This window comes from Notamacropus eugenii, chromosome 4 (genome assembly GCF_028372415.1).
Source record: "Notamacropus eugenii isolate mMacEug1 chromosome 4, mMacEug1.pri_v2, whole genome shotgun sequence".
Classification (NCBI taxonomy): domain Eukaryota; kingdom Metazoa; phylum Chordata; class Mammalia; order Diprotodontia; family Macropodidae; genus Notamacropus; species Notamacropus eugenii.
The window spans coordinates 295,242,259-295,314,347 of record NC_092875.1 but is presented as its reverse complement, the minus strand read 5'-3'; the positions used below and the strand labels follow the sequence as shown (position 1 = coordinate 295,314,347).

Here is a 72,089-nt window from a genome sequence, read left to right as displayed (position 1 = left end):
TATGCACAGACCTTCCGCAATGGATTCAGGCTCCTGCCCGCTTGGGGAGCCCCTGTCTGCAGCCACCTCTCAGCTTCTACCTCCCGGGGGGGGGGGCTGTATTATGGGGGCACCCCACTCCCCTCTCGACCCGCCAAAGAGACTCTCTCACCCACCCCTGTCACCTGTGGGTGGAGGGACCCGCGTGGCCGCTGGAGATCCTGTCTGTGAAGCCTGCTCGGATCTTTTCCTCTCGGTGCCGCGGCCGCGGCAGGGCTGCACTCAGCTCCCAGTCCCGGCGCCCAGTCCGCAGCGCGAAGGACCCCCCGCGAGAGGTTTGCAGGTCTCTCTGGAACAGAAATCTCCCTCGCTCCAATGTTCCATGGCCTCTGGGTGCAGAATTCGCCGTGAGTTACTTCCCTGTAGCCATTCTATGGGTTGTGGGTTCAGAGCTATGTGTATGTGCGTCTTTCTACTCCGCCATCTTGGCTCCACCCCCACCTAATTCTCCTTTGATCATGTGGTCCAGGTTGCTGATATTCTTGGCCCTTCTCTATTACCTCATGGTCCCCTTAGTATATTGGCCATTCCCATCAAGATTCTCCCTAGATCCCTCCTCCAAACCTAGATCCCTTCCACAGTGTTTTTGTATATAAGATCCATCTTGTTTCCATGAAACTGCTCAGACTCAATCTGGTCCTATACAAGCTTCCACAAATACTCAGAATCCTTCAGAGTCTGGCCAATATGGCAAATTTTAAATAAACTTTGTTTTCTTTGACTGAAAGAAAGCTTAGGTCAAATTCATTAGGGCAGGACCCACGTGTTGCTATTTTGAGGTCCCAGCACTCCTAACCCTCAACAGCACTATATAGTCAAGGGAAGACAACAAAAGAAGAAAATAGGGTTTTTATTTTATTTTTGTGAATTAATTTTACAATAAATTGTTGCCAACGATCATTCATAAAAAAAATTCCTACAATATTTTCTCTGACTTTTAGAAGTTCTTATTTCAGTCTGGATCTGTAATTTCATTATTATAGGGAAATCTCAGTGAAGGAACTCCTCCTAACAATAAAAGTGAGCACCTACTTTGCAACTCCTAGTCTTAGAGACTTTTGGAAAAAAGTTCTTTAAAAAAAAATAGAAGAAATTGAAAGTGTAAACCTATAAAGCTGGAGGCACCAAATTTCAATTAATTCAAACACCAAAGCAGAGTAATGCAAATGGCAATGCTTTTTTCCTCTACAATATGCCAAAAGGCCTAACAATTACTTCTCTGCACCCCATTCCTGCCATAGAGTCTAAAACATTGTCTGTCTCCACTGGGTGCTGAAGCAAGGCTCTTGCTGACCAGATAATAGGATCATAGATTCAGAGCTCTTCTAGCCCCTCTTACAGACTATGCCTAACATTAGTCTTTAAACGTCAGAAAATGCAACTAGAATTTCAGTATTATCGAAGACATGTTCTATTATTCTATTATCTACCAACAAACCCTTCTGAGTTTGGATTCTCCCCTTTCTCTAGGTACAAACAAGCCCACAGCCATTAGTAACTGTATTTGTCTATTAACAGAAGAGGGTACATAATAGGATCATAGATTTAGCATATAAAGGGCCCATTGAGTCAAAACCCTTTATTTTGCATATAAGAGATTGATGCCCAAGAAATGGGCCTGCCCATGGTCACACAAGCAGTAACGCATCAGTGGCAAGATTTTAATCAGGTCATGAGATTTCAGAACCAGCCAGCCTCCTTTCCACTCTATTAGACCTTCATTTTATCCAGCCTCAGATACTTACTAGGTGGGTGGGCATGGGAAAGTCACCTAACCTCTCAGAGTTTCAGATTCTTCATCCGTAAAGAGGATAATATCTTCACTGCCTGCCTCAGAGCATCCTCGTGAGGTAAACCTTAATATATTCTGCAATTGTTTTTACTGTCATTATCAATATAAATAAATTTCCAGCATAAGGAAACCCCTCAAGGAAAATATCTCAGCAATGGTTTTCTGCCAGCAGAGATTAAGCTTTGGCACACTCCATAGGATTTTCTTTGAGTTTGCACACTTAAGTCAGAAGTGTGCAACCATGGACTCAGAACTCTGGTGTAATTGTCCTATACCCATGCATAGAGGGATAGCAATTTTTCCCTCACTCTAACCCAAAGGAAATTGAGTTTACATCACAGAAAACTCTACCCAAAGTGGGAAAAAAAGAATATATGTGGACTCACCTGATAGACAATCAGTATTCCCTTTGGTCCATGTTTCATTGACAGCAGCATGATGCAACAGTTGAACATTCTGGGGTGGTGCTCTGCTCTCTACCTAGAATTGGCTGCATGCCCTTGAGACCATAATTTCAATTTTCCCAGCAACTGGTACATGCATATTGGATTCTCTCATAACAGGATACAGAACATGTAGGAGGAAATTAAGCCACTTTTTAGAGTATTTAACAAGCTGAACTCCTTTCTAGAATATCTTGGAAACTATAAAGGATAGTATAGCAGAAAAAATTCTAGACTTGGAATTTTGAGTCATACCTCTAACTGCCATTTAACCTCCTCAGGAGTCAATTTTTCTTGTCTGTAAAAACAAAATAATAATACTTTTGGCTACCTTCTGTCTGTTGAGCAGCTCCTCACCCTCTTCTGAACTTACTTCCCTAACTTGCACTGGCAACTTGTCTCTCAAGAGCAGTAGCTGCTACTATGTTCAGAATTTAGGGGTAATTATATGGGTAGCTAACCTCTAACACTAATCTATAAGTCCCCACCAGTGTGCTTCCCCATAAAAATAAATTGGTAGATAAGTCTTTAACAAAGGTATTTACTCAGATAGCATAACAAGAATATTTACAAAGTATTCCTCCAAAAAACCAAGAATGTTCTCCTAGAAATACACACAGAATTGGGGAGGCAGGGCAGGGATCATAGCAACAAATTTAAAATAACATGATGGTGGAGTTCGTGTCTAGGGAATGCATCTGGCAGTAAATTCCCAACACTAGAATGGTGTAGCATCAGTGTCCTTTTTCTGGGGGAGTCCTTGCAAGATTCACTGTAGGGTATGCCACCAGTGATGGGGTCTGGTGGTTAAGCCAGTGCTTAGTTAGTTTATCTTCTTGAAGGATACAGCATCTCAGCCAGGCTTTCTCCTACTAAGGTGTGAAATCTTGGCTATTTGTCAGCTACTGGTCTAGGTCAAGCAAGTTAATTGCTTGCTGCTGGGGTAGACTAGGCAGGTTGCTTGGTCACTGAACTGCTGCTTTCAGACTGTGCTGTTCTCAGAGAGCAGTATTTTTACTGAATGAGTCAGCCCACTGATCACCTGGACTCACTCTTCAACGTACAACAAGGGTCCAGTCTGCCTGCATGATGAGATTGATCTCATTAATGAAATCACATATCCAAAGTACAAAGTAGGAATTATTCATTATTATACACAGAATGTTTTCATCTCAGTTTCCATGAGAGATCATGCTTTTACAAAGGATTATGAGAATTATGACCTCTTGTGACAAAAAGGGGATAGAAATGTTATTTACCTTCTAAACTGCCACACACAAGAACATACAGTAAAATAGTCTATTACATCCAAATTCAAGACAACAAACACTTAATAAGTACTTAAATGAGTAAGAAGTAGTAGAACCATGTAAAAGTGAATAGAGTGGTGAACTTGAAATTGGGCCCGAAGGGTACTTGCTAGTTTCATAACCCTGAGTAAGCTACCTAGCATTTATTTTTTAAGTTGTGGAAAAAGTTGCCAAACAAGGAGTAACACTGATGAAATAATACTATGAGTAAGGCACTGGAGTAAATGTTAAATTTGAAAAGATGAAAAACATGGTTTCTGCCTTTGGGGAGGTTATGATAGGGAAGGAAGGTTATAATTTGTGCAGAAATAAAATTACATGATGCAAACTAGTTAGGAATAAAGATAAAAGAAAAATCTAGTCTAAGAAGTATAAAGAAACTGTTCTTTTTCAGCTGGGAGTATCAGAGAAGAGGTGGCAATGATTTCTGTTGAAATAAAGTGAATTCTGTCTAAGCTATTGTAGTGACCTCTACAGTAAGAACATATGAACATGTGATGTGATTATTGACAATCTCCTGGGGAAGACCCGGAGGACCACAGTGGTCTGCCTTCCCTCTGTGCTCCAGGAGGTATTCGTGTAAAGCTTCAAAGAGAGCTGAGTTAATGGTCATTTAAAACCCTACAATTTTAGTTTTCCTTGCTTTGGTAAAAAAAAAAATGGCAAAGGAAAAGGATACAGAATGATGAAAATATTCACAAATTTCCTGCTCTTATTATTAGTGCATCATCTGTGGTTGAAACATTTTCTCCATGTGTGTCTTTCAAAAGCTATACAGAGTAATCTAAAGCTTAAAAACAGTCATAAGTACATATTAAATCTGAATAAATAACATCTATTCATATATTGTTAGATACTTTGCCCAATCAGTCTGATAGGTTTAAGATTATAGGACAATTATCTTAAAATTTGGAGTTCCATAACCAGTTTTTGTTTTTTGAACAGCTCAGTGTTTTTATCCAACTACAATGGATTTTGCCATTCATCTAGATCAACAACAGACACTTGGATAGTCAAAGTCAATGGAAAATTTGTTAATTTCTGCCCATTTGTTTACTATTGGAGAGACCTAAAATAGTTATTACCTTCTTTCTATGTAATTTACCACTGTTTTGTTGAGGATCCTTAGAATATGCAGATGATATCAATTTCTTGGGTCAATTTCAACATCCTGAAATTCCCGGAAGAATCACATACCCTTCTATTGTCCTATCTCATCTCAATCTCCTCCAGCAAACATCACAAAAAAAAAGGAAAAAAAAAAAGGTGTGGATATCCTCCCTGTTGTCAATTGCTGGAAAATTATCTTAATGCTTTTTGTTATTTGGAAGCATTCCAAAAATAGATGTGGACATTGAATTAAATCTTCTAAGATATGGTCATTGATTTAACAGAGAGAAAAAGAGAAAAAATATACAGCCTAAAGGAAGACAATTTTAGGAAAGTTTTTATGTTATGATATTGTTTTTACTTTTTTCTCATTCTTTTCCTGAATTAGGTCATAGGATATTATGATTCCAAGACACTGTCCCACACATTCAAGTTTTTCCTTACCAGTGTGGAATGGCTCTTAATATCTGGATTAGGTAAAAAAATTACACACAGATGCACACATACACATGCAAAAATCAAGGTTGCATGGATAGGCTTAACTTCATCACACATTTTAAGTGATAAAAATGCAGCTAGCCATCTTCACATACCAAAGTATTTCATGTGCTTCATCAACAAAAAAAAGAATATTTTCCCCTGATTTCCTTTGCAAACCTCTGAAATTTTAACTCCACATACATAATAAAAGATATCACCCTTCTTGCCAAAACCAACTCCTATTTCATTTCCATTGATCCTATGTCCTCCATTCTGATCCAAAAGATTGTTTCCACTATCATCCCTTCTTTTTCTAAGCCTTAAACTCTCCCTTCTACTGGATCCTTCCCTGCAGTTTACAAACACATCCAAGTCTACCCATCTATAAAAGCCTTTGCTAGTATCTACCATCCCACGAGTTATCATCCTATATTTCCCTTCTCTTCTCAACCAGATTCCTTGAAAAAGTCTTCTATATTTGTTTTCTTTGTTTCCTTAGCTCTCAATCTCTTACACACCCTCTACAATCTGGTTTAAACAGAATTTTCCAATTACCAATGATTTCATTACTACCAAATCTGATGACCTTCCTTTAATCCTCATCCTCCTTGACTTGTCTGCATTATCTGACATTGTTAATCACTTTCTCTTCCTGGACAATGTTTTTTTTCTTTAATAATTAACATTTCTATAGAGTCTTCAAGTTCACAAAGTATTTACATGTTCAAAGGAAGGGAATAAGCATTTGTTAAAAGCATACTCTGTACCAGGAACTGTGCTAAGTGCTTTACAAATATTATCTCATGTGACCTTCTCCACAATGTTGTGAAATAGGTACTATTATCTACATTTTACATTTGAGGAAACTGATGCTCAGAGTGATTAAGTTATTTACCCAGGGTCACATAGCTATTAAGTGTGTGAGGCAGGATTCAAATTCAGGTCTTTCTGACTCCAGGTCCAGTACCCCATCTATCGCACCACCTTGCTGTCTCATTTCTCAGTTTTCTTGAAATTACTCTCTTTAAATTCTCTTCCTACCTCTGTGAATGCTTCTTCTCAGTCTACTTTGCTGGATCGTCATGTCTATCAAACCCTTTAACTGTGAGTGTGCCTCAAGGTTCTGTGAAGGATCCCTGCCTATGGGTTTATATACATACTCTCCACCTTAGTTACCTCATTAATTCATATGGATTTCATTATCCTCCCTATGTTCATGATTCCCAGATCTAGATATCCATCCCTAGGTTTTATCCAAACCTCCAGTTAGACATTACCAACTACCTGCTGGATATTTAGAGTCAAAAGTCCAAGATACCTCAAATTAAACTTAATTTAAACTGGCTTTATCTTTCCCCAAAAACTCAGCCCTATTCTGAACTTGCCTATTTCTGTCAAAACTACGAAGAAACTCCCACCATCCTTCCAGTTACCCAAGTCTGCAGTTTTAGTATCAGGATCATTCTTCTTCATACTCATTTATCCCATAAGTCATAAAATCCCAACATTTCTAACCACTCTATCCTTTCATCCATCCCCTTCTCTTCAGTCAGCGCTACAATTCAGACACTCTTATTTGATCTCTATCCCTCACCTACACATCTTTTATAGAGCTGCCAAAAGAATGTGCCTAAATTTTATTATTCTAGGTTCAAATATAAACTCCTATAGTTGGCATTTAAAGTTCTTCACAATCTGACCTCAACCTACCTTTTCAACCTTTATTAATCTGCTCCATACATCCAGTCAATCTGGAATTCTTGCTGTTCTTTATCCAAGGCACTACATATCCCACCTCTGTATTTGTACTCGCTACTCCCCCTTGCCTAGAATTCACCCCCTCCTCATCACTCTCTCAAAATGCCTAGTTATCTCCAAAGTTCCACTCAAGCACTCTCCTCTACATGAGGCCTTTCTTGATCACCCCTGTCCAATTGTTAGTGCAATCCCACCATGTATACCCATGGGTGTTAGACTGTAAGTTCTAGAAGGCAAGAACTTGCTTTTTACTTTTGTTTCCCAATTACCTAGCACAGTATCTAGCATGTAATAAAAACTTAATAAATACTTGTTGATTAATTAATGGATTGATTGATTTAGAATCTGATTTCATTCTCTCATCTTCGCTCATCTAGTAAATATGTTCCTTGAGTTCAAGGACAGTCTATTTTGAGTTTAGAATTGAATTAATCCTTGTATTTCTATCAGCAGTAGTGGGAACACTTGGAGTCAGGAATACCTACAATCACATATTACCTCTGATATATCCAAGCTATGTCACCAGGACACCCTCTCAAGTATATGTTAAAGTCATGTCTGACTCATCATGACCCAATTTTGGGGTTTTCTTGGCATTTACTTTTTGCTGTTTCAATTTTGCTTTGCTCATAGAGCACAGCACCCTTTTTAATGTGGGCATGCCATGCTGAGTGGTCCTGTGCCAGTGTCTCCCATGTCACACAATCAAATCCAAAGTTTTTGAGAGAGACCTTGACAGTATTCTTGTATTGCTTCTTCTGACCACCATGTGATGGCCTGCCCCATATGAGGTCTCCACAAAATAGTCTTTTTGTCAAGTGTATGTTTTACAGTCGAACAATGTGGCCAGCTCACCAGAGTTGCCCTCTCTGAAACATAGTTTGAATACTTGGCAGTTCAGCTCAAGCAAAGACTTCAGTGTCTGGTACCTTACCCTGCCAGGTGATCCTAAGAATATTCCTAAGACAGTTCAAATGGAAGTGATTCAGTTTCCTGGCATGACACTGGTGGACTGTCCATGTTTCACAGGCAGTATATATGTGTGTGTGTGTGTGTGTGTGTGTGTGTGTGTGTGTATATATGTATATATACACACACACACATATATACACACACACATATATATATACACACACATATATACACACACACATATATATACACACACATATACACATAAAAGTGCATATATGTGCATATGCATGTTAACATGCATGTATATATACATTTATATACATGTGTACACACATACATATTGTGTACACTTATGGTGTTGTTGGCCAGTCATTTCAGTTGCGTCCAACTCTCTGTGACTCCATTTGGGGTTTTCTTGACAGATTGGAGTGGTTTGCCATTTCCTTTTCTAGCTCATTTTACAGATGACGAACTGAAGCAAACAGGGTTAAGTGGCTTGCCTAGGGTCACACAGCTAGTAAGTACCTAAGTTTGGATTTGAACTCAAGGAGATGAGTGTTTCTCACTCCAGGTCCAGTGCTCTATACACTGTGCCATATAGCTGCCCATGTGTACATATGTACATATATACATGTGTATATGTATGCTGTGTATGCAGTGGGGGTCTAGTACATGCATAGAGTGCCTCCGATGATATCTCCCCATTTAGAGATGGTAGGTAGTTTTCCTTTCTCCTTCTGGGAGAGTAAGGATAATGTTCAGTGAAGATACTTCAGAGGGACCAGAATATGCACAGATGTACAAGAACTTATCTGAATCAGCTAACCCTGTGGTGGAGGTTCTTTCATTGACTGCTGAGTCATTCAAAAAAGGACTATTAGCTTCAGCCAGAATCTTTGTCTCAGGACCCACAGGAGGTTGGTGACTGACTAATAGAGTAGAGCCTGTACTTGTGACTTCAAAATGTGCAGACATCCTGTATTACTAGAGTTCAAGTTTATAGCCAGTGCATTAATGCACTAAGAAGCAAGGAATGACCCTGGGAGTAACCTTCAAAAAGCCATCTCTGCAGAAGAACTCATCTGGAAGCAATGCTGCTTTCGGATATGAATTTGTTGGGACCAAATGCCAATAGGAACCAAGCTAAATTATTAACTTAATTCTCTTCACTCCATCCCCAAAAATTGAAGTAATAAGGTAGAAATTATACCCCCAAAATGTGAGGGAAAATATTTGTTGTTTAGGGAGTTTGGTGGGGTGGGGACTTAGCTATATCTTTGAAGTAAATATCCCTTTCTAAAAGCTGCACAGTGTTAAGTAGTTAAATGGAAATGAGCTGCTAGTTACAAACTCCCTAAAATGGGAGGATATAGCTACAGGAGTGGACAGTCAAGCCAATGAGGATAGAGTAAAAGAATGCTTTCTTCTCAGGGAACCATAAGGAGTTATGTAGCTTGCCAGACTCTGGGAGAGAAGACCAGAGCATACATGTTATGTATGATAGTTAAAGCACAAATTGCAACTGCTCAAAAGGTCAAAATTGATCTATTAATACTCAGATGTATCTATAATCTCATCTATTTAGAGACGGCCTCCAACAACATAAATTGTGACATCAATGCCTACTCATCCTGGGTAACTTTTTTCAAGCCTACACACACACACACACACACACACACACACACACACACACACACACACACACACACAAGTTCACCACAAGGAACTCAACCAATGTGCCAATAACCTTCCTTGATCTCTCCTGACTTCTGAAGCTACCTGTGGAACATTTTGGGCAGTCCATCTGTTGTGCCCCATACTATATTTCCTCTTGACACATTTCCCTTATGATATCAATTATCTAGTTTTTTGAAGTTTCTTGTTCGTATATATTATAGACTGCTCATAACTGCCATATAACCCCTTCATTTCTAATAGTGTGATACTCACCAATTCTTAAGTTCTTTTAATTATAACCTTATATTAACATCATTATAACATTGTTATTAAAAAGCTAAGCCTTTGATTCTAAGAGGAGTATAGCATCTTAAAGGAATTTTACAATTTCCTAAAGGCAATCTCACCTACCCTTTTCTTCTCATTTAATTCAATTGTGAATTAAAGTTAATACTAATGTTAACTACATGTATTGGCTATTGCCCATGTATTTTAGAACTCTTTGGCTACATCCTCAGCTAGTTAATAGTAATTTTAAATATCTGACTATGGTTGACATTCAAATAATGTTCAAAATATATCTATTATTGCCCTTATTTTTGTTAGCTTGTTGTTTTGTTTATTTCATGGAATGGTTGAACATAAGTGTACTTATATACATTTATATATTTACATATGTATGCATAACATTTAGTAATACCAAACACCAATAGATCTGTGATATTAATGTAAGTATTCTCTCCATTAATCTGGAGTATAAACCAACCACAGCATCTTACCCTGTATGATTCCTATCTATATTTTCCTATAGATCCTTTACAAGGGAATCATCTAATATGTAGGAAGCTTTCCTCTAAATTTTTTTACATGTTTGGGGTATTAATGTTTTGCTAATTATCCATCCTCACTCTTGTTACATTACTGGCACACAATATTTGATTAAAAAACAATCACAAAATTCTTTAGCCCTTACACCAGAAGTGTACTAGCAAAACTCACCAGTAAGGCCAGAACAGTAAAACCTCTTTGGAAAATATTTGATAAAATAAATAAAAACATGATACAACATAGATAATGTTCATTTGAAGTTTTCTATGTCAATACATTACTGTTTCTATTTGAGTTTGATTCTACTGCCTTACACCACTTCTTAGGTATAGGTGATAATTATAAATATGCTATAGGGAGACCACAACTTGTTATTCTTGGTTTTTGTTCATCCTTCATTCTCAAAGAGGAACAATGACATCAGAAGGATGATGTCTTAACTTGCAAGTGAATTGGATTTAAGTGAGGTAGAGCTGTGTAAGGTCATCAACCTTACCCTTTCCTCCAGAGTCATCAGGATCCAATGGCAAGGCATAAGTCAAGATGACTGGCAATGGCTCAGAATGCAGTGGGAGACCTTGGCCTTTTTAAGCTAAGGTCTTTCCCAGGAGCAAGGCCACTATGTATCTTTCCATTGCCTTTTGTTCATCCACAGCTTTTTTGTTGTTTTCTACAGAGATTGTGGTAGTGTTGATCCAAGATTCCATCCCACAAAGCATCACCAAGAGTAAAAATGGGGTTGGGGGGAATGTGATTAACAAACATTTTGGAATCACTGAAATCCATTAAAAATTTTCTAACTGTAACCCAGTCTATTTAAACCCATACTCAGCTCTTTGTCCTTCTATAGTACCAATCCCAAACAAACATATTGATATACTAACTGAACAGATTGTCCTTCCAAATATACCTTATAGTCAAGATAATAGGTACATTTCATCCATTGAGGTTTTCCTGTATAGATAGTTAGTCGGATCTCTCTTCAGGAATCATGGCCCTGGAATGTTCTAGGATTTGATATAACTAGAACAATATAAGGATCTGTGTATTTCTACAAGATTTGAAATGAAAATGCAAAATGCTGCATGGTCTTTATTCAGTCTATTGGAAGACTCAGGCACAAATAAGTAAACTTGTTGCAATAGTACCTAAACATAATATTTAATCTGAGACAGATTACCTCTCTGTCCACTGTTGCTTGTCTATTTATAAATTTGTATTGAATTTTTGTAGTGAAATCTGAAACCAAGTGAAACCTTCCTGATGTGGAGTTTATTTCTAGGGGGTTGGGGTTGTGCTGCAAACTCCAAGCCCATGTGTGGTTCACAGAAAATGTTGGTAAAGCTTAGTCAACTTTTGGAAAACCTGGATTGAATTTCAAACAATTAGAGACACAAGAATGAATGTGTTTTATTTACTCTAGACCAAATTCTGTGGTTTTGAGTTTTGACTTGAACAATTGAGATTTAATTTCCATTTGCCTGGGAAAAAACATGACTTCCTGGTGAAAAGAAAAGCCTGAAGGAAACAACTTCCACTTTGGAAAAATATAAAAATTGTCCTGTGTTGTGGGTTCTGGATCCAAAACAGAGATACTAGAAGTGAGACTTAAAGAAATTTAAAGAAAATATATAATACAATATTTTACCATTAGTTGATGTTGTTCCCATTAATGAACATTCTTAGAAGACAAAGGCTGTGTCTATATACGCACAATCTGATTTGAAAAAAGGGAAATTGATTTAATTCAGTCAAACAATTGGCTATTTTGAAATCAACTCACTGAATTCAATTAAACAAACTTATTTTGAAAGCGATCCATTAGTAACCAACTGTTTGACTGAATTCAATGGGTATTTTTCAAAATAACTAGTTTCTGTGAGATGGGGGATAAGCAACATTATGATTTTCATTTCAGAGAGTTGAAAAGGGAAACTTAATGCTATGTTGTCAAATTTATTCATGCTATAAAGGCCAGCTTTCCAGTTTTGTAACCTAAGAGGGACGATTCAGACACCAAAGCCAACGAAGAAGTTGGCTAACCAATTAGAGTTAAATAAATCTAATTCAGTTAATGTTTATAGAATGTCTATTTGTACAAGAAATTCCACCAAGCGCTGTAGGATGGACAAAGATAAGGGATATTCTCTCTATCAGGAGAAACAACACAGAAGCAAAAATGACTTCTAGCTGGGGAAAACAGTAAAGAATATACAAGAGATGATACTTGAGAATCAGCAGGAATTAATCAGCAGAATGTAACCTATTGGAGATTAGAGATTTCAGGTTCCATTTTTAAATCTTCGTATCTGTAGCACTGAATGCAGTGCCTTATGTAAATTAAATGCTTAATAAGTATTAAGTTAAATTCATATGAAGATAAACAGGGAAAGAATGCCAAAATTTAGAAAATGGAAGAATATAGAGAAGACAAGTCACTTGATGACTGGTAGAAAACTAGGAAAACACAATGAAATGAAAAACAAGAGGACCGTTTGAAAAGGGAAGAAACAACTTCAGTAAAGGTGCTGAAATAGGAAAGTGCTTAGCATATTCAGGAAATTGGGAGTAGGCCAGTTATCTGGGGATCTACAGAATGTATAAGGAAATTGTTAAATATTGGGCTAAAAAGGGAGATTGAGGGACAAACAATGGAGGCTTTGGACACCATGCTACATAACTTGGTCTCTACTTTTCAGACAACAAGGACATATCAAAGTTTTTTTTTCCATTTAAATTTAATCATATTAACTTAAAGACTATTCTGTTACAGTATAGGATGAATTTGAGGGGGGAGATACTAGAGAAAGGAAGAAAAATTAGGAAACTGTTAGAGGAGTAGAGCAAGAGGTAATAACAGAACTCTGCAATTGACAGCAGGGATAAAAAAGGAGAAATATGAAAGATCTTAGCCAATTAGTTTTAATAAAACTGAGAGAATCATTAAATATGTGGGGGAAGGTTGAAAAATAGAGTAGAAGTGAATGCCAAGACTTTAAGCATGATTACTGACTAATAAGCTAATGATATAAATAATTAAAAGAAAAGATTCAGGAAAAAGAGTTCATTTGGGGAATCATATAAATTCAATTTGGGGTTTGTTAAATGAGGCAACAGTGGAACATCCAGATAACTATGTCCAAGTGGAAGTCTATTAGATACAATAATTAGGGGACAATCTTTTTTAAAGTTGCTTCATTTTAGTAGTGGATCCAAAACCAGATTCAAAGATGAAAGAGTCAGAGAAGATAATTATAAAACAAAGTCCAATAACTAGAAAAAAAATAGGTCAAGGGCACAATTAGTCTCTATGTTTTTAACATAGAAATTCTCTGAGAGATGAATGAAGAAGAATCAAAATAGAAAATAGAAATTTTGAAGTAGAAAAGCCTTCAGAGAGGTGGCTTTGTTTATTTCAGTCAAGTAGGAAGTGAGATCATCTTTTGAAAGTGAGTATGGAAGGAAAGTAGGTGAAAGGCTTGAAAGTGGAAGAGGTTGGACCAGCTGCTATGTGAAATTCAATAAGATATCACTATCTATATATTTGGAAATTAAAATGTCAAAACAAAAGATATCAATAGAAATAAGATTGTGTTTAAAGTCAGAAATAGTCAGCATCTAGAAATGTATTTCTCTAGCAATGTTCAATAGCATGGGTGAGGTAAAGACCACAAATCCTGGGGTTACTCCAGACTAAGTATTGATAGGTATGCCCTATGGTTGAGAAGGACATAAAAGACTTGCTATGTAAGGCATCACTGAATTGCCTGAATGGACAGGTCCAGGATAGGTAGGAAGAGAAATGAAAGTAAGAGAGAACTAATAGACTGGGAAAAGAAGATGATTCCAAGAACTAGAGGTCATAATGAGGACAAAGATCAAGTTCAGTAGGAGTTTGAGGGTGTGGGAGTTGTGGAAGGATAGAAGGTTGTGGTCAGAGAGGTTAATTTTGTAGCTGGAGATCTTGGAGAAGGAATGGAACAGTTCCGAGTGAACTGACATTTTTATTTGTGGGCTCATGTTTTTCCTTTTGGAGTTGAGAAGGTTGTCATTGGAAGACTTCATGGAAGAAGTGAGTCTTCAGGAAGGATTTCTAAGAGGAGAGTAGCTGGTGGACTGGCAGACAAGAACAAAAGAAATTATTCCAATCACAAGGTATAATGTAGAAAATAGACAAAGAGAGATGTCACCAGAGGCAATAAATGAATTCAGATCTAGATCTGAGCAAGGTAAAGGGAGAAAACTATGACTAGGAGTAAATGAGATGATTTCCTTCATTGCTCACATAAGACTTTTGCTATAAAAACACATTTTAAAATTAAGGATGGAAATATTTGTAAAAACTCAAAAACAGCTTATTAAACCCAAGCCTTTTGAAATCAATGCTATTCAAAGTACAGCCAGATTCCTCTCTCCCAAGAGAGAAAATAAGATTACTAGAGATGAGTTTTGGACTAGCCTGAATTACAATTTGAGTGGGATGCACTTGGAAAGAGCCCAGGTCAACTTTCAAGCCAATGTAGTCTGTTTTTTCAATAAATCTGAACTGGGTTAAAGATTGAGATGAAAACCACAAGAAACCTGCAAACAGGTGAAATTCAGCAGTTGGTATTTATTGGAATTGATCTCCAGCATTTAGGCAAACCATATTCAGGAGATGCTTACTAAGGTGTTGCAATAGATGTGTTTGAAAAAGAGTTTGTAAACTCCCAGAGAAAGAAAATAACATGTAGTAGTGTTCAAATAAATTTGAAAACAATATTGTGAAGAAATTCAGGCTAATTTGGGTTTTATCAAAGTAATTGGCAAGTTCTTTTAACTTTCTGAAACTGAATTCACTTACAAGGAAATTGAAAGTGAGAGTGTTTTGAAAGTTTTGAGCCCACTAGGAATCCACCACTAGGGTGTAAATTCTAGTGCTAGTGCCACTTATAAAACCTATTCCCCTCTAAAATATGGAATCTCCACATCAGGGATTCTTGATCATTTTGTGTCATGGACCTCTTTGGCAGCCTGGTAAAAGCTTTTGGACACCTCAAAATGATGTTTTTAAGTGCATAAAATAAAATATATAGGATTATGAGGAGAAGGCAGGTATTAAAATCCTTTTAAAAAAACAATATCACAGATTTCAGGTTAAGATCCTCTGTCCATGATAGAGGGGAAAAACAGAAAATTAATAAACTACAATCAGACATCAAATATTTGTTGAAGATGGAAAAGAAGAAGGATACGTGATTCCATTCTCCTGATAAGTTAACACATTCACCATGCGTGTTTGGAAATATAAGAATTTTGGAGGAAGAAAATATTTGCTATTATTCCCCAGATGGCATTATATAACTCATTTTATTTGTTTTTAATCTTCATTTTTTTAACTTATTAGTACATGAACAGATGTCAAGAATCAAATTAGATGCCCATATATAAGCTGAGATTCAGATGTAAACACTAAAATAAAATGTAATGATCAATACATTTTACTATTAGGTTGAATTTATATTAGTTTTATCCATTCCCATAGGTCTCTTGAGAACTTGAGACCCAGAGCTCCCACAATAATTCAACATGTTAGTTGCTTAATAAATAATGAATACTTCTTTATTTCTTAAAAATTTGTCTAAAAAGAGCCATGACTCCATAGATCTCTTGCACATATTCACCAGAAGAATTAAATATATAGGAAACTAAGTGACCTCCAGAAAGAAAACACTCAATCAGTTTTGAAGGAAATTAGAAATTGCAAAGGATAAAAGTGAGAAGGGAGTACATTACAGGTATGAAGGGTATATGAGGCAACAAGAGAAGACCCAGTGCAAAGGTACAGAGACAGTGGATAAATGTCATGTCAAAGGAACAGCAAATAGGCCAGAATAGCTAAACTGTATAGTGTATGGAGAGAAACGATTGGATAAGTAGGAAGGGATTCACTTGTGAAGAACTTTAAATGCCAGAGGGATATATAGATATAGATAGATAGATAGATAGATAGATAGATAGATAGATAGATAGATAGATAGATAGATAGATAGATATAGATAGATAGATAGATAGATAGATAGATAGATAGATAGATAGATAGATAGATAGATAGATAGATAGATAGATAGATTTGATCTGAAAGACAATTGTGAGTTCCCGGAGTTTATTGAGTAAGAGAGTGACATAGCCAAACCTATACATCAGTCAGTGTGGAAGAGGAAGTAGAATGGGGAAATACATGAAGCAAAAAATTGAATAGAAAGCTATTTGTAACCATCTAGTCAAGGGGTGATAAGAACCTGAATTAGGATAGTGTCTATGCATGAGACATGTTGCAGATACTGATTTAATAATATTGATTAAGAGTTAGGTAACAGAAGGGATTGTGATGCCTTCGACCCCCATTTGGGGGAAGGGGAGTCTTCAGTGACTTGACCAAGGTCAAAGAGGCAGTAAATGTCAAAGGTGATACTTGAGCCAAAGTCCTTAGATGGGCCCCAGGGTCCTTTCCACTATACTACTGGTCATGAGATGTAGCAACAAAGAGATGATGAAGAAGTAGAGTAACATTCTAATATCTATATCTCACTAGGCATTTTTAAAACGATGCAAGAACCATCAGAAAATATTTTAATGAGATTATTAGTGATACAAAAATATTGGGAACTCAAGAAAATCTTATGTAATGGAACAGGTTATATGTAAACACACCATCCTTACCATATTTTCACAGGTATAGTCATCATCCAAAAATCTAAATCACAAAATCTGAGTCAGAAAGGATTTCAAAGGCCATTTAGTCATGGGGCAATAAAGAACATTGGGTTTAGAGTCAAGGAATCTAGCTTTTAACCTGGCCTCAGAACTCCCACACAATCCCCAATTACCTACCTTATCAATAATTTGCTGAATGAACACATTTAACACTTTCCCCATAATAATTCTGCACCTTTTATATCCTACTAACACACTACTAACTCCTATTTGCCCCAAAATAGCTACAAGTTATGTATGTATACCCATGTGTGAGGGGTGTTCAGAGAGGACCAGCACCTCTAGTATAAGGGTTGCAAGTCCTTTCCAAGGCTGCTCATCCAACTTTGCTATATACCTGTCACCCAACTCTCACCTGTGGCTCCAAGAAACTGTAGCATAAAAACAGGCCACACCCTGGTAAAACCATCTGAGCAGACATGTTAAATCAGGTTGTGGGTAAATGATAGGTCTCAGACCAATCTGTTTGAGTTATGGAAATATCTACTCCAGCCATGGAAAGATTTTCCTCAGCAAAATGGACAAATGCAAACAATTTGTTCCAATAACCATGAAGGCAGCTTAGAGCTTGGTCAGGTATCACATCAAAAGATCCTCCAGTGCATCCTGGGCCATCACCAGTCTTCTTGCCACTGGACTTTGATGATTTTGGAAGAGAGAATGAGGCTGACAATTATGTGCAACTCTATTTATGCACAAATCAAGACATCACCCTGTAATGTCATTGGTCCTTTTTGAAAACGAACAACAAATAGCAGTATTTTCAGTTGTTAAATTAGGGAATTGGACTCAAAGACCTATATTTTTCCTTCCATCTCTGATACTACGATATCATATGACTTTCTTCCAAAAAAAGGTGGGAGGTTTAGTTGCCTGACAACCAAGGCAATCTAAACACAGAATAGACCTGCATGGTGAGTGCATTGGAAAGCAGGGCAACAGGGAACCTCTGGTCTTATGAAGTTATCAGTGAAATGACTACATGTGGATAGGTCAGACACCATGAGACCACGATCCCTGTAGCAAGTACACCTTTAAGAAAAGGAAATTAATCTCTGAAGAAAATATCAGATAGGTCCAATAGACTTTTGCCAGTAAATAAAATCAAAGTTCCTGGACTATACTTTACTGACTCAACTCTTTTCCAGTATTTGAAAATCAGGGCACTTGTACTTTCTAGTTCTTTCAATATCTTTCCCATTCTGCACAATCTTCAAAACATTACTGAAAGTGGCTCAACAATCCCACCTGCCAGTTCTTTTAGTAACCTAGTGTGCTGAAATTGTATCTTGTTGAATTAAGAACTCCTGGGAGACAAGATGGTGAAATAAGCAGTAAATCACTGTATTTTCCCATATTCACCTCTGGAAAAACTATAAAATAGACCCCAAAACAAACCCTAGAACAGCAGATCCAGCAAAAAACATGGTAAAATAATCTTTGAGTCCAAAAATCTTGGAAGATCAGCCGAAAAGGTCTGTCTCACTCAAGTAAAAGGGGAGCTCAGTCCAGGACAGGAAGTGCCCCAGCAAGCCAGCAGGAAGCCCTACTTTAGCAAACCAGAGGTAAATACTGAGCCACAATGAGGTAGAGCCAGCAACCACCAACACCAGGACCACTCACTTACCTCAGCATAGCCAGGGGACCATGTGTACTCCAGCTCTAAGAATCACCATATGCTTCATAGTCCCTGACAAACAGGCAACCTCCAGTGGCCAGACTTCCACATGCTTCAGTACAGCCCCAGGCAAACAGGTAGAACACCTATCCTAGGGGTGCCTGAGGAAGCAGGTAGCCATCAGCAGCCAAACCACCACTATGTGCTTCAACATACCCTGACCCCAATCACAGAAACACCACACCAACCTCAGCACACCCCAAACACTAGCACTAGAACCCAGGCTCAGCATCAGGTAAACTATCAGACTCCCATGCCCTCTAACACCAATCACCTCCCACCACATCCCCTTAGTGCAGTGCAGTACCAGACAGAAGGGTCCCCCATAGGCCTATAATGCCAATATGATACCCACAGCAGCCACTATGAATATGTATGTGTATTCCCAGAGTAAATTCACAAAATATAAATAATTTTCTCCTTCAAAGATGAAAGGAAGATATTTATTCAGATACCAGAAAGCCAAATCCACTATAGTAACAAAGAAGTTTATACACTTCACCAGTCTAGGGAGCACTAACATCCACGAGTCTTCCCTCCATTAGGACTCCCCACAAACAAGCTCCCCTAGGCAAAATTCCTCCCTCTCTCACTCATGCAAGCTTCCCTGTCTAAGTTCTGCCTTGCTCTCTCCCAGCTCTGCCTCACTCTACAAGTTCTGCCTCACTCTTCCTGCTCCACCCATTTGTCAAGCTCTTCCTACCATGGACTCTGTGTGACTCAAGATGTGGGCTGGGCCAAAGCTCAAAACAGGTCACATGAGCCCATTAAGGGGGAGGGAAGATCTTCAAATTCCCTTAACATTATAAGACCTCAGAGTAACATCAGTGCAGCACCAGGTCAAAAGCCAGGGGCTGCAGGCTTCAGAGATCTACTATGGGAGCAGAGATGAAAAAGAAAAAAGTCAAAAAAAAAAAAGATGAGCTAAAAAAACAAAAAAAAATTCTGAGCATAGAAAATTACTATGGTGTCAGGGAAGCTCAAGTCACAAACTCAAAAGAGGACAAAAATGTCAGAACACCCATGGGAAAAACCCAAAGAAAAACAGGAAGTGGTCTCAAGCCCAAAAAGAACTCAGAAAGAACTGGAAAAGCTCAAAAAAGAGCTTAAAAATCATATGAGAGAGGTAGAAGAAAAATTAGGAAAAGAAATGAGAGTGATACAAGAGTCAACAGTATAGAAAAAGAAAACAACTGTTTAAAAAGTACAATTGGCAAAATAGAAAAGAAAGTACAAAAGTTAATGGAGGAAAATAACTTCTTGAAAGTTAAAATTGGGCAAGTGGAAGCTAATGACTCTATGAGACATCAAGAATCAATCAAACAAATTCAAAAGAATGAAAACATAGAAAAAAATGTGAAAAATACCTCATGGGAAAAACAAGTGACCACAAAATTAGCCCCAGGAGAGAGACTATCAGAATCACTGGGCCACCTGAAAGTCATAGTCAAAAGGAGGACCTAAACAGCATCTTTCAGAAAATTATGAAGGAAAATTGCCCCAATATCCTGGAACCAAATGGCAAAATAGGCATTGAAAGAATCCAAGGATCACCTCAAGAAAGAGATCTCAAAATAAAAATTCCAAGGAACATTATAGTCAAATTTCAGAACTATCAGGTCAAGGAAAAATACTGCAAGTGGCCAGAAAGAAACAATTCAAATATCAGGGAGGCACAATCAGGATTACACAGGACTTAGCAGCTACAACATTAAAAGATCAGAGGGCATGGAACATGATATTCCAGAAGGCAACAAACAAAAATCATTTACATAAAGGGGGGAAAATGGTCATTCAATGAAATAGAAAGATTTCAAACTTTCTTAAGGAGACCAGAATTAAATCAAAAATTTTATCTCCAATATCAAGATCCAAGAGAAGCATAAAAAGGAAAAAAGGGAAAAGAAAACATAAGGGATTCAGTGAAGCTAAACTGTTAATATTCCTACATGGGAAGATGATACTAGTAATTCTTGAAAATTGTATCTCTAATAGTACAGCTAGAAGGAATATACATAGGCAGAGGACACAGGTAAAAGATGAATTTGAGGGAAATTACATAAAAATAATAAAGGGATGAGAAAGAGGAGTACACTGAGTACAGAAGGAAGGGAGAGGTAGAATGGGGTAAATTATTTCACATGAAAAGGAACGAAAGACCTATTACCATGGAGGGGAAGATGGGAGAGTGGGTGATAGGCATTGTCAAGTCTTGCTCTCATCGGTATTGGCCCAAAGAGGGACTAATATGTACAATCAGATGAATATAGAAATTTGTCTTACCTGACAAGGAAGTAGGAGGCAAGGAGACTTACAGGAAAATGAGTAGTAGGAAGAAGAAGGGGAGGACTGACAAAAGGGAGGGCAGACTGGGGAAAGTGGTAGGCAGAAGCAAAGCACAGATGAGGAAGGAAAGGGTGAAAGGAGAGAGAGAATAAGCAGAAGGATAAATAGGATGAAGAGAAATACACAGTTAGTAATCACAACTGTAAATGTAAATGGGATGAACTCTCCCATAAAACAGAAGATAGCAGAATGGATCAAAAACCAGAATATTATAATATGTTGTTTACAAGAAACATTCTTAAAGCAGAGAGACACAAACAGAGTCAAGGTAAGGGGCTGAAGGAGAATCTATTTTGCTTCAGTTGAAATTTTTCAAAAAACAGGGGTAACAATCCTGATCTCAGACAAAGTGAAAGCAAAAATAGACCTAATTAAAAGAGATAAGGAGGGAAATTATATCTTGCTAAAAGGCTTCATAGGCAATAAAGCAATATCAACAATAAATACATGTGCATGAAATGGTATAGCATCTAAATTCCTAAAGAAGTTAAGTGAGATACAGGCATCATGAAATGTAAATAGACAATTTTGACTGCATTAAAATAAAAAACTTTTATGCAAACAAAGTAACCAAGATTAGAAGGAAAGCAAAAAGCTGGCAAACAATCTTTACAAGGGTCTCTCATTAAGATCTCATTTCTCAAATACATAAGGAATTCATTCAGATTTATAAGAATACAAGCCATTGGGGGACAGAGCCAAGATGGTGGAACAACAGCATGCATTTTCTAGAGTGCTGCCCCAAGCCCAGCCAAAAACCTGTAAAAAATGGCTCTAAACAAATTCTGGAGCTGCAGAACCCATAGAATGATGGAGTGAAGCAAATCTCCAGCCCAAGACAGCCTGGAAGGTCGCTGGTAAGTGTCTATCATGTCACACAGGGGACAGGGTGCAGTCCAGCATGGGCCACATCAGCAGAGACAGGACCCGAGCAGGCTTTGAGGAGACTGAATCTCTCACACTTGTGGCAGTTTCCAGACATCAGGACCCCAAAACACCAAGGACAAATTGGAAAGTCAGTGTAAAAAGCATGTGGGACCAGTGTGAGAGAGTGGAGTTGTCCAGCCCCAGTCCCAGGGCAGCAGAGGGGGAAGGGAGTGGAGGAACTCACAGCAGCCACAGCAGCAGCAGGGGCAGAGACAGCAATTATTTCTGGAGCTGTATGCCTACAGATTGTGGGGGAATCAAGTGGCTGACAGTACATCCTCCCAACCCCACTGGAAGCAGAGATCTACCTTGACAAAGAGATCAAAAGTCAAGTGAATGACTGCAGAAATGAGCAAAAACTGAAAAAAGAATCTGATTATAGAATCTTACTTTGATGACAAGGAAGACTAAAACATGCAAACAGAAGACAACAAAGTCAAGACTCCTCAATCTAAATCCTCCAAGAAAAATATGAATTGGTCTCAGGGCATGAAAGAGCTCAAAAAGGATTTTGAAAATCAAGGAAGAGAAGTAGAGCAAAAATTGGGAAGAGAAATGACAATGATACAAGAAAATTATGAAAAATGAGTCAACTGCTTGCTAAAGGAGACCCCAAAAAATACTGAAGAAAATATAACTGTAAAAAATAGACTAACCTAAATGACAAAAGAGATCCAAAAAGCCAATAAGGAGAAGAATGCCCTAAAAAGCAGAATGGGGGGGGGGTGGAGCCAAGATGCCAGAGTAGAAAGACACACATACACTAGCTCCGAACCCACAGCCCATAGAATATCTGTAAAAATGAACTCCCGGCAAATTCTGGAGCAGCAGAGGCCACAGAACGGTGGAGCAGAGGAGATTTCTGTTCCAGAGAGCCTGAAAACTTCTCACAAAAGGTCCGTCACGCTGCAGACGCTGAGCTGAGCCCAGCCTTGCCTCGGCTGCGCGGCACCGAGAGGAGCGGATCCGAGCAGGCTTCAGGGACGGAATCTCCAGCGGCCACGAGGGTCCCTGCACCCACAGGTGATGGGGGTTGGTGAGAGGGTCTCTTTGGCGGGTCGAGAGGGGAGTGGGGTGCCCCCATAACTTAGGCCCCCTTGGGAGGTAGCAGAGGAGGTGGGAGCAGACCAGGGCTCCCCAAGCAGGCAGGAGCCTGGATCCATTGTTGAAGGTCTCTGCATAAACCCCCTGAGGGAACTGAGCCTGTGAGGTGGCCCTGCCCCCACCTGAGCAGCTGAACTTGATCTCACACTGAATAGCAGCCCAGCCCCCACCGAAAGCCATGAGGCTGGGAAGCAGCATTTGAATCTCAGACCCCAAGCGCTGGCTGGGAGGATCTGGAGACCAAGTGGGTGTGAAGTGAATATTCAGAAGTCAAGTCACTGGTGGGGAAAATGCCCAGAAAAGGGAAAAGAAATAAGACTATAGAAGGTTACTTTCTTGGTGAACAGGTATTTTTTCCCTTCCTTTCTGATGAGGAAGAACAATGCTCACCATCAGGGAAAGACACAGAAGTCAAGGCTTCTGTATCCCAGCCCACTCAATGGGCTCAGGCCATGGAAGAGCTCAAAAAGGATTTTGAAAATCAAGTTAGAGAAGTGGAGGAAAAGCTGGGAAGAGAAATGAGAGACATGCAGGTAAAGCATGAACAGCAGGTCAGCACCCTGCTAAAGGAGACCCAAAAAAATGCTGAAGAAAATAACACCTTGAAAAATAGGCTAACTCAATTGGCAAAAGAGGTTCAAAAAGCCAATGAGGAGAAGAATGCTTTCAAAAGCAGAACTAGCCAAATGGAAAAGGAGGTTCAAAAGCTCACTGAAGAAAATAGTTCTTTCAAAATTAGAATGGAACAGATGGAGGCTAATGACTTTATGAATTATATATAAATTATCTCTCATAAAAGAGGCAAGCAAAAGACTTATTAGTGGAGGGATAAAGAGGGGAGGTGAGAGAAAAACATGAAATTTACTCTCATCACATTCTACTAAAGGAAGGAATAAAATACACACTCATTTTGGTATGAAAACCTATCTTACAATACAGGAAAGTGGGGGATAAGGGGATAAACAGGGTGGGGGGGATGATGGAAGGGAGGGCATTGGGAGGATGGAGCAATTTGAGATCAACACTCATGGGGAGGGACAGGATCAAAAGAGAGAATAGAAGTAATGGGGGACAAGATAGGATGGAGGGAAATACAGTTAGCCTTATATAACACGACTATTATGGAAGTCATTTGCAAAATTACACAGATTTGGCCTATATTGAATTGCTTGCCTTCCAAAGGGAAGGGGTGGGGAGGGAGGGAGATAAAGAAGTTGGAACTCAAAGTTTTAGGAACAACTGTCGAGCACTGTTCTTGCCACTAGGAAATAAGAAATACAGGTAAAGGGGTATAGAAAACTATCTGGCCCTACAGGACAAAAGAGAAGATGGAGACAAGGGCAGAGAGGGATGATAGAAGAGAGAGCAGATTGCTAATCGGGGCAATTAGAATGTTCAGTGTTATGGGGTGGGAAGAAGGGACAAAAAGGGAGAAAATTTGGAACCCAAAATTTTGTTAAAATGAATGTTAAAAGTTAAATAAATAAATAAAAGGGAAAAAAAGAAATATGAAAATTAAAAAAAAAAGCAGAATTGGCCAGATGGAAAAGGAGATTCAAAAGCTCACTGAAGAGAATAATTCCTTAAAGATTAGAATGGAAGAGATAGAAGTTAATGACTTTATGAAAAATCAAGAAATTATAAAACAAAACCAAAGGAATGAAAATATGGCAGACAATGTGAAATATCTCATTGGAAAAACAACTGACATGGAAAATAGATCCAGGAGAGACAATTTTAAAATTATGGGACTACCTGAAAGCCATTATCAAAAAATGAGCCTAGACATCATCTTTCAAGAAATTATTAAGGAAAACTGTCCTGATATTCTGGAACCAGAGGGTGAAATAAAATATTGAAAGAATCCAACAATCACCTCTTGAAAGAGATCCAAAAGGAAAACTCCTAGGAATATTGTAATAAAATTTCAGAGCTCTCAGGTTAAGGAGAAAATATTACAAGCAGTCAGAAAGGAACAATTTGAGTATTATGGAAATATAATCACAATAACACAAGATCTAGCAGCTTCTACATTAAGGGATCAAAGGACTTGTAATATGATATTTCAGAAGTCAAAGGAGCTAGGATTAAAACCAAGAATCACCTACCCAGCAAAACTGAGCATAATATTTCAGGGGGGAAAATGGTCATTCAATGAAATAGAGGACTTTCAAGCATTTTTGATGAAAAGACCAGAGCTGAAAATAAAATTTGACTTTCAAACACACAAATCAAGAGAAGCATGGAAAGGTAAACAGGAAAGAGCAATCATATAGGACTTACTAAAGTTGAACTGTTTACATTGAAAGATAATATTTGTAACTCTTGAGACTTTTCTCAGTATTTGGGTAGTTGGAGGTATTATATACATATAGACAGAGGGCACAGAGGGAGTTGAATAGGAAGGGATGATATCTAAAAAAATAAAATAAAGAGGTAAGAGAGGAATATAATGGGAGGAGAAAGAGAAAAATAGAATAGGGCAAATTATCTCTTACATAAAGAGGCAAGAAAAAACTTTTTCAAAGGAAGAGAAGACAGGAGAGGTGAGAGGGAAAAAGTAAAGCTTACTCTCATCACATTTGGCTTAAGGAGGGAATAACATGCATACTCAATTTGCTATGAAATGCTATCTTACACTACAGGAAAGTAGGGAGAAGGGGATAAGTAGAGGGTGGGGGATGGTAGAAGAGAAGATAAATGGGAGAAGGGGGTAATTAGAAGTTAAAACTTTTGAAGAGGGATAGGGTCCAAAGAGGGAATAGAATAAATAGGGGCAGGATAGAATGGAGGGAAACTATAAGAGAAGGGAGGGATGTGATAGAAGGGAGGGCAGATTGGGGAAAGGGGTAATCAGAATGTATGCTGTCTTGGGGTGGGCAGAGGGGAGAGGTAGGGAGAAAATTTGGAATTCAAAATCTTGTGGAAATGAAAGTTGAAAACTTAAAATAAATGCATAAATTAGAATTAAAAAAAAAAGAACACAAGCCATTTCCCATCTGATAAATGGTCAAAGAATATGAACAGACAGTTTTCAGATGAAGAAATCAAAGACGTCTATGGGCTTATGAAAAAGTGTTCTAAATTTCTTTTGATTAGAAGAATGCAAATTAAAACAACTCTGAGGTAGCACCTCACACCTATCAAATTGACTAATATGACAAAAAATAAAAATGATAAATTCTGGAGAAGATGTGGGAAAATTGAGATACTAATGCACCGTAGGTGGCTGATCCAACTATTCTGGTGAGCAATTTGAAACTATTCCCAAAAGTCTATAAATTGTGCATATGCTTTATCACTACTAGGCCTGTAGCCCAAAAAGATCATTAAAAAATGAAAAGGATCTACATGGGCAAAAATATTGACAGCAGCTTTTTTTGTGGTGGCAAAATATTGGAAACTGAGGAATTGTCCATCAATTGGGGAATGGTTAAACAAGCTGTGGTATATGAATGTAATGGAATACTATTTTGTAACAAGAAATGATAAACAGATTTCAGAAATACCTAGAAAGACTTGTATGAACTGATGCAAAGTGATATGAACAGAACAAGGAAAACATTGTACACAGTATCAGCAACATTGTGTGATGACCAGCTATGAATGACTCATCTCTTCTCAGCAACACAGTGATCAAAAACAGTTACAAAGGACACACAAAGGAAAATGCTATCCACATCCAGATTAAAAAGTGATGGACTCTGAACGTAGATTGAAGCATTTTTTTCCGCACTTACTTTGTTCTTTTTCATGGGTTTTTTTTTCTTTTTGATCTGTTTCTTCTTTCATAACTGTGATTAATACAGAAATATGTTTTACATGATAGCATATGGATAACCTATATCAAATTACCTACCATTTTCAGAAGAAGGGAGGGAAGGAGGGGAAAAAATTTGAAACTCGAAATCTTGTAAAATTGAATGCTGAAAATGGTCTTGACTTGTAATTGGGAAAAAATAGAAAACTATTTTTTAAAAGAAATTCTGTCTTGTTTTTATCCTCCTGATCACCTCAACCAGTTAGTATGGAAAGCACATATATAAGTAGCCAGTATCAGGTAACTTCTTTTCAGGATTGCCGCCTCAGGAGGCAGTGATTCAGTTGCAGAAGCGTCACCTAAGTCCCCAAAGTGAGCAATACTGCCCCCTAGGGGATACTGGAACAATGTGAGGGTTGGTAGTCACCTCAGGTGCAACTGGGGAGTGTTGAATAAAAATAAAGGGGCAGTGGAAGTGTAAGAAAAGAAGAGAACATTTTGAAAAATTGTTTATGCATATTTCATCTGTTGTATAACAGTTAAAGCTGTTTCCAAATAAACACACAAAATGCAACTTCTAACCAATTAGTGGTCAAGTCCACTGACAGACCTTAAGAAGCAAGTGTTGGCTGGTGAGGGTGTTGCACAATGTTGGAAAGTCCAGCAGGAATATGCGCATGTAATAACTTGTTTGCTATACAATACTATATGGTTACATGACACAACAGTGCATCATCAAAATTTCAACACAGGAAAAAACACAAATTTACAATAAAATATTAAATTTAAGATGCATCCTTTTCAAACACATGTTTTATATTTTTAAATGAAGCAAATTTAAAAAAAAAAATTAAAGAATTAAAGAAAATAGATTCCCAGGGAGGTGCTGAGGAATTTTTTTTTTAAGGTGGTGGTCAACCAATTAAGTTTGGGAAACTCTGGTCTGGAGCATCTGAGCTCCTAAAGTAACTCACTGGGTAGAAAATAAGATGCAAGCCTAAGGCTTACATATGTCTTCCAGAGTACATCCTGGAATACCTTTCTAGGTATTTCTGAAATATACCCAGAACCCTCTTTCAGACTTATAGTAGGTCACTGGATTCAGATGGCCCTGGAGGAGAAGTGAGGCTGGTAACCTGCACAGCCCTCCCTCGCTCAAAATAAAGTCAAGTGCAAGTCATGTCATTATTTCGCTGATGGCATGGTCTTCTTCAGCAATGAAGGAGGTACACACACAATATGCAGTATAGTGTCCTGAGCCAAACTCTTTCCCATGATTCATGATGATAGTAGATAAATCATAGATAAAGCAATCTGGTCTGAGAGCCTTTAAAGATTTTCTGTAACAATAGGGTTTTTTGTTTAGAATTTCATTAAAGCCAATATGTACTCATGGGGCAGCTAGATGGTATAGTGGGTAGAGCACCTGGAGTCAGTCAGTCCTGGAGTCAAGAAGACTCCTCTTCCTGAGTTTGCATCCTGCCTAAGACACTTACTAGCTGTGTGACACTAGGCAAGTCACATAACCCTCTTTACCTCAGTTCCTTAGCTATAAAATGAGCTGGAGAAGGAAATGGCAAATCACTCCAATATCTGCACCAAGAAAAGCCCAAATGAGGTAATGAAGAGTTAGACACTACCGAAGTGACGCAACAACATCGATTCCTATTTCCTCTGTTAGTATGCCCTGACTAATGCTAGAACTGATCACACATTAATTTTTTCTTCTAAAGTTTCAGTTTCTATGAAGTTAGCTAATATGGCATTAACCAAGCAGGGACACTGTTGAATCATCTCTTTTCCAATGAAGTGGCATCTTTCAGGAAATTCCAGGGACAGGTTCCAGAAATGTTCTCTGACAAGGCAGGATATCTGTCATAGTCCAAACCACCATCTTTCAAGATTGCCACTGCAATCAGTCACAGCTGCAGCAGCAAAAGCAGCAGCCATAGCAACAGGGAACGAAGGCCAAGGCAGGACCTTGCAGTCCAAGATTATAATTTTATAAAGATATGCATTCTTTTTCATTGTTTCCTATATCGTTCCTCTATATTCCTATAGGCTTCCTCTCTAAGGTTACCTTTCATTTATTCTTTTTTTTGGTAGAATTATCATTTTTATATTGCCTTTGCCCACCCATAAACAATTAATATTTCTTCAATTACTTTCATCTGAATTTATTGGTACAAATGGTGTTTCATAATTATGTTACTATATTTCCTGGGCTTGGTTTGACAGGTATACTATCAGATATTTTACATGGTCTATGGTTATTTTAAATGAAATATCTCTTACTATCTCTTCTTACTGGGATTTGTTGGTGATATATAGTAAATGCTGATGATTTATATGGGTTTATTTTATGATCTACTACTTTGCTATAATTATTAATTGTTTCAACTATCTTTTTTGTCAAACCTCTAAGATTTTCCAAGCATGTCATCATATTGCCCGCAAAAAAAATCATTTTATTACCTCAATGTCCATTCTGATTCCTTCAATTTCTTTTTCTTCTCTTATTGCTAATGCTAGCTTTTCTAGTACAATGTTGAATAACATTGATGATAATGGGCAGCCTTCTTTCCACTCCTGATCTTATCAGGAAGGCTTCTAGCTTATACCCATTACTTGCTAATGGTTTTAGATAGATGTTTCTTATCATGTTAAGGAAAAATATATTTATTCTTTAACTACTTATATCTATTTATATACTTGTAGGCTCCACTCAGGCACCAGACTTAAACCCTTGTAATTCGTGACTTTGATAGGCATTGAATGAATGAATGAACATATACATATATATGTATATATATGTATGTTACTTCATACACATATATATGTGTGTATATATATACATATATGTATGTTAATCATTTCCTATATAGGAGACTATTCTAACCTCTAGAGATACATATACAAAAGTGAGCTTCCATATCCTGAACTGTAGAACTCTGTATAAAATATAAGCCTATGAATTCAGCATTAAAATGTCAAGATGTATAATATAGAATGACAGCTAAAAGTATTAATGATTCACAATAACTCTGAGAACAAAATTATAATAAAGGAAAGTTGAGCTGACATAAATAAGCATTTTTAAATGAATGATCACTGGAAATACGCTATATGTCACTTGAGATGTATTATGATGAATTAACTAAGGCAAGCTTTGGAAAACAGAATTATAACTCTAGTGAATAGCTCAAGTGTTTAAATCAAATGAAACCAACATAAAGTCCACCAAAGGTGCATCACTCAACAAGAAAGAAAATGGCTTTCCAAATTCAATACATAATTGCCATACTGATAATTTTTTTAAAAAAATAGAAATTACATCTAATTTACCTTAACTATTTATGATCACAAACATTTAGATCTCATCTGGAATATTATCGTTTCATTCTAGGGGACATCAACTTGAAGATGCTTAAAGAAAAATTATCCTCATGTTATATTTGTGAGCAATTTCAAATGCCTTGTGTGATTAAGAAACTAACAAAAAGTGAAGTAATCTGAAGTCTTTCTGTGCTGTCTTTATCCCACAGAATAAAAATGTCTTACATGGCTTTGGAAAGAATGCAGCAACTTTTTCTACCTGGTACTAGCTTCAGATTCAGGGGACCCAAGCTCAAATCCTAACTCCAATACTTAGGCAAGTCATTTAACCAATGAGTCAGAAAACAACTAGATGCTGCCAATAACTTCTGATTCATCTTTCCCAATTCCCCGCTCTCCTTTACCAATTCTCCCATTGCCTGTCTCATCCAGTTGGGCTGCTTCTCTTGCTGTCTCAATCCATCTAACCTGGATCATGTTTGGTTTCCATGCCTGTCTGTTCCTATGGATTTGGCATTTCTGGAAACCTCATTCCCATTCTCAATAAAGCAGAATACTATCCTCCTAGTACTTCTGTCCCTCTCACCCCACACAAGAGTTACTTTACCCCTTAGTCTCAGCTACTCATCTCTGGCTACATAGTGGAGAAGGCTTTGGCACTATTAAGACCCCTCTAAAGTATTTGTTTCGGCTGTGTATAGAGGAGTGTTACAGAAGAAAACTCTGTTAGTGATTGCATGTCAGTATATAAAGGTTGTAACAAAAAATATAAAGATAAAAGAACAGAATCAAAGTTGTATCTTTTGATTTAACTTTATGAAAAGGGTTTTAAGGTAAAGTGTCAAGTCAGATTGCATACTTTCGTGAAACTGAGACAGTTTTGGCATCAGATATGAAGACTGGTTTTCTCTGCACCTCAGGTCCTGACCGCTCCTTTGCCTACACTCTGTAATCTAGTATCTTTCCATCTGTTAGCCCTGGATCAAACTGAGGTCAGGGCTTAACTCTTGTACAAACAATATGCTTTTCTGAACCTGAGCACTACCCACCTTCTACAGCAACCTTTGGCTGCTAAGTCTCTTTTCTCCTCCCCTCTCTTCATTTTCGGTCAATTACCAACAAAGGCTTGCTTTCTCATTCTTTAGAAGATCCTCTGAGTATGAATTTTCCTCAGTAAATGTGAGGGACCTCTGTCCCTGATTTAATACAGGAAATTTAGAAATGTATGTAAGTGTTGTAGCAAATACAAAAGATCAGGCAACTCTGGTGCCCATAAAAAGGAAAGCATATTTAGAGTCAAATCATACTGCATAGACAAAAACCAATTTATCAAGATATGGCTGTGCCAAAATCAGCATAGGGTATTCCATGGAGAGTTGTACATTATTATTTCATTCTTAATTAAGTAGAAGGGGAAAAGAAATGATCAAAAACATAGGGGGAAAGAAGACTTGAAATACCTTGAAATCTACCATTTACCCAGAGATAAAAGTATGTAAATTACTTTTTAAAAAATGAGCTGATATAGGAAGCTACTTTTTAATTTGGGGGGAAAGAACAGTATCATTAATTAAGGTCCTTTGCTGTGGGCTCCCTCTTCTCACCTCCTCCTGATGTCACAACCCTGTGATCTCAAATCCTTTATTCTAGTCTCTGATGAGGGGATAGCCCTTCACCTCACCAAGAAACACCACTCTACACATACCCTTCATCCCATTTCTTCCCATTTTTTGTATCAGATCACCCATGCTGTTCTCTCTCTCTCTCTCTCTCTCTCTCTCTCTCTCTCTCTCTCTCTCTCTCTCTCTCTCTCCCTTTTCTCTCTCCCCTCTTTCTGTCTCTCTCACCTTCTCAATCTTGCCTCCTTCTTCCTCTCTCCCTCTCACATTTTCAATCCCTCCCCCATCTACTTGCTCTTTCTCTACTTCCTACCTACATACCCAAGTATCCACCATCCTTAAAAAATTTTCACTAGATCATATTCCCATGGGCTTACATTCCACATTTTCTCTCCCTTCTCTCCCAAACCCCTTAATAAAGTTATTGGTATTTTTATTTGGGACAGCTAGGTGACATGGTGGATAGAGTGCTGTGCCTGAAGTCAAGAAGACTCATCTTCCTGAATTCAAATCTCACCTCAGATACTTACTAGTTGTGTGACCCTGGGCAAGTCACTTAGCCCTATTTGCCTCTATAAAATAAGCTCAAGAAGGAAATGATAGACTATTCCAGTATCATTGCCAAGAAAACTCCAAAATGGAATCATGAATAGTCAGACATGACTAAAAAGACTAAACAACAAAAACAAATTTCTACTTTGTCAGCTATCATTCTCTTTATGATCTGGCATCTAACCTCATTACTCCACTAAGCCTCATCTTTCTTGGTCCCCCTCCTCTTTTTCTCTATGCTCTCTCCCTTCAGTTACATCTCTTTACAAATGATTCCCAGAGAGAGAGAGAGAGAAAGAGAGAGAGATGTGTATATGTATGTAATGTACATACACACACACATCTCCATCTGTAGTCCCTTTCCTGACCTCCAGACCCACATCATCGCTACTTATTGGACATTTCAAAATGGATGCCTCATGAGCATCTCAGATTTAACATATCCCAAACAGATATCTCTCATATACATCCTCTTTACTCACATAACTACCACCCTAGTTAAGGGCCTCTTCACTTCTCACCTGGGCTTTTATGATAGTCTCTTATTTGGATTCCCTGCCTTGTTTCTCCACACTCTAATCCATCCACCATTGAGTTACCAAAGTGACTTTTACAAAGCACAGATCTAACCCTGTCACCTCTTCCTCAACTCAACATAACTCCAGTAGCTCCCTATTGCCTCTAGGAGAAAATTCAAACTTCTTTGTTTGGCATTCATGCTACCTCTTGAGAATCATTAAATATTACTCCTCTCCACAAACTCTGCAGTCCAGTCAAAATAACTTACTTGTGGTCCCTCGCACATGATATCCCATCTCCCTCCTTTGAACTGACTGCTCCCACGTCTGGAATACTTTCCCTCCTCATCTCTACTCTTCAAGAGTCCTTTGCTTCCTCCAAGTCTCAAGTTTCACTTCCTAAGAGAGATGGTCTCCTCAGTCCCTAGCTCGTTCTTTCCAAAAGTTATCTCATGCTTACTTTGTGTCATTTATATAATATATGTGCATGCTTCCCCTGGCTTATATGCATATAAGCTCCTTGAGGGCAAGATTATTTTGTTTTTTTCTTTATATCCCATAGACTTTATACAGTGCCTTGTATGTAATAGGTGCTTAATAAAATGGTTATTGATTAATTACTTGACATTAATTTAAATATTTGAACATTAATAGCCTAGAATTCATACTTATCCTGAAATCATATTAATTTTATTGTCATTTTACTTTATATTTAAAAATATATATACCTCACAACTCAAAATCTGGAATATCAGTCCCATTCTCAGCACAATACCCTTCACTCAGAAACTTAACAAATGTCCTAATTGAATCAAACGTTTAATTGCTTTTTTCCTCTATTTCAACATGCCTTAATCTACAACAAATCAATGTGTGACGGGACAAGTTAGAGTCGATCCCTGTCCATCGCAGGACGCCACACTGAGAGCCTGCCCAAATAACCTGGGGGCTTGTCAGTGGGGGTAGAACTAGATGGATTCAGGAGGAAGGGTCTTGTCTTTGTTGGCAACGTGGCAGTTCTTTGTCCAGTTCTGGATGTCCAGTGGAGAAGACACCCATATAAGGAATAGTGTTAGGTGATAGGTTCAACGTATAGGCTTAGGAATGTTCACGTAATTAAGACTATATATGCATATGAGCTAGCTGGAATAAACGGAGTTCTCACCACCTTGTCTCCCGCCTCATTTCATTACTCACTAGATCAAGGCCTCTTGCTGGACAAAAGCCTTGGGTCAGGGTTTAGGGATTCCCGTAATGGTCTAGGGGACCCCAACATCAATGAATATACCTTTTAGGGAGGTATTATGATGTAATTTAAAAAGAATGAAATTAGGGACAGTAAACCTAAAGATCTGGCTTTATTACTTATTAACTGTGGTGACTTTGGATAAGTCATTTCTGTCTCAGCTTCCTCCCTGTTAAATGGGGATAAGAATACTTATACTACTACCTTGTAGAGTTTTTATAATTATCAAAAGAAAGGAAGCATCTCAATTACTTGCTATCAGCATATTATTAATAATAATAATACCATTTATATAATACTTTCAGATTTACAAAAGACTTAAACAAATATTGTCTCATTTTATCCTCACAACAACCCTGGGAGGAAGGTGATATTATTGGCCCACTTTCCAGATAAGGAAATCGAAGCAGTCAGAGGTTAAGTGCCTTTATTGAGAGTCACACAGCTAACACGTGTCTGAGACCAAATTTGAACTCAGCTTTTCCTGACTCCAAGTCCAGCACTCTATTCACTGTGCCACCTAGGTTCTAACCATAAAGCATTCTATATGAGTCTGAAAAACAATCTACTCCAATGATTTTTGCTTTAAAGTCCACGTTTATTGGCCAGTTACACTTAAAGGAGTTACATTGAGAATATTACCTTGCATCTCTACTTCTGTTTGTAGATGTGTGCGGTTTGTGTTCATTCAAAGTGATAACAGAAATAAGAGTGGCTGAGGACCATATCTAATCCATAAGTTATTGTCAGTACCCAGAATCACCAAAATTTGCACAAGAACTTCAGAAAACAGAACCAAAACATGTAAGAAACTGAGATTATAGAGAAGAGATGTCAGCAACCAACTTGAGATGAAGTTCCTTCTTGGTCCCTTCAATAATTTTCAACTTTTGAGCTTTCTAGGACTTTTTGAAATTGAAAACAAAAAACTGATGACTCATCAATGTGTATTGTTGACCAACTAAGCCAGGATCAGAATGATGAATGTAAAGAAAGTAAAGAAAGTGTCTGGTAACCAAGGGCATTTGAGTAACAGTTTGTATAGGTGGCTGGTATTTGGGTACTACAGATGTGCAGTACAACTTTGGGCTTTCCAGTGTGGAAGTGCCTTTCTATACTATAAGAAATGAATAGCACTTGTGGTCATCTAGTTGACTGATCTCATGGAAATGTCCTCCAGATTAGCACTAGGGAAACCAGTGCTTAACTTTTGTCTGTCCCGAACTGTATCAGTTGAGCAGTGCTAGATGAAGAGCGACATCTTGTGGCTATTTTAATCGGTCAACAAGTTACTTTACAACTAAAGTGACATCCCAGATAGGGATCCATGGCATCATCTTGGCACATGAAGGACTGAAAGTTTTTCCTAAATCTTTATTGGTCTTGTCTTTGCTGTATTAATAATAAAATCTGGAAGACTAGCCTGCACCAAACTACTGCTCCTTGTCCTAGCCAAGGAATTCGTTTCAATGAAAGTTTCCTCCTGACTTTTATGAAAATTCAGTTGTGTTTTGCCATTTTGAAGTCCCCACTTTTAACATGACAGTGATCTGAACAGCCAAGAAATACCGTAAACAATTTGCTAATGCCTGCAATGATGATTACATTATAAATACATGCAGTGAGATTTTCCAGAGGCAAATCAATGCAGATACACCACAGTATAATACATTCCAATACAAAGCACAAACATAATCAAAGCTGCCAGCACATTAATATTGCTGGATTAAGTTTACTCTGGAGACATTATTTAGCTTTTGTAAATGGAGCGCATCCCGTTCATCCAGATCTCCCCAACTGTTGGATCATGCCTTGGAATTACAGAAATGTGTTGTTGTTGGTTTTTTTACCATTGACAACAAGTTATTGTTTTCTAGGTATGACTGTTTCCTATTAATGAAAAGGAAGAGAGAGGAATGAGTATATTCTTTGGCCATTTCTCCAAGGCCAGCCTGAGGCTGACATGGGGCAAGTTTTTCACAGAAACTTCCATAAAGTTCCAATAAGTTCCATAAAGATTAGCTAGTCTCATCTCTTCTTTTTAAAGATAACTGGGGCTCAGAGAGGTTAAAAATGTCAAAGCAAAGGCAAAAACTCAAATCTTCTAAGTCTAGTCCCAAAATTCATTCTATTACACCAAATTGTCCCTTTCTGAATACTGAAGCTCACTTCAGTTCAGATTTCTTGTATTTATTCATGGTATCTAACACAAGAAAAACCAAGAAATTTCCCTAAGCCTCTCTTAGGTTCAAGTTTGGAAAGTAAGACTGCTTTGCTTCATCACTAATGGCAATACAACCCTTAAACCGGCATGATCCACTGTTTTTCTAGGCAAGAAGAATATACTCTGATAATCTTTGCCAAATTTCCAACTGGAAAAGCAATTGACATTATTAAAGATTCAAATGTATCTTTTAAAAAACTAACCAGATTTTAATGCAATACCATAGAGGTAAATTCCAGACTTTTCTCCAAACCCCTACCTTCAGAAATACTTCCACCCTTATCACAAGCCCAAGAGCTCCAGTGAGAAATCTCAGTAACTGTTTTATTTAGCAAGGGGACAAGCAATGGCTCTGGTGGACTAATATCAGAATAAACTGCTTGTCCCAACATTCTACGTGGTGGCATTTGTATCTTTTTCTCCTCTTTCCCTCTTATTTCTTCCTCTTTTTTTCCCCTCTTGTCCTGTTTCTGCCTTAGGCCTACCAGTGACACAAAAGGGTACAAGTGAGTATTCATTAGCATCCCTCCAAACTAAGGAAATGGATGCCTACTGGCCTAGAATACTGGAGTGAATTTCTAGCTTGTATGGATAATGTCCACTGATGTCATGTGATATTGCAAGGACCAATGAGATCAGGTTCAGCACTTTGAGATGCTCAGATAAAGGAATGCATGCAAGCACAGGTTACTGCAACTGGCTGCTTACAATAATAAATGCCATAAATAATTCAGCAACACATCTTTTTATTTGTGCAGCAAGGGAGAATCACTGTCTTGAAACAATAGTTTAGCTGTATAAGATATCTTTTATATAAATTCACCTTGCCCATTTTTTTTAAAGATGGATTAATTCAAACAAGTACTCAAAATTTACCAAAGCACAGACACACATAAAAAAAAATTCCTGTAGCTTGCCCTCAACTTATGAGCTAGCCAGACAACAAAGGAAATTAAATCAGCACACTTTCCTGCTCACTTGGGATAATTCTTTACCAGCCCTAGGAGAGTGGCAAGTGTCAATTGGAAAGGCTGCATCAGTTGCCATAGCCAACGTAGCACAAGCCTAGAAATAATTTTGTCTTGCTCTCAGTGCTAAAAACACATTGCCAAATCTCTTTCTGAAAAGCACAAAAGCAAAATATCCCATTCCTGCAAGCAGACCAACCACAAAGGTGGTGCCAAGAACTTTTGGGGCCCTTTTCTTGGCCACCCGGAACGCTGTTGGCAGCACTGCCGAGATTAATATATTGTTGACATGTCCTAAAACCTTGTTAAATGTTTTTCTCTTCAAGACACGCTCGTAATAGGTTTCCAAGTTTGGTCGTTTTCCGTTTCCCCAGTTTCTCCTTGCAAACCCCAGGAACTTCAGTCGATGCAATGTGACAGCAAGCGATACGTCTGCCAATGTGAAAGATTCACCACAGAGCCAAGGCTGGCAGCCCTCCTCTAATCAGAGAAAAAGACATGGAGAATTAGGTGCAAACACTATACAGGAAGAACCCAGAGGAGATTTGCTGCCTGACTGCGTTATCCCCTCGTCTTTAAGAGTGACCACAAAGCTATCCGCATTTAAAAGTGCTATCTTACTCCTAATGAAACAGGCATGGCCAAGTTATTTGATGCTTAAAAAAAATAAAGCAAAAACTAATTTATTCTAAATTAAAGGGATTTTTGTACAACAGCTGCTAGCTGCCCGGATCTCTGGATGAAAGCTGAAGCCCCCTGATACTTAAAATCTGACGGTTCATAAGGGACCCCAAGTGGTTTAGGGCCCCCAAGAAGCAGTGTGATCCCCAGACACTCCCTACTCATTCTAGTAAACAACAGGTGTGCTTGAGGTTAACAAGATCAGGTTCAGCCTTCAGCTAGTCAATGACATTGTTACTGATTTTCTTTTCAAAGCAGGGACACTCTGTTACCTAGTGCAAGTTTGAAAGGACAGAACTCTCATTTAGAGACCCCCAGCATGCTGCAAAGATGGGACTAACATATATGAACACATGGGAACTGTTTTATTCATAAAGCTCAGCCCACACATGTTCACAACTAACCCAAAATTTAGATTTTTCTATATTATGCAACTGATAGGCGACTCAAGATGTGGAGACTAGATCAACTTCAGCAGCAGGAAGATCTAGACCCAAGTATTGCCTCTGACACACAGTAACTTTGTGACTATGGATCAGGCTCTAGTCAACTCTTAAGACAGGGATCTACACACTAGGTCCTGAGGGTCAAATCTGGCTCACTCCCTGTTTTTGTACAGCCTAAACTAAGAAGTGGGTTTTACTTTTACATTTATCAATGCAATAAAACTTTATTTTAAAATGTAAAAAACATTCTTAGCTTGCCACCCATACAAAAAACAGGCTGAGTGTACTACTCTAAGACTGAAAATACAGAATAGTTGCTGATATGCATTGAGACAAGAGATTTTCACACTGGGAGTCCCCCACATTTATGAAATCACAGATCCAGACACCTTCCTTTGTCCCCAAAAAAGATACACATGCTTGCTGATTCATATGATTTTCTCACCTGTGCTTCTTAGGGCAGAAGCCATGCCTAGACAGGCAAAATGAAAAACAACCTTTAGGCAAAGGCCCAGATTAATCCCCAGGAATGAAAGAAAACATTGCTACTAATTTGAAAGGGAACCATGAAATCTGAATGCTATTGATTGCCTTCTCTTTCACTAGAAAAAACTGGTCCATTCTCTCAAATACCACCTGAGTGACCAGTAAGCAGCTGATCTGACTGATCTCGTTTGAGTTACCGAGGTCATAATTAAAATACGAACAGAAAACATGGGGAAAATGTTTGAAATGAAATCTTTCAAGGTGAGCATGATAGCACTGGCAGGAAGGGACAGGAGAGACATATAAATCAGCACTTACCTGGGGTTTCTTCATTTCTCCTTTGCAATTCAGTTTCAACTTGATCCAGAACCTTCTCAAGCTCATCAAGTATTTTCTTCAAATATTTTACATTGTCATGATCCAGTAGTTTTGACTAAGCAAAAAAGAAAAAACATTGAACATGTTCAGTTTCTGTGAGAGATACAGTGCAAAGTCCACATCTTATGAATTTTATTGAATTATGAATTATGAATCTGCACATTACTCTAAAAGGCAGCAAGAGGAAATAGACTATTTCAGGGGAAAACACTATTAAGAGAAAACTTTATATTAGAAAAGGTCCTCATAAGTAATTTCCTTTTCTCAGGAGCAGTTCCAAGCAGGGGCAAATGACTACAGAAAGGAAAGGATGGAGACGAGCCAATAGACAAAGGCATCAGAATGACCATTATATCCAATCTAAAGGACAGTCTACATAGGGATAAAAACCACTTTAGGCCTAGATATATATTCAGGGAGAGTGTACCAGTAATTATGGTTCACTGATTTAATTTAGCAACCATTTATTGAATGCTTAGTATTTATAAAGTATTGTACTAGGTACTGTGGGGATACAAAAATGAAAAATGACAGTTCTTATAATTTAATAGAGGAAAAACAACATGGACACAAAATTAGGATACTATAAAATAGAAAATGATGAAAGCAAAGAAGAATTTTTCCCCAAAAAATACTCAGTATGTATGCATATATAGATATAGAGAGAGAGATACAGAGAGAGAAATATATAGATATGTAAGACAGATCATTTCCACCTGGTTAAAAAAAAGTAGTGATTCTTTTTTTGGGAGGGGGGAGTGTTAGGAAAACTAGGGGCCACAGTTTGGCATAGGACTTAGGTTAAGATAAAAGACTATTATGATGGTGATGAAAATGTTTTCCCAATAAAGTGGAATTGAAAAGGAGAAAGGAAAACAAAGAGAGAAGATAAGACAATGTAAAAAAGATCAGGAGAAGTTGATGATCAATCCATCTGATGAGATCTAGGGGTTGACCTTTGTTGGGCTGGAGTATTTTGTGCAGAGTTGGAAATGCACACTTGGCTTTTTGTTGAGGGAGAGCACCTTGTTGGGAGGACACAGTGAATTATTCTGGTTCCCAATGACTGTGCCTCCTGATGATTAGCAACAGACTGGGGCCAGGGAAGAGGGGATGAAAGACTCCTCTTGGAAGACTCCCAAGGAAGGTAAGGAAGAAAGGAGAGAAAGACAAAGGGAAGGGAAGAGGAATTGAAGAAAGAAAGAAGAAAGTGTACGTTAGCACCATGCAACACTAAACGACAGCTGGGAATAACCCTGGGTGACTCACTTTAAGACGCTTCTGCTTTGCTATGTATGCATCCTGAAGGTCTGGATTTTCTTGAGCAAGTTTCTTCAGTTCAGACTCAGTATTCCCTATTTGGCCTGATGTTGGGAGCATTTTCCAAAAACAAAACAAAAACAAAGCTTTTTCTCAGAACACAACATGACACAGCATGGTGTATCTATAAAGGTTTCAATCAGATAAAAGTAAATTTGTTCAATCCAGTAAAACTGATAGTCTGCTTTTGAATCAGTTTCCCATAAAGTGTTTTACAAATATAATCATTCAGAAATAAGAAAGGTATAAAAAAGAGTAGAAAAGGGGTTTTTTTAAGCCCTTAGACTACCTCAGACTCTACTAACAGTGGATAAGAGGAAGTCTTCAGACAACTGGATCAGCAATATTTCACGTTCTCCCTAGGTTCTCTATCCAGGGAGCTATTCCACCCTTAGATACAAATTCTTTCCTGACTTCACACCCCAGTGAGAAGCAGGAAAATAAAGAACTCTGAAGATTACTGTAAAAAATATTAGAATATACCTACTCCTGGGCTTAAGACATAAAATCAGTATTTAAGAGCAGCGATAAAGTAATTCTAGAAATTATCATCATAACTGCATGTCCACAAATATGCAAGGCAAATAATATTAAGGTTCTGAAAACACATAGATTTAATTAGGAAGGAACAGGCAGAAAGGGGTGTAGTGGATAATATCATTATAGTGAATGATGTCAAGGAAATAATCTACCAGCACTCTGCCAATTGCATGGCCAAGGCTTATGGAAGACAACACCATAGACTTTAAATTTTGTCTGGACATGAATAATCTCTCAGGAGGGATAGAGACTTAGTCTGTCATTCCATTGGTATAGAGAATGCCTAGGTGAGGAAATTCCCTCTACCAATGCAGTTTTATAATCTTAGAGAGTTGCCTGGGGGAACTCAGAGATTAAATAACTTCCCAGGATCTCACCGTACTATGTATCAGAGGCAGTATCTGAACCCAGGTCTGTCTGGCTTTAAAGTCACCCCGCTGGTCCCCATTGTTTCTTAAAGCATGAGCAAAATTTTTTATAATCTTATGCCCAAGTAAAGAAACATCTCTTTATAATCTTAAAGATACTGAATCAAAGGATGAGATGAAGCTGCAAATGAGGGGAAGTACTGCATAGGGAAAACTAGAGCAAGAAGTTAGGAAGATTAATAAATCTAAAGAACATTCATGAAATTAATAGACATATTCAAAGGAGAATCACTGAGGCTTGACATTCTCCTCCAGAGTGTTTGGGGGGGGGGGGGAATATCAATAAATAAATTATCAAAAAATACATAGGCAAATAAAAATAGCTTTTCATTTTCCTATCTAGAAGCAGCATGGTTTCCATTAATTTCTTTAGGTTAGTATTACCTAGTATAAACATAGTCCTTTGTTGTAAAGTCAAGCTCTATTGAATATAACAGAATAAGTCAGATATTCATTCCTTATAGATCATTACACTTGAGATCATGAAGAGGTTGTAAAATGTACCTGAAATTCCATAGCTAGACAGTGGAACAAGAACCCATCACATTACTTGTCCAATCCCTTTTCCACTCCATCAATGTACCTTACCACAAAGGACTCCTTTTTGTGATGTAAGTAGCTTTGACCTCCAAAATAAAAGTGGGGAATTGGGCTAATTAAAAAAACAATTATTTACTTAATATAAGGCACAGATTGAACTTGAAGCATCTCTTTTCTATGACAAACTTGGGGTTATATGTGAAACAAATTGAAAAGCCCTACCCATTATCATATAGAAATCAGACAAGTGAGTTATAAAAGAAATGTGAGACAAATCCCAAGGTTCCAACTCTTTACATACTGCGAATCCTTGTAGTTGCATAAGCAGGGATCATAGAATCCACTGTCAGTTCTGGGTGTAAGATACAGCCATGTGTATAGGCATCCATAGGCAAGGAGTCAAGGAGTTCTCTGTAGTGCTGAACTCGTGGGTAATACATGCTTTCTTTTTCAGGTATTAACCTGGGTGTCTTTTCTAAAATATTCATGCATAAAAAAAAACAATAAAATTAGGCAGCATGACAAAATAGAAACACATTATGATAAAAATTATCAGTACCACTTTAGTAGAATTGAGATGATAATAAGTATGTTTTAGGAAGTAAGGACTATAATTGTAAATCATGGGTTCTTAACTAGGCAATTAAAAATATGAAGGTGCATTATATACAAGGGCACTGATATGAACACAGTGATGAACACAGATGAGAGGACCACCAATAGAGGGAGGTTTTCTTCAAAATTTTTTCATGTAAATTCATTATGCATGAGGTTAAACCTACAAGGAACAAGAAGGTTCTTGCTCCACAGAAGTTGCTACTTGTAACCGTTCTTTCCCAGGAACTGTCCAAAATTTCAAATATGAGAATTGGATTCATCATATATTCTTTATCTGTGGAGTGCCCCCTTCAAATCTGACCCTCCGCCACTCTGCTACTCTTTATAATGGATATTTGACTAAAGGTAGCAACAGGTACTAAAAAGATGTCAACCAGATGCAAAAGGGAATCTCATTCAGGGTCCATTTCAGAGAGGTATACCAGGATAAGTAATGACAGTAACAGGCTGGAAGGGTCTGATCTCTGTCAACAATCAGTCAAACAGGACTGAGAAAATTACCTATTGTGGAAGCTTCCATATAATCCTAAATCTACCCAGCTCCAAAGTCTATTGTCCATGTGATAAGTCACAATCCAGAATTCCTTGAGGGTTCTCTTAAAGAACATCTGAACTGGATATGTGAGTTTAAGTCAATTGTGCTCCTTTGCCCCCTTGCAAGGGCATAGCCACAGGAAAGCAAATTCAGACAATGCATGTCATAGAACTAGGATGTTAAAGCAGCTTCTGTACTCTCTAGGGGCTTCCAGAGTTTTGGAAGTTTGTGAGCTAATGACTGCTAGGGAGATTTTCATTGTTTTATGCATTATGTGCTAGCTATTTATTTGATTATTTATTTATTGATTGATTGATTGATTGGATTATTTGAGTCTATATTGAGTAGAATTCACCGTATGCATTATCCAAGCATGTTTGTCAATTTCTATGGAGAGCCAACCCCATTATGCCAAAACCACGTGACTAGAACTCTTTGAAGTATATTATGTTCAAGAAGGAGCTATGGTTTCCTAATAGATGGGGTTTCAAGAACTAATTTCTGATTGGGTAAATCTAAAAATCCACACATTCTTTGACAGTAAATTGGTACTGCCCCATAGAGAGAGGCAAAGAGAGAGGAGAAAAGATAGCTAACTTTCTGAGAAACATGAAGAATATTCCTACTTTGTGGAGCCCGATAGTCAAAGTCAGAGGAAGTATCACACTCCGCACAACCCCGAACTTCAAAACATAATAGGATCAATGACTGGTTGTCATTGTTTACATGGCAGCTAGTTAAGGTTTATATTTTTCTCAACTAGACATTCATCATTCATTCATTAAACTTTAGTGTTTGAGACATTAGGCATTATTGAAGTTTGCTCTTCATTTTACAGATAAAGAAATGGAACCTCAAAATGGTCAAAGGATTCTCCCAGGTGGCATAGCTAGTTAGTAGCAGAGACAGGACCTGAAATTTCTAAGCGAGTACTCTTTCAAACACACATCATGCCTCTCATGAGATGTTTTTTAAAGGGCACAAGTTCCAGAGACCATCCAAGGAGAGGGAAATAGAAATCATGTGACTTCATAATTAAAAACGAGTCCCTACAGGATTCACAAAAGAGTAGAGAATAAGTAAAGCACTGGATCTCCTTAGCCAACTCCATAGTCATTCCTGTTTCAACTGATCCTTTATTACTTTAATGAATGACAAAGTTCTTTACTCCTCTCCAGGCTGCAGTTCTGATAGTACAGGCTTTCTCTACCATGCCCTTACCAGGGTGCTTCTCCCCTTTACAATTTCCTTTCATGTTTTGTCTTCCCCGATTACAATGTAAGTTCCCTGAGGACAGGGACTATTACTCTTTCTGCCCAAAGTGGGCAGCTAGGTGTCACAGTGGATAGAGTGCCAGACGTGGTCATCAGGAAGACTCCTCTTCTTGAGTTCAAATCCAATCTCAGATACTTATTAGCGATGTGACCCTAGGCGAGTTATTTAACCCTGTCTGCCTCAATTTCTCATCTGTAAAATGAGCTGGAGAAGGAAATGGCAAACTACTCCAGTATCTTTGCCAGGAAAACCTCAAATGGGGTCATGAAAAATTGGGCATGACCAAAAAAGTGATTAAACAAGAACAAATAATATTCCCAAAGCTAAGTACAGTGCCAAGCATTTTATAAATGCCCAATAAATGCTTGTTGTTTGTTGATTTGATGACTCCTTTATAACTAATGTCAATTACATACAAAACTTCAAAAATATGTATTAAGTACTTACAATATATTATTCATTTAGTTGAGATTTTGAAAGCCTCACACTGGTTCAGAAAATGTTGAAAATCCAGTATCAGACAATCTCCACTGAGCAACAAGGCAAAGTCCCATGCCAGGTCAATAAACAAAATTTCCAGGGGGCAATAGGCTGTTTTTCTTCCTTTCTCCTCCTACATCTACAAAAATGCACACTCCTACACAAAATGCTAGAAAAATACTTAACTCCCCCCTCCAATCCAAAACTGGCTGCCAGCATAATTTTACCAAGGAGGAAACTTCCAATGCACAACACTCTCCAACAAGCCTTGATACAAGAGGCAGTAAAACACATTTCTTCATTTTTTTATGTTACCCTATAAGCACTCAACCTCCAGGTGACTCATCTGCAAAACTTTATGGCCATATTTCAATACTCAGCCTTCAAACTTTCTACAAACGAACCAGCACTTTCAACATCCCTGACTACTTATTCAGGATAAAAGTTTCTTCTGGCTTCAATGATAAAAAATGGCACAAAGTAAAAAAATCTCTGCTTGATTTTTCTCCCTGCCTCTAATTTCTTTCCATTCCAATACATCCAAATACATCCACCACACAGCTTCCAAAGTACATAAAGTACAGATCTAATCACATCATTTCCCCCACTCCTCAATAAACTCAAGTGGCTCCCTACTACCTCTGGTATTAAATTTGAACTATTCTGTTGGCACTTACAACTCTTCAAAACCAAGTATTTTCCCACCTTCATAACTTTTTACACATGAACTCTGCTATCCAGTCATACTGGCCTACGTGCCTCAGGCTCACACGTAAAGCTCTACATTCCATCTCTGTGCCTTTGCACTGACTATCCCCATGCCAAGTGTGCTTTCCCTCAGCTCCTTCTCTTAGAATCTCTGGTTTTTGTCAAAACTCAGTTGAAATACCACCTTTGCAGGAGACCTTTGCTGATTCCCACTCCCTCCTCAAATACCAACTAAAACAAACCATCCCATTTTTGTTAGGAAACTTTTCATAACAAATCTAAATTAATCTCTTTACAGCTTCTCCCCATTGTACCTAATCCTACTCTCTGGAGCTAGAAAAAACAAATATTTTTTTCCTATCCACATTATGGTCTTTCAAATTTTATTAAATTTCATCTTAAATTAAGCCCCAAAATTCTAGTCTGTAAAGAATCTTGACACTGTCATTCTTTGAGTTAGATAACCCTCCTGACTTTTGATTTGTTAAGGATTATATTTATATCATTATCCAATCAATGACAAAAATTAGAAGGGAGTTGGAAGAGAGAGAGAGAGAGAGAGAGAGAGAGAGAGAGAGAGAGAGAGAGAGAGAGAGAGAGAGAGAGAAAATTTTAAGCACAGATCACTGGGTCAAACCACTGGAGTCTTCCTTCCTGAATGACATCAAACTTTGATTACTCTTAGTATCGACACTCATCCGATTCCAAATACATTTAATTGTGTTGTAGTCCAAACTGCATTTCTTCATCTTTACCACAAGAATACCCTGAGAGATTTTACCAAATACTTTGCCAAAATCTAAGTAAATTATATCTACAGTAAATACTCTTAATCTGGTATGAATTTTTCATGCTGCATCTATGTGATCATTGCCTCCTTTTCTAGATATTCATTACTGATACTCTTTAACATTATAGTCTAGAATTTTGCTTGGAACTAAGGTCGAATTCACTGACCTATAGTTTTAAATACCATCCTCTGCTTTTTTTCTCCAAAAAAACTCAGGACAAAGACTTAGTTTTTTAGCATTGTGAAACTTTTTTTTCTCTCTTTTATATTCTGTTAAAAGAGCTGCCTCACCAAACAGAAAAGATGGGGACCGAAATACTCAGAAATGAAAATAATGTAAAATTATATATTGGTTTTTAAAAATTAAGAAACTCTAGAAATTTGCCTCTTTCTGATATTGGGAGACTTCTCCCATTTTCCACAATCTTTCAGAGACCAGTGACAATAGATCAGCAATCAAATCTGCCAGTTCTTTCAGAACCCAAGGACATAGGTCATCTGAATAAAGTAACTTGAATTCATCAAGGGAAATTATTTGTTCTAATGCTATCTCCTTTTTTTATCTTGGGCATTAATTTCCAACTAGTCATTTTTGTTCTGCTTGTCATCCAAAGACCACTTTTCTTGGCATAGAAAATAGAAGCAAATAGCTCTGCCTTCTCTAGATCATCAGTTTCCATTGTGATACATACCTTGAACAGCAATCCTACCTTTCCTTTGATCCTCTCTTGACCAATAAAGTTAATGTTAGCAAATGGAGGCACCTTCCAACCCATATGGACCCTCCAAACAAACTTTCCCAGGATCAAGTCACCCTATGTGTCTATATCCAATCAAAATCAGAGTTTACAAATGTCCACCAGTGATTTACATTTATAAATAAGAGGACACAATTGGATCAAATCATAGTCACTCAATAAGCATTACCAAACACAGTGTTAATCATAGACATTTAATGAAACAAGATGATAAGAAAAACAGAAATAAATCTTTCTCTATCCATTAATCTGAGTCATATTCTTCCACAACTAAAAAATTAATTGAAATAATCATTTTAGCAAGATAGCAAGACATAAAGTTAAGCCACATAAATCATCAGCATTCATATATGTCACAAACAAAACTCTGCAAGAAAGATAATTTTTAAAAACCCACTTAAAATAACTCTAGACAGTATAAAACCTTGAGTATATCTGCCAAAATAAACCCAGGAACTATATAAACAAACTTATTTTTAAAAAATTTACACAATAAAATCAGATTTAAAATAATTGGAGAAAGATTAATTGTTCATAGATAAGCAAGGCCAATATAATAAAAACAACAATTTTACCCCAACTATATATTCAGTGCCATCACAATTAAATTACCAAAAAAAAAATTTTACTGAATTAGAAAAAATGATAACAAAATTCATTTGGAAAAACAAAAAGTCAAAAATATCAAAGGAAATGATAAACGATGTAAAAGGTTTAGCAGTACCAGATCTTAAACTATAAGGCAGTAATTACCAAAACTATCTGGTACAAGAAATAGAAAGGTAGATCAATGGAATAGACATGCAATTTATAGCAGCATAAACATAATATTCTTATATTTGACAAGTATAAAGACAAGATTTTGGTAAAAAAAAAAAAAAAGAATTGTTGGGAAAACTGGAAAGCAGTGTGGCAGAAAGTGGGTATGGACCAATATCTTATACCATTTACCAAGATAATGACAAAATGGATATATGACCTAGATATAAAGAGAGATTTTACCAGAAAATTTGAAGACTATGGAACATATTACTTGTCAGACTTATGGATGAACAATTTATTGTTAAACAAGAGATAGAGAACAGTTAGGTATAAAATGGATAATTTCTATTATATCAAATTTAAAAGGGTTTTTACAAATAAAACAAATGTAACCAAGATCAAAAAGAAAGCAGAAACTTTATTTGACAGTTTTTCAGATAAAAGTCTCATATCTAAAATATATAAAGAATTTTGTCAAATCTATAAGAGTACAAGTCATTGTCCAATTGATAAATGGTGAAAGGATCTGAACAGGCAGTTCTCCAATGAAGAAATCAAAACAATTTATAGTCATGAGAAATGCTCAAAATCATTATTGATTACAAAAATGCAAATTAAAACAACCTTGAGATATCATATTATACCTATTACATTGGTTAAAATGATAGAAGGGAAAAGTGACAAATGCTGGAGGAGATGTGAAAAAAATTGGGACACTAATTCATTGTTGTGAATTGTGAACTGATCCAACCATTTTGGAGAGCAATTTGGAAAAAAAGTTGATATATTGTAACAAAAAAAAAAAAAAGTTCTAAAAAGCAGCTTTTTGTGGTGGCAAAGAACTAGAAATTGCATGAATGTCCATCAATTGGAAAATGGTTGAACAAGTTGTAATACATGATTCTGATGAAATATTATTGTGCTATAAGAAACTATGAAATCAATGATCTTAGAAAAAAAACATGGGAAAACTTGCACAAAATAATGAAGAGTGAAATGAGAAGAATCACATGAATATTATGTACAGTAAGAGAAATATTGTTTTAAGAATGACTTTAAATGAATAAGTTGTTTTGACTATTATAAATACTCAAATTAACTATAAAGGACATGTGAAGAAAGACACTATCTGCATCCAGAGAAAGAACTGATAAATAGAAGTATGTAGAGAATAATTTTACATATATATATCTTTGTGTCTAATGGTAGCCACTCTGGCAGGAAGGGGAGGAGAAATTTACATGATAATCTTGTTGTATATTTGAAAGGAATAGCAAGGTGTGCATAGTAGATTTGCAGTTCCATGTGTAGTCATATGCTTTGTACTATGTTGTGGAAATGTTTGTTTTATTCCATAAATTAAAAATAAAATTTAATAATAATTCAAAATATAGAGGTATTTAGATACAGCATTTCAGGATTGCATAGTCCTAACATCTACCAAACTATATAAAAAAGAATCCTGAGGGCAGAGCCAAGATGGCAGAGTAGAAAGATAGACTTGCTCTAGCTCTACCCACATAGCCCATAAAATACTGTAAAAAATGACTCTAAACAAGTTCTAGAGCAGCAGAAGTCACAAAATGACAGAGTGAAAGAGATTTCCAGCCCAAGGCAGCATGGAATTCTGATAGAAAAGATCTATTGCACTGGACTCACACAGCCCAGCCTTGGCCACGCAGTGCAGCACAGACAAGATTGAAGCAGGCTTCAGGGCATGGAATCACAGGTAGCATTTGTGGTTCCCAGATTTCTCAACCCACAAATGCCAAAGACAGCTTCAAAGGTCAGTGAGAAAGCTATTTCACCAGGGTGAGGGGGAGTGCCATCTGACCCCGGAGCCAGGGCAGCAACAGTCACTACAGCAGCAGCATCCACTTTTGGAGCCCTCAGCCTAAAGACCCTAGGGGAATCAAGCCACTGATCTGGATCTCAGTCTTGAGTGGTGGTCCTGGGGTAAAGAGGAGTACTGGCATGGTGGAGCTGCTGGAGGCTCTGGAAAGGCAACCCTACTCACAAATCCTGGGAAGAAAGAAGTACTTGTGGTTGCTCATAGACCAGAGCACAGGACAGGAGAGGAGGAAACTCTCCTCCCTTGATTGTGCCACTTTAGAGGAATTGAGAACTTACAGGTCCCTAGAGTATACCCACAACATGACAAAGGACTCAATAGTCAAGTAACTGACTGGGAAAATGCCCAAAAAGGGGAAAAAAATAAGACTATAGAAGGTTACTTTCTTGGTGAACAGGCATTTTCTTTCATCCTTTCAGATGAGGAAAAACAAAGCATACCATCAGAGGAAGACATAAAAGTCAAGGTTTCTACATCCAAAACCTCAAAGAAAAATATGTAATGGTTTCAGGCCATGAAAGAGCTCAAAAAAGATTTTGAAAATCAAGTAAAAAAGGTGGAGGAAAAATTAGGAAGAGAAATGAGAGCAACGCAAGAAAATCATGAAAAGTGAGTTAACAACTTGCTAAAGGAGACCCAAAAAAATGCTAAAGAAAATAACACCTTTAAAAATAAACTAACTCATATGGCAAAAGAGGTCCAAAAAGACAATAAGGGGAAGAATGCCCTAAAAAGCAGAATTGGCCAGATGGAAAAGGAGACCCAAAAGCTCACTGAAGAAAATAATTCCTTAAAGATTAGAATGGAGCAGATGGATGCTAGTGACTTTATGAGAAACCAAGTAATTATATAATAGAAGACAATGTGAAATATTTCAATGGAAAAACAACTGACATGGAAAATAGATCCTAAACAAGAAAGAGGTTAAGGAGGTAAATAAAACTCTGGATAAGGTAGATATGATAGATCTTTGGAGAAAATTAAATGGGAATAGAAAGGAATATACTTTTTTCTCAGCAGTACATGGAACATTTACAAAAATTGACCATGTACTAGGACATAAAAATCTCACAATCCAGTGCAGAAAGGTAGAGATAATCAATGCATCCTTTTCAGATCATAATGCATTAAAAATTACATGTAATAAAAGGCCATGGAAAGAGAAACCAAAAATCAATTGGAAACTAAATAATCTAATTCTAAAGAAGGGTTGGGTTAAAGAAGAAATCATAGAAACAATCAACAATTTCATTCGAGAGAATGACAATAGTGAGACAACATACCAAAACTTATGGGATACTGCAAAAGCAGTTATTAGGGGAAGTTTTATATCTCTGAATGCTTACATAAATAAAATAGAGAAAGAGGAGATCAATGACTTAGGCTTGCAGTTGAAAAAGCTAGAAAAAGAACAAATTGAAAATCCCCAAGTAAATACCAAATTAGAAATACTGAAAACCAAAGGAGAGATTAATAAAATTGAAATTAAGAAAACTATTGAATTAATAAATAAAACCAATAGTTGGTTTTATGAAAAAACTAATAAAATTGATAAACCTTTGGTCAATCTGATTAAAAAAAGAAAGAAGAAAACCAAATTACTAATATTAAAAATGAAAGGGGTGAACTCACCTCCAATGAGGAGGAAATTAAAACAATAATTAGAAACTACTTTGCCCAACTTTATGCCCACAAATTCGATAATCTAAACGAGATGGATGAATATTTTAAAAAATACAAATTGCCCAGATTAACAGAAGAGGAAGTTGAATACTTAAACAACCCCATCTCAGAAAAAGAAATTGAACAAGCCATCAATGAACTCCCTAGGGAAAAATCTCCAGGGCCAGATGGATTCACAAGTGAATTCTATCAAACATTTAAAGAACAGTTAATTCCAATACTACATACACTATTCTTGAAAATTGGGGAAGAAGGAGTCCTCCCAAATTCTTTCTATGATACAAATATGGTTTTGATACCCAAACCAGGAAGAGACAAAACAGAGAAAGAAAATTATAGACCAATTTCCCTAATGAATATAGATGCAAAAATTTTAAATAAGATTCTAGCAAAACGAATACAGCATCTTATCACGAGATTAATACATTATGATCAGGTAGGATTCATACCAGGACTACAGGGCTGGTTCAATATTAGGAAAACTATTAGCATTATCGATCACATCAACAACAAAGCTAACAAAAACCACATGATTATCTCAATAGATGCAGAAAAAGCTTTTGACAAAATACAACATCCATTCCTACTAAAAACATTGGAGAATGTAGGAATAAAGGGAACTTTCCATAAAATAATAAGCAGTATCTATCTAAAACCTTCAGCAAGCATTATATGCAATGGGGATAAGCTAGATGCATTCCCAATAAGATCAGGGGTGAAACAAGGTTGTCCATTATCACCACTATTATTTAATATGGTACTAGAAATGTTAGCTGTAGCAATTAGACAAGATAAAGATATCCAAGGAATTAAAATAGCCAAAGAAGAAACTAAGTTATCACTCTTTGCAGATGATATGATGATTTACCTAGAGAATCCCAGAGATTCAAGTAAAAAATTACTAGAATTAATAAACAACTTTGGCAAAGTTGCAGGGTACAAAATAAACCCACACAAATCTTCTGCATTCTTATATATTAGCAACAAAGTCCAACAGCAAGAGATAGAAAGAGAAATCCCATTTAAAGTTAGGGTAGACAGTATAAAATACTTAGGAGTCTACCTGCCAAAACAAACCCAGGGACTATATGAACACAATTACAAGACACTTTTTGCACAAATAAAGTCAGATTTAAGTAAGTGGAAAAACATTAGTTGCTCATGGGTAGGCCGTGCTAATATAATAAAAATGACAATTCTACCCAAATTAATATACTTATTTAGTGCCATACCAATTAAACTATCAGACAATTACTTTCTAGAGCTGGATAAAATAATATCAAAATTCATTTGGAAAAACAAAAGGTCCAGAATATCAAAGGGACTAATGAAAAGAAATGCTTGGGAAGGTGGCCTAGCACTACCAGACCTCAAACTGTACTATAAAGCAGCAATTATCAAAACCACTTGGTATTGGCTAAGAAACAGAGAGGTAGACAAGTGGAATAGACTTGGCACTCAAGATGCAGTAGGCAAGGAATATAGCAACCTTCTGTTTGATAAACCCAAGGACCCCAGCTTCTGGGATAAGAACTCATTGTTTGACAAAAATTGCTGGGAAAACTGGATAACAGTGTGGCGGAAATTAGGCATAGACCCATACCTGACACCGTACACAAGAATAAAGTCCAAATGGGTACATGGTTTAGGTATAAAGATTGATACCATGAATAAACTGGAGAAGCAAGGAATAGTGTATTTATCAGATCTATGGAGAAGGGAAGAATTCTTTACTAAAGGAGAGATAGAATGCATTATGAAATGCAAAATGGATAACTTTGATTACATTAAACTGAGAAGTTTTTGCACAACCAAACCCAATGCAACCAAAATCCAGAGGGATGTAGTAAATTGGGAAAGAATTTTTACAGCTAAGCTCGGGGATAAAGGCCTCATTTCTAGAATTTATAGAGAACTGATCCAAATGTATAATCATACAAGTCATTCCCCAATTGATAAATGGTCAAAGGATATGAACAGGCAATTTTCAGAGGAAGAAATTAAAGATATCTATAATCATGTGAAAAAATGCTCTAAATCACTATTGGTTAGAGAGATGCAAATCAAAACAACTCTGAGGTACCACATCACACCTATAAGATTGGCAAACATGACAGAACAAGAAAATGATAAATGCTGGAGAGGATGTGGGAAAGTTGGAACACTAATTCATTGTTGGTGGAGCTGCGAGCGCATCCAACCATTCTGGAGAGCAATTTGGAACTATGCCCAAAGGGCTACAAAAATGTGCATACCCTTTGACCCAGCAATATCACTACTAGGACTATATCCCCAAGAGATCATAAAAATGGGAAAGGGTCCCACATGTACAAAAATATTTATAGCAGCACTCTATGTAGTTGCCAAAAACTGGAAGTCAAGGGGATGTCCATCAATTGGGGAATGGCTGAATAAATTATGGTATATGAATGTAATGGAGTACTATTGTGCCATAAGAAATGATGAACAAGAAGACTTCAGAGAGGCCTGGAAGGACTTATATGACCTGATGCTGAGTGAAAGGAGCAGAACCAGGAGAACTTTATGCACAGCAACAACCACAGCGTGTGAGAGTTTTTTCTGGTAGACTTAGATTTTTGTAATAACACAAGAACTTCTTACCAAAAAAAAAAAAAAAATCCCAATGGAGGATCTCAAGGCAAAATGCCTGCCACACTCAGAGAGAGAAATATGGAAGTCATTCACATATTGTAGCAGATCATGTTCGTGTATGTGTATGTGTTTGTGTATCATGTTCTGATTTGTTATACGATTTCTTTCATTTATCTTAGTCTGACTACATAGCATGACTATAGTGAAAATATACTCAATAGGAAAGTATATGTAGAATCTATACAGAATTGTATGCAGTCGTGGGGAGGGAGGGGGGTAGTGGGGAGTAGGTGGGGAGGGATAAAATCGCAATTGTATGGCAGTGATTATTAAACATTACAAAAAAAAAAAAAGAAAATAGATCCAGGAGAGACAATTTTAAAATTATGGGACTACCTGAAAGCTGTGATCATAAAAAGAGCCTAGACATCACCTTTCATGAAATTATCAAGGAAAACTGCCCTGATGTTCTGGAACCAAGGGTAAAATAGCTATTGAAAGAATCCACTGATCACCTCCTAAAAGAGATCCAGAAAGGGAAACTCCTAAGAATATTGTAGCCAAATTCCAGAGTTCCCAATTCAAGGAGAAAATATTGCAAGCAGACAGAAAGAAACAATTTGAGTATTGTGGAAACACAATCAGGATAACACAAGATCTAGCAGCTTCTACATCACATTAAGGGATTGAAGGGCTTGGAATATGGTATTCCAGAAGTCAAAGGAGCTAGGATTAAAACCAAGAATCATCTACCCAGAAAAACTGAGTATAATACTTCAGGGGGGAAAATGGTCATTCAATGAAATAGAGAACTTTCAAGCATTCTTGATGAAAAGACCAGAGCTGAATAGAAAATTTGACTTTCAAACACAAGAATCAAGAGAAGCATGAAAAAGTAAACAGGAAAGAAAAATCATAAGGGACTTACAAAAGTTGAACTGTTTACATGGAAAGATGACATTTGTAACTCTTGAGACTTTTCTCAGTATTTGGGAAGTTGGAGGGATTACATACATACACACAGAGGGCACAGGGGGAGTTGAATAGGAAAGAATATCTAAAAAATAAAATTAAGGAGTAAGAGAGGAAAATATTGGGAGGGGAATGGGAGAAATGGAATTGGGCAAATTATCTCACATAAAAGAGTCAAGAAAAAGCTTTTTCAATGAAGTGGAAAAGGGGGAAGGTGAGAGAAAAAAAAATAAAGCTTACTCTCATCACATTTGACTTAAGGAGAGAATACCATGCACACTCAATTTGGTATGAAAATCTATCTTACACTACAGGAAAGCAGGGGAGAAGCAGATAAATTGGATGTGTGGGGGGGATGATAGAAGGGAGGGCAGATTGGGGGAAAGGATAATCAGAATGTATGGTGTGTTGGGGTGGGGGGAGGGGAGAAATGAGGAGAAAATTTGGAACTCAAAATCTTGTGGAAATGAACATTGAATATTAAAAATAAATAAATAAATTTTTAAAATAAAAAAAAAGAATCCTTAGAAATTTTTCTCCCATAAGAATAGCTTGTTAATTCTCAGAGCTTTGACTTGAATAGGAGGTAGGTGCAAGTTCCTCCTCAGAAAGTAATGCCTTGAACCATAAGTCAAGCTCTTTGAAACACAAAGTTAGAAGAGTTCTAACAAATTAGTGTCTTTGGGCTTAAATTTATTCTTTGAACTCATTTCATGTTTAGCAAGGGCAGAGTCTCTATCAAAAGTTTCATTGATTTAGGTTTACAAATTCCTTGTGGTTCTCTATTTAGTTTCCAATTACTAAATTTCATCTAGTCAACATCAATGTAGAAACTTCCCACAAACTGCTGAGGAATTTGAGTTTTTTAGGGGAAAGGAAAAGGGGTTTTTCAACCACAGGATTCTTCTAGTCTTCTGTGCAAATTAACGGGGGAGTATGGAGGAAGGCATACAAAGAAAGCTAAGTCCAAGAAGCAAGTAATTGTCTTTCTTCTAACTAGCCCAGCAACTACATTTAATACGTATATGTGTCTAGCCTTATCATTTCCAGGTTTTGAGTCCCATACACTCACTATTCTTTTTTTAAAAAAGTTTTATTGATGTATTTTGCTTTTATATCACCATAGTTTCTCCCAGTATTCCTCCTCATCCCATCTCAGACAATCATTGCATATAGCAAATAGTATTATTTTTCATGGACAAAAAAGATCATGCTATTAAAAAAGTTATGCCTCTCTCTGCTATGGGTAGGAGATGTATTCTTAACCAAGCAAGCGATAAGGGCAATTACAAAAGATAAAGTAGACAACTATAATTATATGAAATTTAATGATTTCGCATAGGCAAAATTTATGTATGTCAAATAAGAAAAGAAGCTATCAATTGAGGGACAATTATATGAAATTTATCTGACAAGAGCTTGGTATTCAGGATATATAAAAAATTAACAAAAAAATTGTATATGTATATACATATATAAATGTATGTCTGTTTCTCAATAGATAGATGGTCAGTGGGTATGAGCAAATAATTCTGGAAAGAAGACTTGCAAAGTATTAGTGAAATTATGAAAGAGTGATCTAAATTACTAATAAGAAGAGAAATGTACATAATAACAATTCTAAGTTTTCCCCTCATACCCTACACATTGGCAATGACAAAAAATGGTAATAGTCAATGTTGAAGGAGTTGTGGAATGATAGGCACACAAGTATGTTGTTGTTGATGCTAAAAATCAGTACAAACATTTTGGAAAGCAATTTGAAATTATGCAAATAAAGTGACTAAAATGACAATACTCTTCAACTCAGAGATTCTTTTATGAGACTTATACCACAGCAAGGCCATTGACAAGAAGAAAGTTCCCCTGTACACCAAAAATATTTATAGCAGCACTTTTTGGGTTGGCAAAGAATTGGAAAAAGAGTTGGAGAATGGCTAAACAAACTGTAATACACAAATGTAATAGAATGATACTGTGTTGTAAGAAATGGTGAATATGATGAATACAGAGAAGTATGGAAGGGTCTATTTGAAATAATACAGACTGAAGTAAGCAGAACCAAGAAAACAATATATACAGTGTCTTCAACCCTGTAAATACAAAAAGCAACTAATAAAGAAATAAAATAAAATTCAATGTTGCAAAATTATAAAGAACAAACATGCCTCAAAGGAACAGATATGAAAAGACACTACCACCTCTTACTCCTTTGATGAGGGGAAGGCCCATGTGTGCTGTACATTGTGCAAAATTTCAGATTTTTTTATGCATTCTTCAGTTATCTTCCTCTTCTTTTTTACCTTTGAAAAATAATATTATTTGCTATATGTAATGGCTCTCTGAGATTGGAAGAAGCTATGGTGATATAAAAATAAAATACATCCATCTAGATCTAAAATGTATTGTGGGATATGGCATAAGAAAGTGTGTGTCTAAGCCTAATTTCTTCCAGACAGCTTTTCAGTTTTCCCAGCAGTTTTTTTAAATCAAATTGAGAGGTAATTTATTTTTTTGACTTAATCAAATATTGAGCTACTGAGTTCCATTGTTTTCTGATTCTCTCTGTTGCAATGATTTATCACTCTATTTTTTTTTTTTTTACCAATATCCGATGGTATGAGTGACTGCTGCCGATCTGGACCATAGCTCTTTCCATTATTTTTCTTGATATTCTAAATCTTTTCTTACTGCAAATTAATTTTGCTACTTAATCAAGTTCTATAAAGTAACTTTGATAATTTGATTAATATATCCATAAAAGTGTAAGTTAATTTTATAGCATTGTCAGACTTTTGCTTTTATTACATTGGCAGGGCTGAACCCATGAACACTAAATATTTAAGTTGTCCTTTATTTTTTAAGGAGCACTTTGTAAATGAATTTACATGTCTTTCATGTGTCTGGTGGAATGATCCCCAAATACTTTACGCACTTGGTATTTATTTGGAATGAGATTGCTCCTTCTATGGTTGCCTCTTGGACTTCATTACTATATAGAAATTATAATATATATTATAAATATATAGAAATGCTGCTTCTTTCTACAAAAAAAGGCTTGTAACTTTGCTGAAGCTATTGTCTCAGTATCTTTGCTGATTTCCAAGATTTTTCCAAGTAAAAAATTTACATCTCAAATAATAATAGATTTATCTCTTTACCTAAGTTATTCCTTAAGTTTCTTTCTCTTGTCTAATTTCTCTTGATAGCATTTCTAAAGTTATACAGAGTGACAGTGGGTAAAGTAAGCATTCTTGCTTTACTCTTGTATTTATTTGGAGAAATGCCAGTATATAGGCTTACTTTTGATTTTTGATAGACACTTTTATGACATCCAAAAGGTCCATCTGTGCCTGGACTTTGTAGGGTTTTTAGCATAAATATTGCGCTGTGTCAAAGATTTTCCTTGAAATTTTTGAAACAATCAGGTGAGTTTGGATGTTTTTGCTATTAATATGATCAATTATGTTGACTGTTCTCCTAATATTAAATTTCTTGCTTCCTGCTTATAAATTCAATTTGGTCATGATGATGACTTGGATGAATGACTGAAATTCATAAAGAAAAAATTAAATAGACTAAAGGAAGACATTGATAATAATACAAAAATGGCCTGAGATTTCAATGACTTTCTCTTAGTTTCAAATAAGTAGAGATGAAGGTACAAAGATAAACAAAAGAAAGAATATAGCACTGAACAAATTGTGGGAGAGACTCAAGCCAAAAGACTGATGTCTTCTAAGGGGGATTGCTAAAGAATGTATGAATGTAGCAGAATCACAAAGAATTTTTACCAAAAAAAGGTCCATGTATTAGGGTGCAGAGAAATTGCCAACAAATATAAGTGCATAAGTTTAATATTGATATTGGTTTGCTGTTCAGGGTTCCTTTCAGCAGATTCCTTGATATGTATTGAATGTTTATATTTGCCTTGTCTGATACTATAATTTCAATTCCTGCTTTTTTTTTAATTCAGTTGATGCATAGTAATTTCTGGTCCCTCATTTTCATCCTGTTTATGTTTTTGTTATATGCGTTCCACATAAGCAACAGATCATGGGGTTTTTGCTTTCTTATCTAATCTGTCATTCTTTTTTACATTTTATTGTATTGTTTAATCTATGCACATTTATGAGAATCAGGTTTATGTTTTCCTCCATTTGTCTCTATTTTTTTCTCAAAATTAGAATTTTTTCTCTTCTGTAAATACAGTCCTATGTTTCTTCATTTATTTTAGTTTAATTTATCCTAAAGTTAATCTTACACCCACTGACTCATTTCCCTTCACCCTGCCTCCCTTTTGTTTATTGCCCTTCTCCCTAGTTTTGAAGTTTTGCTTATTAGTTCCTTTCCTGTTTTTATCTGGCCATTTATTTAATTCTTCCTCTCTTTTATTCTCTCTCTTAAATAGTAAATAGTCAAGTCAAATTTCCCCTACTTTCTTCCTCTTCAACTTGTTCAGTTCATTAGAGGTTTTTATTTCATTTTCTGTGCCTTTTTCTAAAAAGGGTTTTCTCCTTATTCTCTTCTTTATTTTCTCTTTTTCTGTTTCTACTATTTTTCTTTGATCCATGTCTCAGATACTTGTTAAGGCTTTCTTTAGTATCAACAATTCTCATGGAATTAAAACTTCTAAGATATCTATTTGGAGTTCCTTCTTCTAAGCAGTTTCTAAGATATTGTCTTATAGATCTTTCCCTTGGCCCTCTTTTTTTCTTTTAAATCTCATTCTTATAAATAATAATTCTTGCAAGTGACAAGTGTCCCCAAGTGTTCCTGATTATGCTCTTCATAACTGACCTTTGCCGCCCTGTCACTCCTCCAGTGTTAGTTGCCCCCAGGAGCTCTGAGGCAAGATGAGTAGTCTAAGATTATACCTCTTGTAAAGTCCTGACCTTCCTTTATGGAATATCTCTCTTGTCCCATGTTTCTTTTCCTTCCTTCTTTCTTAATAGTTTCATTTTTATTTCATTGTCATTCTTGGTTGCTATATTCTTTAACTTTCTTATATTTCTGGTGTCTGAGATGTTTCAGAAGCAAATAATTTCTTCAGGCTTGGCTTTCTTTATAAGAATATTTTGAATTCTTTTATACTGAATATCCATCTTTTTTCATTAATGGTTAGACTCAGTTTTACAGGGCAGGTCACCTTAGGTTGCATCTCCAGTTCCTTTGCTCTTCAAAGCATATTCCATTTTCTTCCCAAAGTTTTGAGTTGGGAGGGGGGGGTTAGGGTAGGTAGTGCAGAACAGTTGTGTTATTTGAATTTCCTTTATGTTTAAAGATCTCTCTCCTGGTAACTTGCATAATTTATTATTTATCAACAGAATTGTCAAATTTAACTACTATTTGTTTTGAAGTTTGTAACTTAGGGTATTTTTCTGGAGGTGATCTGTGGTTTCTTCGGATTAACACTTTATTTTCCGTGTTCATAAGTCAAGGCATTTTTTGCATCATTTTTTGCATTGTGGCAGTCAGGTTTTTTGACTTGCTATTCTTTTCAGGATGTTATAATCCTTAAGTTATCTCTATGCATCTTATTTTTGAGATCAACATATTTTTTTGTAGGGAGAGCTCACTTTATTTTAATATAATTGTTTCTGTACTCTCAGTTATTCTCTCATTTGTTTCTTTGGTGAGATTTGCCATCATGGATTCAAGTTTTTCTATTCTGTCAATTATTTCAGCTAGGCAGGACATAAATCCTACATTCACAATTCTTATTTCTCTGTTAAACCATTCAAGAGCAACTTGCTGTGGTTCCATGTTCTCTTCAGAATAATAAGGGTCCTCTGCCTCATCAGGTATTGATTCATTTTCCTTTGTCTTACAATATTTTTTTGTAATTGATGTCTGAATTCTTTTCTCTGATCTAGAGACCAGTTTCCAATTTTTTTAGTAATATCTTCTCTGCTGATTTATCTGCTTGTGTTCAAAGTCTTTAATCAAGTATTCTTCTTCAAATTCCTCCTGAGATCATTGATGGTTTCAGTCTTTTTTCTTTATTTTATCCTACTGCTCTCTTTCTGACTCCTTCCTCTTTGATGGCAATTTCTGTAGGAGGTTAGATCTTAAAACTGTGTCACTCTCCTCCCATGCAGGAGAATTTATAGTTCACCAGCCCAGATCTCTGCCCCACGTGACTTCTGGGGAGACAGAACTATTCCCAGATAGATGTTGTGTTCTTTCCCTACCAGTGGAGCCCCCACCAACACACACACACACACACACACACACACATGCATACATGCACACACGCACACATACACATTCTGCCCCAGTACTCTCTGTTCCATAGTTCTCTGTCCAAGTTTTTTTATTGCATAGAGCACTACTGTTCCTTGCTACCATCATGTACCTCCCTCCTATTGCAACCTGAGCAAATTTCTACTATTTGTATTTCTGTGGCACTTGAGAGAATATCCAGGAGGAAATATAGAATTTAAGTTCAGTTGCAAGCATGACTCCTGCTGCTGGGAGTTTGGTAGGCTCTTCACAAGAATCAGAAGTCACCAAACACTATTCTTAAAGGACTATGCCATGCTTTGACATTCATCCTTCATATCATTGTTCCCATATTCTGTATGTTTCTCTTTTTTTCTACAGTGGTTGGTAATTGTTCTGTGCACTCATATCAGTCTCATTAGACAATGAACTTTGATTTTTTCTTCTTGGCACCCTCAGGATTTCATTCTTGAGATTTTCTGATTTATCCTGGACAAACTTCCCCTGTACAATTTTAGTACGTGATATCCTATCTGCCATTTCTCTGAATTCTTTGACATCTCCTTTAGTAAAACCAAAGCATCAGGTTAGTTATATTCACTATTTTCCTGTCCTAGATTTCAAATTCAAAATTGAATTTGTCACTTCTCCCAAAGATTCCCAAAATTTTCACATAACCAACTAATATTCTCTATAGAAGGAAACACAAAATAATTTTTTTCTTATTTAACTGTGTCCCCTCCCTATTTGACAGATGAAATTACCATTAAGGCAAATTAAGCTTTCATTAGCTACTCTGCCTTTCGAAGGAAGATAACTCTAGACTTTAGTGAAATAATTGAAGTGTATCATTCTTACTGTCTCATGCTTCTGAATCAGATTGGTCAACTGTTTTACGAACTCTGCATACAGTTCCAATTTTTGTACATGTGCTCTGCAACATAATGCCATTATAAAATTGCTTCTATCTCTGTTTCCATTGATTTCCACCCAAATGCTCTCTACTACACTTCCTGGCTCTGGTTTCCTTAATTTCCTCATATAAGTGTCTCTTCTTAGTATGTTGCCATATAGTGCTACTCCAGTCAAGCCGCTTTTTACCTATCCTGTTTCATTTGAATAAGGTATTTGCTTTCAGAACCATATTCCATTTCTAGGTCTCATTTGACCACATCAAAGTGATATAAATGAGCTCAAATTTGCCTCTTCAAATTAGGATATAGAGTTCAATCTGCTTGTTACACATACTTTGTGATTTGTATATAGATATCTGAGACCATATTTCAGTTGTGTGTTTTTCTAAATTATTGGCTCCTTCCTTGTATTTTATCTCTCATAGACTTCTGGATGTCTCTGTTTTACTGTTATTTCTGTGCTGTAGCTCTTCTCTCTGGAATTAGGCTTGGTGGAGGGATATAGCTTTCTCTTCCCCCTCTTTCTTTTCAGTTTAAAACTCTTTTGATTAGGTTTTCAAGACTCAAGGCAAATATTTTCTTGTTAGTGCTTATCAGATCCACTTCAACCCTGGTCAGGAACCTGTCATTCTTATATGTAATCCATGATTCAGAACTATAAATCCTATTCTCAGACCTCTTCTTAAATAGGTATTTACTTTCCAAATATACCTTTCTCCTTCAAATCCCTTGCCTTCAGCAATAAAAACATCAGGCCTTTAGTTTCTTGTCCAATATTTCAAACTATTTCTAGGTAATTTTGATAAATGAGCGATGATTTCAAAATTAGTCTAGATGCCTTTTTCCAGTATCAGTGCACCCATATGAATCTCCCAAAGTGAAAAGTAATCACAGTGAAAGAAACAAAGTAAATAATGGTTACAAAGACTGAGCTTCATAGGAATGACCCTTGGACATTAAAGAACTAGAGGTATAAAGCAAAACCCTATTATCATAATAATTAGGATATCAGGGAAGGAATAAATTAAAGAACTCAAGTACAAGAAACCAATTATTAGAAGTAAAGTATAAGGTCAGAATAGAATCTTTCGTATACAAAGCTGATGATGTTTAGCCAATAAGCTGCTCACATGGAGTTCCTTATATGCCTCCCATGCAGAGTTGGTCCCAGAATCTGGGGTGAAACTCAACCTACAGGTGGAAGGTATTTGGTTCCAGTTTCAAAATTTAAAGGGATAAAGATGCAAGGATTGAAGCAAACCATTGTAACATCTTTATTCAGAGTTCTGAAGATTGCCACCATCTATAACATTACTGTAAACTCAGAAATAAATGAGAACTCTGAAGAAACTAACTCTGAACAAAATAACTATCACAAGATAGTTATCCACAGACTTGACCAGCAGCAGCTAGGCAGTGCAACAGAAAGAGTGCTGGAACTGAATTTGAACTCATCCTCAGATACTTACGAGTTGTTGGACCTTGGGCAAATCTCAGTTTTCTCATTTACTAAATGAAGATAATAATAGCTTCTACCTCACAGAATTGTTATGAGGATCAAATGAGATAATATGTGTAAGGTGTTTAGCACAATGACTGCCACATAATAGGTATCATATAAATGATAACTAGTATTACTATTATTATTAGACAATGGGCAAAATAAGGCAGCCATTGGAATAATATGCTGAAAACTGGAAGTGACACAATAATAGAAGCTAGAAAGTATGAAAAGAAGATAGGAAATTTCTATTATATAAATCAAAAGCCCTACACACATCATTGTTACACATACTTCTGTGTCCAAGCAAAAAATTTAATCCCTATTTCAAGTGACCTTTCAAGTACTCTGAAACCATCATATCTCAGTTCAGTCGTCTCTTCCCCAAGCTAAATATCACCAACTCATTCAACCATTCCTCACATGGCATTAATTGAAGGCTCTTCCCTATCCATATTGCCTTCCACTGTGCACTCTACTTTATCAGTATTCTCACTAAAATATAGTAGGAATACAATGCTTGAATTGTAGCCTGATTTTGCCACTATACAATGGAACTACACTGCCCAACACTGGATTTATTTTCTTGGCTTCTAAATCACTCTATTGAATCATGAAGTTTGTGGTCCACTAAAATCCTTAGATTTTCTTAAACACAAATTGCTATCTAGCCATACATTGCCTATCTTATACATTTGAAGTTTAATTGTTTAAAAATCCACATGAACAACTTTACTTTTTCCCTATTAAATTTCATCTATTTAGATCCAATTCAATATCCTAGCCTGTTAAAATATTTTTGGAGTATCACTCTACCAAACAAAACATTAGCTATATCTTCTGGTTCCATATCATCTGAAATTGTGATAAGCATATACTATACCTTCATTCATATACCTTGATAAGAAATATGGAACAATCCACAATCAAAACATATGCCTGGGGCACTTTAATAGAGATCTAATTTATATTGTCCCACTAATGACTACTCTTTGGATCCATTTTTCAGTAAGTTCTGAACCTACATAACTATCTTTTGTCTAGCTAACATTTTCCTTAGGAAATTCAAATTGCTCACTATGATTAGTCTTATCCAGCAACAAGCACCTTAGAGGTAAAAACATTTAGTGGGATTTTTCCCAATCAAAGAAAAATTAAGAAATTCTCTTCAAATTATATTATACCAGTAAGAAGACTAGAATCCACTTTTAGACTTGATCCCCAGGTTTTATATTTATAATGAATGACTGATAAACTAAAGTACAGTAAGTATTCACCACTGTTCTGGTTGGACCTGACTCAAGCTAGTCTTCTGGCAGTTCAAATTTAGTATTGGAACAAAATAAGATATTTGAAAACCATTCAACAGTTAACAAAAGGCTATTTACTTAACCATGACAGACTAAGGAAGGCATCAAGGACATCTCTGGTTACTTAATTAAAAGAAGCTCTCTTGTCTGGGCAGATCATAGTTTTCAACCATCCAATCATCAGAAAACTACCTGAGTTCCTCGTAGCTGCCTTGTACTCAGGTGACACAGAAATTTTTTCAACATTCTGAGGTTTTAGTACTTTAATTCAATCAAGTCTCAAGGATGGTTTTGATACCTTACAAGGAAAAATTCTTTTGCTTTGTGCCATGGGGTGGGTTAGGATATTGTTCCTACCATTACCACATTCCCTCTTTTAGGTCATACGGGAAAAGGTGGATTTTAAAAGTAGCTTTCCATTAAAACAATGGGAAATAGAGTTCTCTGAAAGTATTGAGACACCTACAGAAAAGGTAGGATGTGGGCCCATTTCTTATCCACCTCTCTGACTTTAAACACATTCCATTCCCATAAAGGTATCTAGTTTCTGAGCACTTCAGATGTTTACCTGATCTAATAATTAAAATTTTCTATTTCATTTTGTCAATTTCATATCACTTTCCTGGCTTCTTTCTGACTACAGTGGCATTTATCCCCATTTGGTGGACACTGAAGAACCATGTGAGAAGTTTGGGAAACAAAATTAGAAAATTGCAAAAGATAGCAAAACATGGTTACAATCAATGTTGAAGGTGCCATGCTAAGAAATGTACACTGGTATGCTGTGAATAGAGCTGTAACTTGATTCAACCAATCTGGGAAGCAATTTGGAATTATGTTTTTAAAAAGTCACTAAGACACTCATACCCTTTGACCTTCAAACCCTGTTGTTAGACATGTACCAAAGGTCTCATATACACCAAGAGTCATAAAGTGCAAAAAAACCTAAAAACAATTGAGAAATGACTAAACAAATTGTACTTATATGTAATAGAACATTACAGCACCATAAGAATTGGCAAATGAATGAAGAATTCAGAGAAGCAGAAGAGGATATATGAACTGATGCATAATGAAATAAACTGATCTAGGGAAAATATATATATATGATTATGTAAAAGGACAGAAAGGACAAAATGAAAGTGAATGCTACATAATTACATTGACCAAGCTTGGGCCCAGAAAAGAGTTGAGAAAATTCATCTCTCTCCCTTCATTAAAAAAGTGGGAGGACTATATTGGTATAGAATGTACCATTAGACACAATGTGTTGTTCAGCTTTGCTGAATTGTTTTTTCCTCTTTCTTATTAATCTTTATTACAAAGAATAGATTTCTGGGGAAGAGAAGGAAGGTATATATTTGGAAATAAATGAGACATAGAAATAAAGTCATCAATAAAAATGAGATAATAAATTATAAATGAGGAATATTTTAAAGAAAAAAGAGAGGTAGTCTTGAAGCCCTCTACCCAATTTTCTTACAAAACTGTGAGAACAGTACATGATTATGTCTGTCCCTTCAAAGCATTCTTTTCTTAATTTCAGAAAAAAATGGCTTTCTGTTGTCTTCTGAAATAAAAAAGGGATAAAACCTATGCTTTCCAGAACAAGCAATGTCCCCAGACTTAAAAGCTGAATATACCTTTTTCACAGTACCTTAAAATTTGGTTTCCTCCTCTAGTCTTTCCTGCCTCCTGACATACTTTCTTGAGACACATTGGCTAGGAAAATAATCATCACTTCACTGGAAATGAAGAGCCTGATTTTTTCTTTGCTTATATAATATTTAGAAGTAAAAACATGAGTTTTATTTCAATTACTGTATTATCTTAGCAAGCAGAGTAAATTAAGCTACTTTTATTCCCAAGAATTTATATAATTTGAAGGCTTTGTCAAAATGGATTTAAATGGAAAGACATTAAATGAAAAGTACCTGGCATATCACATAATTAATAATTGTTTGTTGAATCAAAGGCTTTAAGGCTTTAATTTACATGGATAAAACAAAATAGAGCTATATTGGTTGAAATAAAGTTTATAGTATTTGTTACTGAATCTATTGGTGTATACTTATGGAAATGGAAAATATGGCATTTCTACTAAAGTCAAAACTAAAGAAATCACAAATAGCCTTAACATTACCATCCACGAAAGTCTGTTCAAGATAATCAATGATCTGAGTTGCCTCACAAAGAATGTTTTCCCCGTGGATGAGGACAGGCACTTCTCCAGAAGAGTTCAAACGCATAAACCATGGTTCGTTGTGTTCACTCAGGGGCAGACTTACATCGTGTTCCTCACACTTCAGTTTCTTTTCAGCAATTACTAAGCGCACCTGGAAGAGTTCACAATGGTTACAAAAGTATGTTTATTCTAGACTAAATTACTTTTTTTCATTCTACTAAGTATCTTCTGAATCCCTTGGTGGGTCACGTTCTTTTAACTGCTACCTATATATATCCAAGGACTATGGGAAAATACTGACAAAAGTCTACATTTCTTGTTTTTATAGCCTACTGAGGTTGGTTTTCACAGTATTTGTCTTTTTATTCTAAAGTTCTATTTTATACATAATTCAATTTAACAAACTTTTATGAAGCACCTTCGATATGCAAAGCAATAAGCTAGGCTCTTAGAATCAAAAACAAAAGTGGAAACCAGTCGCTGTCCACAAGGACCACATGCAACCTAACCCTATCACAAACCCTGTCTGATTCCATTTGGACAAGTCTAAGACACTACCAAGAACCTGAAACAAAGGTAAATAATGCTGTATGGGGGGAAGGAGTAGGAGGAGAAGAAGCAGAGTGGAAGGAGATGGCATTTAGAAGTTGGTGTGCAAGATTATAATTAATTTAATTGAGAAGTGAAGTGCCTTCTTTGAGACCCTTTTCTCCCAACTCTCCACCTTATAGTTGCTATTCCTACAAGAAGGCTAGGCTTTCAAGGCCTACAAATCTGCGCTGCCTTTGTCGCATTCTGGTTATGACTAAATAGAGCACATCCACTTCATTCCTTGGGTTGATTTTTCTTCGCTCCTCTCCATGGGACCAATAAAAGCCCAAGCTGGAGTGTCAGAGACGGGTGGTGGCCGCCTCTTCCAGCCTAGTTGGAAGAGCATAAATGAACGACCCAAGGGAGCTGTCCCGGTGCTGAAACCCAATACTCGGTGCCGCGGCCTCCCCGAACGTTTACCTTTTGAGAACTAAAGGAATGAGTCCAGTGGTAGAGAACAAGCTTAACTTCTGAGTCGGATTCCCCTTTAGTCGGCAGCACATCCCCTGTTTGCTCATCTTTCTTCAGAGCCATTTCTGAGTGTGTTTATCTCTCCTCTTCCACCCACACTGCTCCGCGCTATGTCCTTTTTTTTATTGATTCCTCTCAGAGAAGAAAAAACTGAGTTCTTGCTTTCGAAAAGGCTACTGGGAACTGTAGTTTTTTCCTGGGAATATGCAAAGGCTACCTGTTTCCGTAAACCTGGAGAAGTAGGATACTACCTAGGTAGCTTAGGAGATGACAATTCTGCTACCAAATAGTATATTGAGTTTAGTGGAATCTGTAGTTTTTTTAATGTGAATGTAGGCATGGAGATCAAAAGACAGAACACGAATTGCAAATTTTTCCATCAGTCCAGAAAATTCTGCTCAGGCAAAAGTTTTCCTCCTGGCTTGGGGCTTCTGCTAATTGGCCAGATTCGATTCAGTGGCAAAGCAACTTGATGAAAGGAAGTGGAAGGCTGAAGTGTTATCTTGGGACACTAAGAAGCTGTAGCATTCTTTTACATGTGGAAAATCTATTTTTAAACCAAAAGTATATGTCATTTACATGTGAAGCTGTTTTTACTACATGTCATTCATTATCATACAATGGTTACTGTCACTGTCGTTGGAGCAGTGGTAAAGTGCCATTTTGCCCAAAATACTGTCTTGTTGTCTTAGGTTTGTTTTTTGTTTAATTTAGGGTTTTTTATTTTGTTTTGCAACTGTTGTTTCATCGTTTTCACAAACATCTTTCTGATTATTTTTCTTCTAGTCTTTAAAAATGAACATAATATTGAAGGAATGTTTTATAGTATTGGTATTTTACTTAAGGGAAATACAGATACTATCTGGTCTCTGATTTATCTATACCAACTCATAATCTGTTAATTATATAGCCAAAAATCAAATTGACTTTATTTACAAATGTAATATGTCTAGTTCACCTGACCTTCCTTTCTCCATCCATGATATGACCACTACTAGTCACAGATATAGATACCTCCATTGTAATAAATTGCTGCCAAATTTGCATTTCTGCTTTCTAAATATTTCCTTATCTTTTTTTAGAATTTTCACCAATATGTTGCCTTAAATTTTAGGGTTATCATAGTTTTCTTATCAAATGAAAGGCATAAGAGGCAGCATGGCCTTGGCCTTGGCATTGAAAATGAGTCAGCTTTAAGGTTAGGAAAATATGATTTAAAATTCTGCTTCTGAAACTTATTGTGACTCTGGGGAAGTCATTTATTAAACTCTCAGTGCCTCCCAAGTAACTCTCTAAAACTACAAGTTGCCCAGCACATGTCCTTTTGTGTTATACTGGGAGTTTCCTCATTGGAAATTCCCTGCACCAGCATTTGTATAGCACTTTAAGGTGCTTTGAAAAGCACCCCACAAATATTATTTCATTTGATTCTCACAACAACCTGTGAGGTAGATGATACTATCTCCATTTTATAGATAAGGAAACTGAGGTTCAGAGTCACAAGTCAATAAGTGATAAAGGCAAAACTTGAACTCAGATCTTCCTGCCTCCAAGTTCAACATTGGCCACTGTGCCATCTTAGCTGTAAAATAACAAATCTAATTCAAAAGAAAAACTAGTAGGTGTGGAGCCAAGATGGTGGAGTAACAGCACAGACTTTCTAGAACACTCTTGCCAAATCCAGTCAAATACCTGTAAAAAAAAATGGCTCTAAAAATATTCTGGAACTGCAGAACCCACAGAATGATGGAGTAAAGCAAATATCCAGCCCAAGACAGCCTGGAAGGTCTCCAGGAAGTGTCTTTTGTGCCACCTTGGGAGCAGAGCATAGTCCAATGTGGGCTGCAAGTGCACAGAAGGGACATGAGCAGGCCTTGGGGGGACTGAATCTCTCCCACCTGTGACCTGTGGTGGTTTCCAGACTTTATGATTCCAAAACACTGAGGATAAATTGGAAGGTCAGTGGAAAAAGACTGTGGAACCAGTGCAGGAGAATGGAGTGGTCCATCCCCAGCCCCAGGGCGGTAGAGAGAGGAGGGTGTGGAGGAACCTACAGCAGACAAAGCAGCATCAGGGGCAGCTGCAGTCAGTGTTTCTGGAGCTCTAGGCCCACAGATTGTGGGGGATCAAGTGGTTGACAGTACATCCCCCACCCTCACTGGAAGCAGAGATCTACCTTGACAAAGTATTCAAAAGTCAACTAAATGGCTGGGGAAATGAGCAGAATCTGAAAAAAGAATCAGTCTATGGAATTTTACTTTGGTGACAAGGAAGACCAAAACATGCAAACAGAAGACAACAAAGTCAAAGTTCCTCCATCCAAAGCCTCCAAGAAAAATATGAATTGGTCTCAGGCCATGGAAGAACTCAAGCGGATTTTAAAAATCAAGTAAGAGAAGTAGAGCAAAAATTGGGAAGAGAAATGAGAGTGATGCAAGAAAATCATGAAAAATGAGTCAACTGCTTGCTGAAAGAGACCCAAAATATGCTGAAGAAAATAACACTTTAAAAAATAGACTAACCAAAATGGTAAAAGAGATCCAAAAAGCCAGTAAGAACAAGAGTGCCCTAAAAAGCAGAACTGGTTAGATGGAAAAGGGGATTCAAAAGCTCACTGAAGAAAATAATTTCTTAAAGATTAGGATGGAGCAGATGGAAGCTAATCACTTTATGAAAAATCAAGAAATTAAAAAACAAACAAAGAAATAAAAAGATAGCAGACAATGTAATATATCTCAATGGAAGAACAACTGACCTGAAAAATAGATCCAGGAGAGACAATTTAAAAATTATGGGACTACCTGAAAGACATAATCAAAAAAAAAGCCTGGACATCAGCTTTCAAGAAATTATCAAGGAAACCTGTCCTGACATTCTAGAACCAGAGGGTAAAATAAATACTGAAAGAATCCACCAATTGAAAGAGATCCCAAAAGGAAAACTTCCAGGAATATTGTAGCCAAATTCCAGAGCTCTCAGGTCAAGGAGAAAATATTACAAGTAGACAGAAAGAAACAATTTGAGAATTGTGGAAATGCAATCAGGATAACACAAGATCTAGCAGCATCTACATTAAGGGATTGAAGGGCTTGGAATATGACATTCCAGAAGTCAAAGGAACTGGAATTAAAACAAAGAATCACATTCCCAGCAAAACTGAGTATAATACTTCAGGGGAAAAAATTTCCATTTGATGAAATAGAGGACTTTCAAGCATTCTTGATGAAAAGACCAGAACCGAATGGAAAACTTGACTTTCAAACATTAGAATCAAGAGAAGCATGAAAAGGTAAACAGGAAAGAGAAATCAAAAGGGACTTACTAAATTTGAACTATCTACATTCCTACATGAAAAGATAATATTTTTAACTCTTGAGACTTTTCTCAGTATTTGGGTAGTTGGAGGGATTATAAACATATAAACAGAGGGCATAGGAGGAGTTGAATAGAAAGGGATGATATCTAAAAAGATTAAATTAAAGGGTGAGAGAGGAATATGTTGGGAAGAGAAAGGGAGAAATGGAATGGGGCAACTTATCTCTCATAAAAGAGGCAAGAAAAAGCTTTTTCAATGGAGGGGAAAAGGAGGGAGGTGAGAGAGAAAAAGTGAAGCTTACTCTCATTATATTTGGCTTAAGGAG

The 72,089-nt window shown here is 36.8% G+C and overlaps 1 protein-coding gene across 1 annotated transcript; it reads right to left on the bottom strand.

Moving 5' to 3' along the window:
• Positions 1-37,144: 37,144 nt before the first annotated feature.
• On the bottom strand, positions 37,145-68,563 carry GDAP1 (ganglioside induced differentiation associated protein 1). The gene is made up of 6 exons (XM_072604910.1): positions 68,398-68,563; positions 67,345-67,537; positions 42,507-42,680; positions 40,647-40,741; positions 39,318-39,432; positions 37,145-37,866 (listed from the first exon to the last, which is right to left on the bottom strand). Exons 1-6 carry the CDS (start codon positions 68,509-68,511, stop codon positions 37,484-37,486), a joined length of 1,074 nt encoding a protein of 357 aa, XP_072461011.1. The 5' UTR covers positions 68,512-68,563; the 3' UTR covers positions 37,145-37,483.
• Between the last annotated feature and the right edge of the window lie 3,526 nt (positions 68,564-72,089).

Excerpts from the sequence above, each read along its gene's own strand:
- GDAP1 (XM_072604910.1), bottom strand. The coding sequence starts at position 68,511 with ATGGCTCTGAAGAAAGATGAGCAAACAGGGGATGTGCTGCCGACTAAA. Across the intron at positions 42,681-67,344 it reads TGAACAGACTTTCGTGGATG|AAAAGACACCCAGGTTAATA; the intron begins GTAATGTTAAGG and ends TGAATATTTTAG. Across the intron at positions 37,867-39,317 it reads GAGAAATGAAGAAACCCCAG|AGGAGGGCTGCCAGCCTTGG; the intron begins GTAAGTGCTGAT and ends TTCTCTGATTAG.